This window comes from Haematobia irritans, chromosome 3 (assembly GCF_050003625.1).
Source record: "Haematobia irritans isolate KBUSLIRL chromosome 3, ASM5000362v1, whole genome shotgun sequence".
Classification (NCBI taxonomy): Eukaryota; Metazoa; Arthropoda; class Insecta; order Diptera; family Muscidae; genus Haematobia; species Haematobia irritans.
Window position 1 is genome coordinate 56361145 of NC_134399.1, and position 72089 is coordinate 56433233.

A 72089-nucleotide genomic window follows, 5' to 3' on the forward strand; every position below is an offset into this window, starting at 1 on the left:
CGGCTCCGACTCCACAGCCCTGCTTAATAGGGTAGAGATCAATGAGTACACACAAAGAAGGAATATGATCACCTCAAATATATTTCAACCATGTCATGTTCTCGAAAAGGAGAAAATAATATTTTTACGATAAAAATGTTGCATGTTTCTTATGAAAAAATAACATGGTGCTCTTGAAATGTGTTGGGGTGATCATTTTCCTTCTCTGGGTGTAGAAAAAATTTACTACCTGTGGCGTCTCAATGGATGCTTATTTTTTTAAATAATGAAGGAAAAAAGAAAATGCCATAAATAAGCCTGAAAGAACGGCCACTATACCTTACCTAACCTATTTTGGAGCACTGACGATACTGGGTAGATACATTATTTACTTTGAAGTTTCTAAGCAAGGTGAAAGTGTTTATGACGGTTCCCCCATATATGCCTCAGAATCTGGAATGTGGAATAAAAAACGTAATAGAACGTTATTATCTTGTCTTTAAATTTTTTGCATAGTATATCTCGTGACTCCTTCTCCATAGTAGATCTCCTAAAAAATATATGCATTTCAGTTGCTCTAAAACGGACTAATCGTTGGGCTACCAATTTTTCTCAAAATTTAATAATAAAATAGAAAATTCCAAATTTGCCGATTTTTGTCTCGAAAATGAAAATATTAATTACCATCGCTAATTTTAATTTAAATTTATTTAAATGTTTAAAACTTATTGATCGTAAGTAATGGTGAAAGCAAATAATTCTTTGTTAGAATATTTTACCGCATTTATTTTAGAAAATGAGAGGCACTCTTTAGACTCAGAATTTAAAAATATTTTATGAAATAATTTCGGAAATAAAACGTGGAAACTCCAATTTGGCTTTTCCGGTATTAACAATACTAAAATTAGAAGCTCATTACTTGGGTTGTGTTAATACTTATCTTATTCTTAAGTATCTTATTCTTAATATCGTCTTCTAAATTCTAAGTTGGTTCATACGTGGTATATATTAGACAAAAATCTAGCAGATTAAATACGTGTATAATTCAGTTCTCGACCAGTTATGTAGGGAAGTCCACACATAATTACGAACCGATATGATATTGCGCGGTAATTAAAGAGGAGAAATTGAAATATGGGGATCGCTTTATACAATTACAATGGGGACAGCTTATACAATTATGAAACCGTATGTACCAATTTTTGTGTGATTGGGGATTGGTTTATCTGGGGGCTATATATAACTATGGATCGATATGAACCCAGTTTGCCATGATTGTTAGCAATAGCGTATCTAGACAATTTTTCTAGGGGGCTATAGCCCCAGCTAAAATTTAATAGACTGAAGTTGTAGGTTCAATAAATGTTTTATTTTATAAAAATGAATAAACGATCAGATTTCAACATAACTAGATAATTAATTTATAATAAAGCAACTAAAAGTAGTTCCACGCAAAAACAATTGGGAGTTTTCCTAAAGACACAACATAAAAGGCACTTTAAAAAATTTCTTCACAAAGAATTTAATTATTTTAACTACACAGAAAGTTTGTTTAATTAAATTTTTTATAACTCGTTTTTTTTCATATTTTTAATGGGTGACTGTTTGTTTTTTTTTTTTTTGTTAAATAGGTCCAATAAATGAGTAAGAATTAATAAAATAGTATAAATTATTCAAATTTTGTCGCAAAAAGGTAAATCCATTCCAGAAAAATCGATAATTTTTGAAAATATTCGAGGTCAAACGATTCAGACAAGGGTTAGAATGCATTAAAAATCATAAAAATTATAAAAATTATTTATTTGATTGTTTTTGATTTCAGCTTAAAACCATTATTTGGAAAATATTACAAACCTTGAGAAGTGATGCAAATTCAGTGCATCGACTGTTGAAATTGGGGACATCCGCCCTATGATATGCCCATGTTAAATTCATCGCTTCTGCGCCAATTTTGCACCACTTCCGGACACTAAAAGAACATTTTCACTACTTTTTGGAGACGCTTTTTTGCAGCGTTATTAAGATATTCATTATGAAAGAATGTCTTCAATATCAATTATATTTCAATTATTTTTCTGTGGTGGGGGGGTCTAAGCCCCCTCCCCACATGCCTTCCTACGCCTATGATTGTTAGAGACCACAGACCCCAAATTTCACCACGACCCAGAATATATACTCTTTATGGGCTCTTACAACAATATTTCGATGGTGTAGGGTATAAAAAAGGTGGTAACTTACAAGGGGGGGGGGGGGTGTGGTGGGGTCAAAGACCCCTCCCCAGAGGCCTTCTTACGCCTATGATTGTTAGAGACCACAGACTACGAATTTCACCACGACCCGGAATATATACTCTTTATGGACTCTTAGAGCAATATTTCGATGGTGTAGGGTATAAAAAGGTGGTAACTTACAGTTTAGAAGACGATGTCAAGAAGAATTAATATACCTTGCCATCGGTAAGTATTACCACAACCCTAGTAATTCGATTGTGGATGACAGTCTTTTGTAGAAGTTTCTACACTGAAAAAAATCCCGGTTCCAAAGGTTTTGTCTTTATTTTAAAAATTTGGGTATTGATTCCGAGCCAAAGAAGCGGAGAATACATGTTAGGATAATTTTAAGACACAATTCTCGTTTAAAATTGGGTTTCGTGTACTTGCTTGCTAGGAAGCAAATTTTAATTTTTCGTTCTTTCAGCTGTTTTCCATCCTCTGCTATCTAAGTCCTTTAAAAACGTGTTAACCACAACTTTATTTTCCAAATTCAGACCTGACCTCCAGTAGTAAAAAACAGGGCTGTGGAGTCGAGCCAATTTTGCTCGACTCCGACTCCAGCATTTTTCATCAGCTCGACTCCGACTCCGGAGTCGACTCCGGGTAATATAACTAAATCTCATTTTAATACCACAAATTTGTAGTTATATTGTGGGGGTGCCGTAAGTGGATCGATATAAAGTATCGTATTTATTTATGTGTGCAAAAAAAGGTCTTAATTTCACTTTAGATGCCAATTGAACTCTATATTTCAAATTTAGGGCAAAGTTTAATAAATAAAATAATTATATAAATACCCATCATAAAATTATTGATACTATCTCAAATCCTTTAAATTTGTTGCGAACTATATGCATGAATTTGAATCTGAATCTATTTAGGCAAAATTGTATATACTTCTACAAAATCTATGTACTTAAAATTTAAAACTAACGTTATGGGACGTAACACAATTTTAACAAAAAATAAAAATGCAAGGAAAGTCTAAAGTCGGGCGGGCCGACTTTAGACAAAATATTCTATAGAAACAAAATGTTGACTAAATTTTATATAGAAATAAAATTTTGACTAAATTTTATATAGAAAAAAATATTTCTATAGTAATACAATTTTGAATACATTTTTTATAGCAGTGAGTTTCAGTGAGCATCAGTAAGAAAAAACATTTTGAGAAAATTTGCTATAGAAATAAAATTTGACAATTTTTTCTTATAGAAATAAAATTTTGATAAAATGTTCAATAAAAATAGGATTTAAAAAAAGATTTTGTGTAGAAAATAAAATTCTGCAAAATATTCTACAGACACAAAATTTTGACTAAATTTCCTACAGAAACAAAATGTTGACAAAATTTTCTATAGAAATAAAATTTTGACAAAATTTTCTATTGAAATAACATTTTGACCAAATTTTCTAATAAAACAAGTAAGGAAAGTCTAAAGTCGGGCGGGGCCACTGCTTAGTCGAAAAGTTGTAAAAATGACTCTAATTTTATATATATATATATATATATATATATATATATATATATATATATATATATATATATATATATATATATATATATATATATATATATATATATATATATATATATATATATATATATATATATATATATATATATATATATATATATATATATATATGTATATAGAAGTTTAGTAAAATTAGAGTCATTTTTACAACTTTTCGACTAAGCAGTGGCGATTTTACAAGGAAATTGTTGGTATTTTGACCATTTTTGTCGAAATCAGAAAAACATATATATGGGAGCTATATCTAAATCTGAACCGAGTTCAACCAAATTTGGCACGCATAGCAACAATGCTAATTCTACTCCCTGTGCAAAATTTCAACTAAATCGGAGTTAAAAATTGGCCTCTGTGGTCATATGAGTGTAAATCGGGCGAAAGCTATATATGGGAGATATATCTAAATCTGAACCGATTTCTACCAAATTTGGCACACATAGCTACAATGCTAATTGTACTCCTTGTGCAAAATTTCAACTAAATCGGAGCAAAAGATTAGCCTCTGTGGTCATATGAGTGTAAATCGGGCGAAAGCTATATATGGGAGCTATATCTAAATCTGAACCGATTTCAACCAAATTTGGCACGCATAGCTACAATGCTAATTCTACTCCCTGTGCAAAATTTCAACCAAATTGGGGTAAAACTCTGGCTTCTGGGACCGTATTAGTCCATATCGGGCGAAAGATATATATGGGAGCTATATCTAAATCTGAACCGATTTCTTCCAAAATCAATAGGGATCTATTCTGAGCCAAAGCATATACTTGTGCCAAATTTGAAGTCGATTGGACTAAAACTGCGACCTAGACTTTGATTACAAAAATGTGTTCACGGACAGACGGACATCGCTATATCGACTCAAGAGCCCACCCTGAGCATTTTTGCCAAAGCACCATGTGTCTATCTCGTCTCCTTCTGGGTGTTGCAAACATATGCACTAACTTATAATACCCTGTTCCACAGTGTGGAGCAGGGTATAAAAATCTATTACTATAAAATATTGGCAAAATTTTCTATAGAAATAAAATTTTGATTCAAATTTTTATAGAAATAAACTTATCAATAGAAATAAAATTTTGAAAAAAAAAAATTGTGTAACAAATTAAATTTTGCAAAATTTTCTATAGAAACAAAATTTTGACTCAATTTTCTATAGAAATAAAATTTTGACTAAATTTCCCATAGAAAAAAATATTTCTATAGTAATAAAATTTTGAATAAATTTTTTATAGAAATAAAATTTTGACAAAATTTGCTATAGAAATAAAATTTTGACAAAACTTTTTATAGAAATAACATTTTGACAATTTTTCTATAAAAAACAACTTTGAAAAAATGTTCTGTCAATATTCCACATATGTATATGGCCTTAAGATAAAATTAAACAAAATAATTTCGATTGTTCGAAATATTTCAAATAAATTGATATGGGCATTAAAATGGATCGATTCAGCCCATCTGCTAGTCTAGCATTCTAGGAAACATAAAAAGATAGCCGTAATTGGAAGTTGATTTTCATTTACAATCATGCTGTACATTGATCGAATGAATAACGCAATGGAAACTAATTTGCGTAAAAACTTGCTTAGTTACAAAAATGTGAAGTATTTAAAAAAATTTGGTTTAGCCGGAGTCGGAGTCGAGCAAAATTTTTACGACTCCGACTCCGACTCCAGCAAAATCTTCAGACTCCGACTCCAAGACTCCGACTCCGACTCCACAGCCCTGGTAAAAAACGTCTTTAAAATAAAGTGTTGAAAATTATGTCCTATTTTTGAACGACGTTTTGATTTGTAGTCAAGATCCAAAAAGAGAACAAATTTAAAGACAATTTCATTAGTTTTAAAGAATTTTTCTGAATTACTAAAGTCAAGTTGATCTTAGCCAAAAAATTGTTTCTCTGATGTTATGATTTTTAAGACAATACGACTTCATTGAAAAGTGTTTTCAACATTTGGACGAGGAAAAAAGTGTATATTAGAGAAATGCGTCTTCTATGCTAAGCCAAATCTCTTCGTATTTTAAAGACATTGACCTCACGACAATATATTTTTCAGTGTACGCAATCTATGGTAGAGGGTACAAAAGATTCGGCGTGGCCGAACTTACAGCCTTATATACTTGTTTCTTTACACTTCCCTTTTTTATGCTTACATAAAACCACGTGTCACTTTGGAACTCAAATTTTTTAACACAATATTTTTAAGTGCAAGCATATAATGTTCATAAACTAGCATAACATGTTTGGGACATAAAATGTTTATAAATATTATATGATTGGATGCAAAAATATATTAATTTAGAAATAGCTTATATATGTATTTAAAAAAAAAGAGAGACCTAAGTGCTGCAAGTAAAATAATGGAAGTAACCAATTGGCGACTTAAAAATATATATACACAAAGAAAATTTCATTAAATTTTTTTCTACCAGTATATGCCTGAGGTGAAACATAATATGTTTTAACAATACAAACAATATTTTGTTTAGACCAATTCTGAATATATATGTGGGGCATATGTTACAGAAGCGATTTTTTTGAGGGTGCAGTATTCCGTATTCTCCGTCCATTCCAAGCAATTATCCACACTCGACTGTTGCGCAAAATCATCGTGTTTACATGCTCAAAGTGTTTATAAAATTCTTTTCGCTGCGAAAATTTTAAAAAAGTTAAAAATGGTCACGAAAAAATGTATGTGGTCTTTATAACCATGTAATGGTTCTAGATATATCAATAAGTTACCTATAAAAATAGTTTTTTTCCTGCAAAAATGTCAAAAATTTTAATGGTCAGGGACATGATTTTCCTGACCATGTAATGGTCTCAAATTCTTTCATTTAAATAAAATAACATTTTTCCGGCATTTGAGAACCATTGCCAGCATACATTTTTCTCTGAAAAATGTGTTCCTAATTCAAAACCATTAGCGTAAAGACAAAATCTTTGGAACAGGGCATGCTATCTTTTCAGTGTAGGGATAGAATTTTTAAATAAAAATGTGAACTATATTTTAAATCATTTTGATAGAAAAGTAAAAATTTATTTATTTTGTGTTATAAAATATTTATTGAAGAAATGTTGCACCTATCGCTATAGATATATATACACGAGAACACAAAAAAGCTTGCCAGGTTCCAAAAATTTTTCTTTACATTAACAATTTTGGTATTGATTCCGAGCCAAAGAAGCGAAGAATACAAGTAAGGATACTTTTAAGACACAATTCTCTTTTAAATTTGGATTTTGTGTCCTTGCTTCTAGGAAGCAAATTTTAATTTTTCGTTTCTTCAGCCTTTCTTCTTCACATGCTATCAAAGTCCTTTAAAAACGAGTAAACGACAACTTTATTTTCCAAATTCAGATTCGACTTCCAGTAGAAATTATGCTACGTTTCAAGTAAAAAACGTCTTTAAAATAAAGTATTGAAAAACATGTCCTATTTTTGAACGCTTGTTTTTGCTTTGTAGTCACAATGCAAAAAGACAAAAAATTTAAAGACAATTTCATTAATTTTAAAGAATTTTTCTGTACCTTACCCAAAAAAAATTTTCTTTCATGTTACACATTTTTAACTCAAAGCACTTAATTATAAGGACAATACGACTTCATTGAAAGGTTTATCGACTTTTGGACAAAGAAAAAAACTTTATATTAGAGAAATACGTCTTCTAAGCTAAGCAAAATTTGCATTCGTATTTTTGGGACATGAAATTGGCTTTACGACAATACTTTTTTTTTAAGTTTATTTACACACAGCAAATTACTTTGGTTTCTTAACAACGCCCGCCCAGTCTCGATTGAGCAACGTATCAAGATTTTTTAGGCCGATATCCTCTAGTTGATAGTGCCTGTGCACTGAAAAAAATATTGTCGTGAGGTCAAAGATTTCATGTCTTTAAAATACGAATACAAATTTTGCTTAGCATAGAAGACGCATTTCTCTAAAATAAAGTTATTTTCCTTGTCCAAAAATCGATAAACTTTTCAATGAAGTCATATTGTCCTTATAATTAAGTGATTTGACTTAAAAATGGGTATCTTAACATGAAAGAAAAAATTTATAGGCTAAGGTCAACTTGACTTTAATAATTCAGAAAAATTCTTTAAATTTAATGAAATTGTCTTTAAATTTGTTGTCTTTTTGCATCTTGACTACAAAGCAAAAAATAGTTCAAATATAGGACATGTTTTCAAAACTTTATTTTAAATAAGTTTTTTACTTCAAACATAGCATAATTTCTACTGGAAGTCGAGTCCTAATTTGGAAAATAAAGTTGCCGTTAACTCGTTTTTAAAGGACTTTGATAGCATATGAAGAAAAAAAGCTGAGAAAGCGAAAAATTAAAATTTGTTTCCTAGAAGCAAGTACACAAAACCTAAATTTAAAAGAGAATTGTGTCTTAAAAGTATCCTTACTTGTATTCTCCGCTTCTTTGGCTCGGAATCAATACCAAATTTTTTAAAGTAAAGACAAAATCTTTGGAACCGAGTATGCTTTTTTTTCAGTGTGGGAATAAGTTTATTATAATTTGTAATTATAATAAAATAAGTAACAAATCAATAAATAAAATTAAGATTTCATTTCCTAATACTACGAAAGTCATTTTTTGTGCATTTTTCTGATGCATAGGTTTTTTTTTCTTGACCAAAATTGATGAACTTTTTATTCAGGCGTTTGCCCTTCGTGCTTGGCGATTCGAATTTAAAATGAGTACATAAAAGAAATTTCCATTGAACTGAAAACAACTATAAGCGTAGGATGGCCTCTGGGGAGGGGGCTTAGACCCCCCAGAAAAGGTTTAGCCCCCCCCCAAGAATTTGAAAACCTATTTACGATTTTCCATGCTTTTAAAGTTGTGCCTTTAGAACAACTCCCATTTTTTTTTGCTGGGAAAAGTGTGGAACTACTTTAAGTTGCTTTATTATAAATTAATTATCGAGTTATTTTGACGTCTAATTTTTTATTAATTTTTATGAAATAAAACATTAATTGAAGTTATAAGTTCAGTCTATAAATTTTTAGATAGGGGGGCTATAGACCCCCCCAAGGAAGATTGTCTAGCTACGCTAATGAAAACAACTTAGATTTAATTTATCACAAAAATTCTTCAGTACTAATGAAATCATCTTTAAATTCTATAATTTTTTGTATCTTAACTACAAGTCTTGCAGAGTTGTTAAAGAGGATACACTAACATTACACCCTCAAGAAAAATCGCTGTAACATATACTCCAAATACATTCTGCTTCATGCATATAAATGTTCATTATTGGTCCAAACAAAATATTGTTTGTATTGTTCAAACATAATATGTTTCACCTTAGGCATACACTGGTAGAAAAACATGTTAATGGAATTTTCTCTGTGTATGTTTTTAAGGCGCCAATTGGTTACTTCCATTCTTTTACTTGCAACATACTCTCTAGCTCTCTCTTTCTAAACACATATATGTTTTTAGGTTATTTCTAAATTAATATATGTTTGCATTCAAACATATTATATTTACAAAAATTTTATGTATGGTTGTTAGAAATCATATACTAACACCACGTACCAAATTTCAGCCAGATCGGATGAAATTTGCTTCTCTTTGAGGCTCCGCAAGCCAAATATGTGGATCGGTTTATATGGGGGCTATATATAATTATGGACCGATGTGGACCAATTTTTGCGTGGTTGTTAGAGACCATATACCAACACAATGTACCAAATTTCAGTCGGATCGGATGAAATATACTTCTGTTAGAGGCTCCACAAGCCAAATCTGAGGGTCCCTTTATATGGCGGCTATACGTAAAAGTGGGCCGATATGGCCCATTTGCTATACCATCAGACCTACATCAACAACAACAACTTGTGCCAAGTTTCAAGTCGATAGCTTATTTCGTTCGGAAGTTAGCGTGATTTCAACAGACGGACGGACATGCTTAGATCGACTCAGAATTTCACCACGACAGAATATATATACTTTATGGGGTCTTAGAGCAATATTTCGATGTGTTACAAACGGAATGACAAATATGCTTCTGTTAGAGGCTCCACAAGCCAAATCTGAGGGTCCCTTTATATGGGGGCTATACGTAAAAGTGGGCCGATATGGCCCATTTGCAATACCATCCGACCTACATCAACAACAACAACTTGTGCCAAGTTTCAAGTCGAGCTTGTTTCGTTCGGAAGTTAGCGTGATTTCAACAGACGGACGGACATGCTTAGATCGACTCCGAATTTCACCACGCCAGAATATTTATACTTTATGGGGTCTTAGAGCAATATTTCCATCCTATGGTGGATGGTATACAAATTTATCTGTTTTTTGTTCTGCATTTTGATATATGGTACAATTTATTTTTATTTGCAGTTACATGATGTCTGCGTTGTAAATATGGAATGATTACTTATTGTTGAAATTGATCCAAAATAGAGTGTGTAAAAATATGTGATGTTAGCTTGCACGACATTATAAATAGTAAAAACAAATAAATAAAGTTAATTTTGTGTTTTCTTTTCTCAAGTGGCGTCCTTGTTTCGACGACGAAAAAAGTTTTTTCATAAGGATTAAAACATTTTAGGTTATGACCCTGTTCTTTTAACTGGAAGAAAAGCATTTTTGACGAATACCATAACATTTTAGATTGTGACCATTGCCTTTTAATGGAAACAAAATTCTTTTTATTAATATAATAACATTTTAAATGAGAACAATTTTATTGTTCTTAGAACCATGTTCACTGAGCCAACATGGTTGCAGGTGAAAATGTTACATGGTCGCCGCAAAAAAAGCTCCTATCATATTATTTTGCTCTTCGAATATGATTGTGACAATCATGTTTCTTGTCTGCGTGTGGGTAAGCTTTCTTTTCGCCGTAACTATTAGTTATCAATTATCAAAAAATAATTGCATGATTTTATTGACATTTTGATTATGAGTTGATGTTCTATGGGCGTCATGGACGTAGTTCGTCCTCAACGGCCTTTTTTGAATAATTTGTACCAATTAAAAATTAACATTCAATTATCACAGAAAGCCTTTTGCTACATTCTGTACCTTTCGACACCAAAAATTTCATACTGCACACAAAAAAATCATGGTACTTCTTTGTTGAATAATTTCTCTCCTCAATGGTACATTCAATTTTCCAAATGATTATCTAAATTAAAATATAAAAGGAAACATAAAATGAATCTTTCTTTCCCACAATAACTTTTAAAAGGCAAAGAAAAATCTTTACCCACAAGAAAAAGAAAGGTCAAAATGTGACAACGTAAATCGAAATGTATCAAAGTTTTTACAACCCAAAAAGAAAACAAATATGCGTTAAAAACTCACAAAATTTATTTCAAATCTCGAATCGTTGCCGTGTTGCCAAGAAGCGTGGAAACAACAAAACAAACAAAATAAAATTTTTAATTAAATTTTGGCAATTATTTACTTTTTAATTGATATTAACGAGATTTGTTTCGCGCAATGGAAGGGGCGAGCAATTGGCTAGGAAATCAATGACATCGCCGGCAATATTACTTGTCGTTCATAAATAATGTTCATAAATACCGAAATATCGCCTGCCAATGACATTTACGTTTCGATATCTGCTTGGATTTGTATGAGTTGTGAATATGTGGCGACCTTTTTATGATATAGGTAAACACGTGTGCGAATTCAATTTTTTATTACATTTGATTTTTTCTTACGTACTTAACGTTGGGAAAAGGGTAATTATAGGTGGAGGTACACTAAAAAAACAGTTCTAAAGATTTTGTCTCTACTGTATTTATTTCGAATCAAAGGATGAAGTTATTCCAAGGGATACGTCCTGGGATAATTTAGTAGGACCACCCTGTACCAAATTTCACCAAAATCGGTGAACAATTGTGACAGGAATTCTACGAACAACAAATATATGGATAGACGGAAGGACGGACACCAAGGGCTAGAATCCTGAGTCGATCGGTATGTATTTTATGGGGACTAAAATCAATATTTCTGGTAGGCACATTTTTTGGCAGATCAAAGTTATTATACCCTAACCTCTATGTGGTTTAGGGTATAAAAACATTACTTTTACATTCAAAACAGCTCTTCTAGAGATGGACATAATTTTTACTTCAGAAGTATTTTTTGTTTTTTTTTTTTTTTTTGAAGTATAGAAAATCGGTAAAATAAATTTTACTGTGTATAAAAAAAAAACAGTAAGAATAATTATTATAATGGAAATTACCAAAAAACATAGAAAAACTGTGGCGATCCCTTTGTCCGTAGACGTGGAATTTTCGATAAAATATTTATACGTACATAATATCCCAGCAAAAGATGTTATTTATTTTAGCTATGCGGAAGTTCCTTTAGTTAAACTTTTTATAACACGATTTTTTTCATATTTTTATACCCACTACCATAGAATGGTGACGGGGGTATAATAAGTTTGTCATTCCGTTTGTAACACATCGAAATATCGATTTCCGACTACATAAAGTATATATATTCTTGATCAGGGAGAAATTCTAAGACGATATAACGATGTCCGTCTGTCTGTCTGTCTGTTGTAATCACGCTACAGTCTTCAATAATGAAGCAATCGTGCTGAAATTTTGCCCAAACTCGTCTTTTGTCTGCAGGCAGGTCAAGTTCGAAGATGGGCTATATCGGTCCAGGTTTTGATATAGCCCCCATATAAACCGACCTCCCGATTTGGGGTCTTGGGCTTATAGAAATCGTAGTTTTTATCCAATTTGCCTGAAATTGGAAATCTAGAGGTATTGTAGGACCACAAATACGTGTGCCAAAAATTGTGAGTATCGATCCATATTTTGGTATAGCCCCCATATAGACCGATCTCCCGATTTTACTTCTTGGGCTTATAGAAACTGCAGTTTTTATCCAATTTGCCTGAAATTTTAAATCTAGAGGTATTTTATAACCATAAAGAGGTGTGCCAAAAATGGTGATTATCGGTCCATGTTTTGGTATAGCCCCCATATAGACCGATCTCCCGATTTTATTTCTTGGGCTTATAGAAACCGCAGTTTTTATTCAATTTATCTGAAATTGGAAATCTAGAGGTATTGTAGGACCACAAATACGTGTGGCAAAAATTGTGAGTATCGATCCATTTTTTGGTATAGCCCCCATATAGACCGATCTCCCGATTTTATTTCTTGGGCTTATAGAAATCGTAGTTTTTATCCAATTTGCCTGAAATTTGAAATCTAGAGGTATTTTATGACCATAAAGAGGTGTGCCAAAAATGGTGAGTATCGGTCCATGTTTTGGTATAGCCCCCATATAGACCGATCTCCCGATTTTACTTCTTGGGCTTATAGAAACCGCAGTTTTTATTCAATTTACCTGAAATTGGAAATCTAGAGGTATTGTAGGACCAGAAATACGTGTGCCAAAAATTGTGAGTATCGGTCAATATTTTGGTATAGCCCCCATATAGACCGATCCCCCGATTTTACTTCTTGGGGTTATAGAGACCGCGGTTTTTATCCAATTTATCTGAATTTGGAAATCAAAAGGTACTTTGGAACCGTAAAGAGGTGTGCCAAAAATGGTGAGCATCGGTCCATGTTTTGGTATGGTGCCCATATAAACCGACCTCCCGATTTGGGGTCTTGGGCTTATAGAAACCGTAGTTTTTATCCAATTTGCCTGAAATTGGAAATCTAGATGTATTTTAGGACCATAAATAGGTGTGCCGCAAATGATGAGTATCGGTCTATATTTTGGTATAGCCCCCATATAGACCGATTTCCCGATTTTACTTCTTGGGCTTCTAGAATCCAAAGTTTTTATCCAATTTGCCTGAAATTGGAAATCTAGAGGTATTTTCGGGCCATAAAGAGGTGTGCCGAAAACGGTGAGTATCGGTCCATATTTTAGTATAGCCCCCATAAGAACGATTTCCAGATTTAACTCCTTGGCTTTCTAGAAACCGTAGTTTTTATCTGATTTGCCTGAAATTCTAAATATTCTGGTATTTGAGGCTCACAAAAACGTGTATCGGATTAAGTTTTTATCGGTCCATTTGGTAATGCCTCCATATAGACCGACTTTACTTCTTGAGGGTGTAGAAGGCCAACTGATCATGAAAATTGCTTGAAACTCAATGTAAAAATTCCAAATTTTACTTCTCGGGTGAAAATCTACAGATTTGAGATTTCAAATCAAGACGTTATTTTATAATTTTCTTACACACTTACAAGAGATGTTAATAATTCCTCTAAAACTCAAACAAAAATGATTCTTGTAAATCTAGAATCTGATATAGTCTTCATAGGTGAAATCTTTAAATTTATCTTCCGGAAGTGTCCTCAAGCCCTCCTGAAATTTCAAAGGAAACCCTAATATTTGGTTCATGGTGGTGGGTATTTAAGATTCGGCCCGGCCGAACTTACTGCAGTATATACTTGTTAATTGGTAATTTTAACTTTTTTGTTTCAAACACACGGAGGAAAGAGTGTTTTCTTATATTTTTGGATACAAAAATAATATGTTTGGGACAACAAATGTTAACACAATATGTGTGGGTATAAGAATATTACAACATAATATGTGAATAAATTCAAAATCAAAAGAGAGCAATTTCTGTGAAACTGTTTGTATGTTATGTTGTTTCGGAAAACCGTTTTATGAGTTCATTTGGTTTGGCTATGCGCTTGGCATGTTTATAAGACTTCGCCAAATATTTTATATGCTTAAGTCAAAATATTAAATATTAAAAATATAAAATATATTAAATAGTATTAAAATGAGTATTCGGAGAGAATATTCATTCGGAAGGACGAGTAAGTCAAAATATTCAAACAAAGTAAATTAAAAAAAAAAAAAAAACAGTGGGAAATATAAAATTTATAAAGAGATCTTCATAAAAAATAACGAAAGGGCACTATTTAGAGTTGGGACAGTAAAATGAAAAAAGGTGGAAGTCGTGAAAAATTAAACAGTAAAATGTATAAAAACAAAGCTAAGTTCCTCTTTAATAATAAGTAGTCCAAGAGGAGTTGACGGATACTTTCAAAAATAAAAGCGGGCATTAAGTTCGAGTTTTGCCGCTAAAATTATTTTACATTTTAGCGGCAAAACTCGAATTGGTAAAACCAGAAAAACATTATAACTTTTTTTGGGCAAATTGTATTATAACTTGGTGGGGCATGATCCAAATCAAAAATTGAATAAGTTTATTTTCTTTAAAATAATTTATTAAAGAAAAGTAACCATGAAAACATGACCATTTTAGAGCGATAATGCCAACTTTATACCGGCCCTAAAGTTAATTAAAATTAAATTAAGTACAACATTATTCGTTAATAAAAATTCGTATTTATTTGTATTTCTAAATATGATACATTTTGAATGCAATTAAAATGGTGTTATATGCAGCAAAAAATAGTTCATTCTTAAATGTATTTATGTGTTGGTTGTAAAATTATTGTTTAGAATTTAAATATAATGTGCTTTTTTGTTAACAATCCTTTTTTCTATCATTCATTATCATCTTGAAGTCCTTTGTGAAATGTAATAGTTCTATTTGTTTTGTTAGATTTGTGTAAGCTTTTATTTTAGATGTATGTGATATTACATTTACTTTGAATCTGTTAATAATACTTTTTTCTATCAATTTGTAGTCCTTGAGGGCATTGATTGATTATTATTAAATAAAATTAAACAAAAATACAATAATATGTAATGTCGAACATATTTTCGGAACTTTTGGTATATATGTAAAAATATAAGTAAAAAAATAATTTGGTGTTCGGTCGGAGCAGGGATTGAACCCACGACTCTCTGCATGCAAGGCGAACATGCTAACCATTGCTCCACGTAGACAACAAATATATGTTTCTGCTAAAAAATGTTATGTTTGCATCGGCTAGTGGGCGCCGCAAACTATGCTATATAAATATAACTTATAACGATAATTGTGGTCCGCGGTTCGAATCCTCGTCCGGCAAAAGGTAAAATTTAAAAAAAATTATAAAATTGAATAATTTCTTCTACAATGTTTGTATTACAGAAACAGGTGCTAAGAACTAAAAAACCTCGTGGAAGTGAGAAAGTTGTGAGGAAATATTCAATTAGGCAGAAAAAAATTGAGCACAATCTTCTTTATGAGAAAATTCTTCTAAGCATATAATATTGTCGGGCTCAGTGCTTCCAAGCTTATTATATGTTTACATAAAACAAACATAATAATGTTTCGCCAATATCCAATAATAATATTTCGGGAATATCCAAAAACATATAGTTTTTTGGAAGACAACATTATTGAAATTGGATAGAAAAATACAAAATGTTTGGAACTTAGACTACCCAAACATATTATATTGTTTAGACCAATATGCTTTCAAACATATAATATATTGGAAGAAATCAAATATATAAATGTTTGGGAAATGCCCAAAAATTTACATGCTTGAAGCAAAATGTGTTTGGCAGTATATGTTACAGAAGCGATTTTTTTTTTGGTGTAGGTAAAAAACAGAGTAAGTAGTAATAAAATGCAATGTGCAATGTAGAACGCCGTTCGGACTCGGCTATAAAAAGGAGGTCCCTTGTCATTGAGCTTAACATGGAATCGGGCAGCACTCAGTGATAAGAGAGAAGTTCACCAATGTGGTATCACAATGGACTGAATAGTCTAAGTGAGCCTGATACATCGGGCTGCCACCTAACCTAACCTAACCTATGTGGTAATAAAATGGTACAAATTATTTAAACTTTGAATGCTAAATCCGTTCTGGAAAATAACCACACTGATACACTGTTAGAAAAATATGTTTTTCATATGTTCCGATATAAACAAAATGTGTTTCGGGCACGATTTTAAACCACAATATATTTAAGTGCGAACATGTAATTTTCCTAAACTAACACTAAATGTTTGGGACATCTATGTTAATATGTTAGAATATATTATGTTTGGGGCATGAATGTTTCATAATAATCATATGTGTGAATGCAAACATATATAAATTTACAAATTTCGACTAAACATACATATGTTGTGATATTTTATTCAAAGCGACAGAGAGAGTATAGAGAAAGAAATAGAGATGGAAACCTGGAGAGTTGACGAAAGATATCAACATAACACAGCGAAAGAATCAAAAGAGAATAATTTCTGTGAAACCGTTTGCATGTTGTTTCGGAAAACTGTTTTATGATAAGGCCAAAAATTTGATATGCTTAAGTCTAAATATTATTTAATTTGAATAAAGAGAATAGACATTCGGAACCATTCGGAACAAACAGCATATGTTTTCGCCTTGAGAGCAGCATTTTATGTATGTGTGGACATGTGTTTTGTTTATCATTTTGGCATTATGGGCACATTTTTTTTCTTCGTTCGTTAAAAGAAATCAGGGGTCTTCATAAAAATAACGAAAGGGCATTATACTCTTTTTAGAGTTGGGACAGTAAAATGAAATAAGGAGGAAATAGTGAAAAATTACACAGTAAAATGTATAAAAACAAAGTTTAGTTCCTCTTTATTAATAAGTAGTCCACGAGGAGTTGACGGACTCCTTCAAATAGAAAAAATGGTCCTCGGTTCGATTCTCCGTGCAGGCGAAAGGTAAAATTTAAAAAAATTATAAAAGTGAATAATTTCTTCAACATTATTTGTATTACAGAAAAAGGTGCCAAGAACTAAAATATTTCGTGAAAGTGAAAATTACGAGTATGTTAGGCAATGAGCACAATCGTCTTTGGGAAAAATTCTTCCAAGCATATGATATTTTTGGGCTCAAAATGCTTCCAAACATATAATATGTTCACATAAAACAAACATATTAATGTTTCGGCAGTATCCAATAATATATGTGCTTCCTGCAAAATATGTTTGGAACATATGTTAAAGAAGCGATTTTTTTTTGAGGGTGTATATAATAGAAAATTTTTACAAGCCGTTCTTGTGGATAAGGAATTAAATTGGAAAATAATTTAATTGATGATTTAATGACAACTGCAAATTTTGTGGTTTAGCAAATTCCCAAATCAGAAAATGAGATACCCATGACAGTTTCCTACTACTAAATTCTCTTTTTAATTGTTTTCATTTTTTAATGTATTTTGTTTTGTATATAACATGAATTATGTATGTACGTGTTTTCAAAAGTAAATTAGAAAATTCACTTATTCGAAGAAAGTCATTTTAGAACGTGCCTTACGATATTTAAATATCATAAATTACGTGTATCATAAATCTAAATAAATAGGAGACAAATGTTGAAAGAAATAAACAAGTGTCAGAAACAGCGCAAGATAATTTTTAATCAACGAAAAATTTCTACATGGTTTATGACTGAATTTTTCTTGAAATCGCAAAAAACAAACCAATCGCCCAATAGAGTAAATGCTGTTGGCAGAAGCACGTACTAAAGTTGACAATTCGCAATAATTTCAAGTGTCAACCACATGCATGCTATGGCATCTTCATATCCACTCCAATAATGATGGTTTAATGAAGAAGTGAATGCCATAGTAAAAGGGTAACGGAAAGCAGCATGAACTGTCAGCCCCAAAGTATGGAAACTCAGGTGACAGAGAGAAAAATTTACGAATTTATGGCAGGCAACTGCTAAGATTTATTCGTTCATTTGAATTACAAACGACTGTCTGGCCTACTTTTATTCAGACTTTTTTCTTTTTAGTTTTTTTTTTTTTTGGGAATAGTGATTTGAGATGAAGTTCAAATAGAATTCTATAAAAATTTCCATTCATAAGTAACGAAAGGAGGATTTGAAAATGATTTTTGAAAATGAGCCCAATGAAACCCAAATTGAAACATAGCTCCAAATGCACGGTGCTGCTCCTCAGTGTATACGAATCCAATAAAAATATATCCAAAAAGGGGGAAATTTACCCCGGAGTATACGGTTTAAGAGATTTTGTATGGGCCTTTGCCCATACAAAAGGAAGAATAGCCCAACCCGATCCGATAATTGAGAGATTATTTATTTTAAAATATCGAATTTTTAAGGAATATTTTGGGTTAACTAAGCCAACCATATCTTTCATAGAATATCTCGCAGGATTAGATAATCCTTATAAAAAGTATCAAAGGATTTTAAGTTATTTGCGAAGTTAACATGAATAAAACCCAAATTTAAAAGAGAATAGTGTCTTAAAAGTATCCTTACTTGTATGTTATTATCCGCTTCTTTGGCTCGGAATCAATACCAAAATTGTTAAAATGAAGACAAAATCTTTGGAATTCGATTGTCATCCACAATCGAATTACTTGGGTTGTGGTAATACTTACCGATGGCAAGGTATCTTAAAACTTCTTAACATATATCAAAAAAATATTGTGTTAAAAAATGTGAGTTCCAAACATATAATTTTTACTTTCTTTTTCGTCCGTTTATATTAATTTACACATTTTCTCCCACGTTTCCTGTAAATTCCAAGTAAATCGGAAAAGTTTAGATTTTACTCTATTGTTTAAAAAAGAACGTCTCCTTTCCCGGACTAATCTCTAAAATAAATTAAGGGGTTTTGTCAAATTAATTTTAAGACATTATTTTAACGACGCTTGATACTTGAAATGTTGCGTAATTTGTTCTTGAAGTCGAATTTGTGGTTACCAAGTTTATAAAAGACTTTGATATTATATGAGGAAAGCACAAATTAAAAACACGAATAAATTAAAATCTGTGTCCTTGTACACACACGAAAAATACTGTTTTCCATATATTTGGGGGTAAAAATTATATGTTTGGAACTAAAATTATTTAACGCATTATTTTTAAGTGTGTTTATGTTACAGAATCAATTTTGTTAAGGTGTATAGAGTACGCTAAACTTGAATTTAGGAATGATTTGAGTCCTAAATGTATTCTTAGTGCAATTCCCCGTATCCTATACCATTACCAAAAATTTTTAGGACAAAATCTTTGGAAGCTTGTTTTTTAGGGTGTATAATGTCCAAAAATGAAACTATGATCTCGAATCCCTACTATCGACAAGTTGCACAACCTAAAACTTTGCCTGAAATCATAAGCAGTTGTGGCAGGTTTGTAATATTTTAGCATGGCATAATTTATCAAATGTCACTGCTTTGAATACAAAATAAATGTTTAGTATACACTGAAAAAAATATTGTCGTGAGATCATAGATTTCATGTCTTTAAAATGCGAATGAAAATTTTGCTTAGCATAGAAGACGCATTTCTCTAATATAAATTTTTTTCCTTGTCCAAAAGTCGATAAACTTTTCAATGAAGTTGTGTTGTCCTTATAATTAAGTAATTTCACTTAAAAATGGGTATCATAACATGAAAGAAAAAATGTTTGGGCTAAGGTCAACCTGACGTTAATAATTCAGAAAAATTCTTTAAACTTAATGAAATTGTCTTTAAATTTGTTGTCTTTTTGCATCTTAACTACAAAGCAAAAAATCGTTCAAATATATGACATGTTTTTCAACACTTTATTTTAAAGACGTTTTTTACTTGAAACATAGCATAATTTCTACTGGAAGTCGAGTCTTAATTTGGAAAATAAAGTGGTCGTTAACTCGTTTTTAAAGGACTTTAATAGCATATGAAGAAAAAAGCTGAAAAATCGAAAAATTAAAATTTGCTTCCTAGAAGCAAGTACACAAAACTCAAATTTAAAAGAGAATTCTGTATTAAAAGTATCCTTACTTGTATTCTCCGCTTCTTTGGCTCGGAATCAATACCAAATTTTTTAAAGTAAAGACAAAATCTTTGAACCCGGGCATGCTTTTTTTCAGTATAAGAATACTTAAACTCATCTGGATTTGTAGCCTTAATAAGTTTTTGAGAGTAGAGTAGTGCATTGAAAAAATTATTGCCTTTTCATTAATACGGGATTTTACCCAAACTTAGATCGTTTTGGTTTTTAAAGAAATATTTGTCATTTGATATTTAACAAGTATATACAGCAGTAAGTTCGGCCGGGCCGAATCTTAAATACCCACCACCATGAACCAAATATTAGGGTTTCCTTTGAAATTTCAGGAGGGCCTGAGGACTTGAGGACACTATTCGAAGATAAATTTAAAGATTTCACCTATGAGGACTATATCAGATTCTGGATTTATAAGAACCATTTTTGTTTGAGGTTTAGAGGAATCATTAACATCTCTTGTAAGTGTGCAAGAAAATTATAAAATAACGTCTTGATTTAAAATCTTAAATCTGTAGAAGTAAAATCTGGAAATTTTACATTGAGTTTCAAGCAATTTTCATGATCAGTGCGCCTCCTACCCTCAAGAAGTGAAGTCGGTCTATATGGAGGTATTACCAAATGGACCGATAAAAACTTAATCCGATACACGTTTTTGTGAGCCTAAAATACCAGAATATTTACAATTTCAGGCATATCAGATAAAAACTACGGTTTCTAGAAACCCAAGGAGTTAAATCGGGAGATCGTTCTTATGGGGGCTATACTAAAATATGGACCGATACTCACCATTTTCGGCACACCCCTTTGTGACCCGAAAATACCTCTAGATTTCCAATTTCAGGCAAATAGAATAAAAACTTCGGATTCCAGAAGCCCAAGAAGTAAAATTGGGAAATTGGTCTATATGGGGGCTATACCAAAATATAGACCGATACTCACCATTTTCGGCACACCTCTTTATGGTCCTAAAATACCTCTAGATTTCCAATTTCAGACAAATTGGATAAAAACTACGGTTTCTATAAGCCCAAGACCCGAAATCGGGAGATCGGTCTATATGGGGCTATACCAAAATATGGACCGATACTCACAATTTTTGGCACACGTATTTGTGGTCCTACAATACCTCTAGATTTCCAATTTCAGGTGAATTGAATAAAAACTGCGGTTTCTATAAGCCCAAGAAGTAAAATCGGGAGATCGGTCTATATGGGGGCTATACCAAAATATGGACCGATACTCACAATTTTTGGCACACATATTTGTGGTTCTACAATACCTCTAGATTTCCAATTTCAGATAAATTGAATAAAAACTGCGGTTTCTATAAGCCCAAGAAGTAAAATCGGGAGATCGGTCTATATGGGGGCTATACCAAAATATGGACCGATACTCACAATTTTTGGCACACGTATTTGTGGTCCTACAATACCTCTAGATTTCCAATTTCAGGTAAATTGAATAAAAACTGCGTTTTCTATAAGCCCAAGAAGTAAATTCGGGAGATCGGTCTATATGGGGGCTATACCAAAATATGGACCGATACTCACAATTTTTGGCACACGTATTTGTGGTCCTACAATACCTCTAGATTTCCAATTTCAAGTAAATTGAATAAAAACTGCGGTTTCTATAAGCCCAAGAAGTAAAATCGGGAGATCGGTCTTTATGGGGGCTATACCAAAACGTGGACCGATACTCACCATTTTTGGCACACCTCTTTATGGTCATAAAATACCTCCAGATTTCAAATTTCTGGCAAATTGGATGAAAACTACGATTTCTATAAGCCCAAGACCCCAAATCGGGAGGTCGGTTTATATGGGGACTATATCAAAACCTGGACCGATATAGCCCATCTTCGAACTTGACCTGCCTGCAGACAAATGACGAGCTTGTGCAAAATTTCAGCACGATTGCTTCATTATTGAAGACTGTAGCGTGATTACAACAGACAGACAGACAGACAGACAGACAGACAGACGGACAGACGGACATCGTTATATCGTCTTAGAATTTCTCCCTGATCAAGAATATATATACTTTATATAGTCGGAAATCGATATTTCGATGTGTTACAAACGGAATGACAAACTTATTATACCCCCGTCACCATTCTATGGTGGTGGGTATAAAAATGGTAGCAAAGCTCATTCAAATTCGTGCATTATCATTCTGACTAATAAATCTGCAAAACCATCTTTCGACCGAAATCGCAGTGATAAGATATCTTCCAATTACCCCAAGACAGCCACAAATCCAGACCAATTTCAAGTTAACTTCAAAATTCACGGAATTTTTGTCTGCTACGAGGACAAGTAATGGGGAATTGCGATTCTCCAACTACAACATTTTCACACATGACTAAAAAGTTAACTAATGCAAGGGTGTGACTATAGAAGTGCCTTTGGAAGATGTTGATTTTGTCCTCCTCCAAAATGAAGGATCTATAATGTGTATCCTCTGACAGTAGCAGTAATAAAATATTTCAACAGTCTAAAAACACACTTCAACATGGATTTCGATATGGGTGTATGTGTGGGTGAACCACGAATTCGAATAAGAAAATAAATTGCTTGAAAAATTGGCTGTTCCGGTAGCAGCGAAACAATGGGGTATATTTCGAAAGTAAAGTGTATACACGAAGAAAGTGTTTAAAACCCAAATGCGCCTCAAGCAAATTGAGTCGACATTATTTTCAAGCTTATATTCGTTTAAACGAAGCAAGATATTGGCGCATATTTTAAGGTGTATCCATATTCTGGCCAATACGATATTTTTACTAAAAATTTGCTACAGCGCACAGAGGTTCCAAATCGTTTTTTTTTTTTTGAAAATACTTTTGCAACTTTTGAATGGATAAATATATCAACCTGAAATATCTTTGTATAAATATTGAAATCGATTTACGATTTTCATTGTGAAAATTCTACATACAGAAAAATAATTCTTTTCTCTCAAAGGAAATTTTAGACCAATGATCATCGTTTGGAATTTCTTTCCACATGATTTATTTAGTTCTCATCAATTTCTCCATTTTTGATGTAGTCCCTTTACAAATATACCCCATAAAAATTATACGTGGAAGATGAGATGCGAATCACTCAAAAATTGGTACGGAATCTACTTTTGGTTCTGCAAAACGATCAGTCAAAAGTTGGATTATGGGAATTATTTATGCATAAAGGTATAATTCCGAAAATGTAGTTTTTTGTGCTTCTTTATGAAAATTTATAAGAGTGATGTATCATTGGAAACGTATTTGAGAGATCTTTTATATTACATAAAAGAAAACAATCATTGTGAAAATATGTATCTTTTGGCGGAAAAATCAATCACGTTAAATTTTTCTATAATCACGCTATCATTTATCCGATCTATCTGAAATTGGAAACTTACCTTTAGTATTTTAGGTCCATGAATAAGTGACTGAATACAGTGCAAAAAGAAACCATAAGTTTGAAAAGAAAGAATGGAAGTAACTTTTCGAAAAATATTAAAAATTCGATCTAAGACCATCTAAATCGTCTGTAGGTTACACCGAGGACCCACTACAGACCAGCAAACTTATAAAATAAAACACCTCGGCTTCACATAAAAAACAAAAGTTCATGTTGACGTCTTTATCCATTAAAAAGTTGCAGAGTTATTTCAAAAAAAAGAAAAAAAAAAAAACGAATTGTGTAGTGTCTAGCTATATATAATTTTGAACCCATATGGACCAATTGCATGATTGTAAGACGGCATATACTGACACCACGTACCAAATTTCAACAGAATCGGTTGAACTTTTCCTATCCTAGAGTCTACGGAAGTTAAATATGAGAATCGGTTTAAAAGTAAAAAGTAATAATAATATGGCCCATTTGCAATACAGTAATTCCACGATTTACGTGGTGATTGGTTCCGGAATTTGACGACGTTAATCGAAACGACGTAAACAGAATTAAAAATTGCTCATACTTACTTCTAAGTCCATTTATGTTGTACATAATAAAAAAATTCAAAAATAAAGGTAATTTCAGTAATTTCGGTAAGAATTTAAGAAAAGAAATTTCGATGTCATCATCGTTGATACTTATTTTACTTATGGAAGGCGTTTCTGATAAAGTGGGCAAAAAAAATCGACGACGTAAATCGAAGTCCGATGGAACAAAAAATTTTACGGCGTAAATCGAAACAACGTAAATCGAGACGACGTAAATCAAGGGATTACTGTACAATGTAGTTTGCAAGTGCGATGTAATAAATTGAAGTTCAAAACTTGTTATAAATTACAAAATACAATAATTCCATTTTCCGTCCATTTTTTTGCGCTATAGCACTTCAAATATTAAAAAAAAATATTTTGCCTCCAATAATTCAAAATATAAATGATTACGAGATACATATTAGAGGTGTGCACGTGACACGAAATTGTCGTGACTCACGCGTGAGTCGTGATATTTTTCGTGAGTCACGACATTTCCGTGCGTGAGTATAAGTTTTCTTTTCGTGAGTGTGCGTGAGACCTACCAAACAATCTCGTGCGTGAGTGTGCGCGAGTAAGATATTTCCGTCGTGAGTTTGCGTGAGCGTGAGTAAAATATTACTCACATGCACACCTCTAATACATATACATGATTGTTGTGGCCATGAATGGTATCAGTTATATGATATATATACATCAACTATTTCCTTTTCATTGCAATAAAATAAAAAATAATATATATAAAAATCAAGACATGGCCTTCCCGACCATTCGATTCCACCATTTAAATTATGGAAGATATGTGTCGTATTTGAGTAGCATGAAATTGCTTATTACCTAAATGATCGTACATGACTGCGGATGGGTTGTGTGACACTTATCCGCCACTGTGCGTTTAAATTCAATGAAAAAGAAACCAAACCCTATTTAGCAACATTGAAGAGAGTTCTTGGAGTGCACAGCGATTTAAATGGTACCACTATCTGTGGTTTCCTTCACACTGAATTTTGGATATGAAATACAAGACAAATAGGAATGCACTGCGAAAAATATCTTTAACAAAGGAAAACAAATAACTATGTACCAGGTATATTGATAGTTTTGAAGCCGTTAGCTTTACACTGTTAGAAAAATATGTTTTTCATATGTTCCGATATAAACAAAATGTGTTTCGGGCACAATTGTTTAAACACAATATATTTAAGTGCAAAAATGTAATGTTCCTAAACTAGCATTAAATGTTTGGGACAGATATGTTAATATGCTAGAATATATTATGTTTGGGACATGAATGTTTCATAAAAAAATATGTGTGAATAAAAACATCTATAAAAATTTACAAACTTCGAGTAAACATATTCATGTTGTGATATTTTATTCAGGGAGCGAGAGAGTAAAGAGAAAGAGATGGAAACCGGGAGGGTTGATGAAAGATATCAACATAACACATCGATAGAATTAAAAGAGAGCAATTTCTGTGAAACAGCTTTTATGTTGTTTCGGAAAACTGTTTTATGTGTTCATTTGTTTTGGTTATGCTTTTGGCATGTTAATATGGCTTCGCCAAAAATTTGATATGCTTCAGACTAAATATTATTAAATTTGAATATTTAATTGCGTATTCGGAGTAAAGAGAATAGACATTCGGAACCAGGAAAAAAAAAACAGAATGTGTTTTTGCCTTGAGAGCAGCAATTTAAGTATGTTTTGTTGTAAGACAAAATAGATAGGAAGAAAGGAAATTAAAAAAAAAACAGTGGAATATATATAAAAATTACAAAGAGATCTTCAGAAAAAAAAAATAAGTTTAGTCCATCTTTATTAATAAGTAGTCCAAGATGAGTTGACGGACACTTTCAAAAATAAAAGCGGACACTAAATTCGAGTTTTGCCGCAAAAATTTATTTTTTATTTTAGCGGTAAAACTCGAATCTCTAAAAACAGAATAACATAACTTTTTTGGCAAATTGTATTATAACTTGGTGGTGAATGATCCAAAGCAACAATTGACAAAGTTTATTTTCTTTAAAATGAATTGCTAAGAAAAGAAAACGTGAAAACATGGCCATTTTAGAGAGATAATGCCAACTTAATATTGACGTTAAAGGAAAAAATGAAATTAAGTACAAAATTATTCGTTAATAAATATTCATATTTATTTGTATTTCAAAATACCAAAAATTTTAAATGCATTTAAAATGGTGTTAAATGCTATAAGTTCACGCCTAAATAAATTTATGTTTATTGTATTGTAAAATTATATATGTTTATACTCGACTTCACGTTCTTCTTTTGTTAGAGTTTTTGAATTTCTTCGAAAATTTCAAACTTTTATACCAAAAACATTTTTTTGTTACAAAATTGTTATTTTTGCAATAAAAAAATAATATTTTATCCAAAAGCTCAGTCCATTTCGTTTATATCAAGCACTGTTCTTCTCTCTGTAAATCTTTAATAACACACATTTCGAAGTTTCATTGTAAAAATTTAATTTAGTAATATATAAATAAAAAAACAAGTATATACAGCACTAAGTTCGGCCGGGCCGAATCTTAAATACCCACCACCATGAGCCAAATATTAGGGTTTCCTTTGAAATTTCAGGAGGGCTTGAGGACTTGAGGACACTTCCCGAAGATAAATTTAAAGATTTCACCTATGAAGACTATATCAGATTCTGGATTTATAAGAACCATTTTTGTTTGAGTTATTATCATTAACATCTCTTGTAAGTGTGCAAGAAAATTATAAAAAAACGTCTTGATTTGAAATCTTAAATATGTAGAAGTAAAATCTGGAAATTTTACATTGAGTTTCAAGCAATTTTCATGATCAGTGCACCTTCTACACCCTCAAAAAGTGAAGTCGGTCTATATGGAGGCATTACCAAATGGACAGATAAAAACTTAATCCGGTACACGTTTTTGTGAGCCTAAAATACCAGAATATTTACAATTTCAGGCAAATCAGATAAAAACTACGGTTTCTAGAAACCCAAGGAGTTAAATCGGGAGATCGTTTATATGGGGGCTATACTAAAATATGGACCGATACTCACCGTTTTCGGCACACCTCTTTATGGTCCTAAAATTCCTCTAGATTTCCAATTTCAGACAAATTGGATAAAAACTCCGGTTTCTAAAAGCCCAAGACCCCAAATCGGGATGTCGTTTTATATGGGGACCATACCAAAACATGGACCGATACTCACAATTTTTGGCACACGTATTTGTGGTCATAAAATACCTCTAGATTTCAAATTTCAGGCAAATTGGATAAAAACTACGATTTCTATAAGCCCAAAACCCCAAATCGGGAGGTCGGTTTATATGGGGACTATATCAAAACCTGGACCGATATAGCCCATCTTCGAACTTGACCTGCATGCAGACAAAAGACGAGTTTGTGCAAAATTTCAGCACGATTGCTTCATTATTGAAGACTGTAGCGTGATTACAACAGACTGACAGACAGACGGACAGACGGACATCGTTATATCGTCTTAGAATTTCACCCTGATCAAGAATATATATACTTTATATAGTAGGAAATCGATATTTCGATGTGTTACAAACGGAATGACAAACTTATTATACCCCCGTCACCATTCTATGGTGGTGGGTATAAAAATGGTGTTCGGTCGGAGCAGGGATTGAATCCAGGACCCTTGGCATGCAAAGCGGACATGCTAACCATTGCTCCACGTGGCCAACAAATGTATGTTTCTGTTGAATAATGTTTTGTTTACATCGGCTCGTGGGCGCAATAAACTATGCTATATAAATGTAACTTATAACGTTAATTGTCTATAAGTGACTATAACAGATACGTACCCCAGTGGTAGTGTGTTGGCTTACAAATTGTATGGTCCTCGGTTCGATTCCCAGTCCAGGCGAAATGTAAAATTTAAAAATTTATAAAATTGAATAATTTTTTCAGCATTGTTTGCATTACAGAAAAAGGTCCTAAGAACTAAAAAATCTCATAGAAGTGAGAAAGATGTGAGAGAATATGCAATTAGGCAGAAATTATTTTTTTGAACATATAATATTTTTGGGCTCAAAATGCTTTCAAACATATAATATGTTCACATAAAACAAACATAATAATGTTAATATTCAATAATATATCTGCTTCCTGCAAAATATGTTTGGAACATATGAGCTTAGTTTGTTCTTTTATTTATTGTAATTTTTAATTAAATAAAATAAGAAATTTTATACAATTACCGAATACCAAATAAAATGTATGTGTACCCAGATTGTATTATAACGTTGTTTTCTCCATAATAAAATTCTATTTTAAATTGGTTTGATAATTTCAATAAAAGCTTCTCACACAAGAAACGAAAAAATGTAAAATAAAATTCTCTTGAAAGAATACAATTTCAACTCTATTTAATGTTAGTATTTTTTAAGGTCCTCTCTTTGCATGCTGCATTTGAAAAATTATCGCTCTTCTGTTTATGAAGACGTGACTCAATTCCCAACATTTATAGGAATTCTTAACTAATTACTAAAAGACTTAAACTAAAAATACTTTGCAGGATATAGGAATATTAGATTCATATCGTATTAAACAAATACATCCAAAGAAATATTTCTCAAAGTGTATATAGAAATCAACATTAAAATATCAGACAAATACACACACCCTCGTCAAACAACTCATTTCTTTCATGACAAGGAAATCTAGCACATTGTGATTTATACTCGGGATTTACTTCAGTCTCTCCATTCTATTCTCGCATATACTTCACAATAATTTCCAGAGAGCAATATCAACTCTAATTCACAACTACATGAGAATGGTTGTGTATGTGTGGTGATTTATGTAGCCACTAAGAGCATATTCTGTGAGATATTTGCTCACTTGATTGAAGCTTATCATGTTAATATATGGGCGTAATTCGGAATCAGATAGAAATAATAAAAAAAAGCAAAAACAAATAAAGAAGTGGAGTTATGCTATGGAGTATTTATATATCCTTTTAATTGTTCTCAATGTGAATTATTTATTTTGTCTGCAATAACGTTGCACACATTCTAAACGACATACGATTTATTGCCCTTGTATATGTGACGAAATTTCAATTTCGTAGAGCTTAATGGATTTATGTAGATTGTGATACATATATACTTCCTGATATATTGAATCATGGACATGTGCCATGAATCACAGGTGATGCAATGTGAAAAGCATGGAAGAATTTTGATTCCAATTCTGAAATCAAGAGCCATGTTATATGCCCTTTTTGTTTATGAGACATCTAAGGAGAGCCGTATCTAATACTTTCATTATTTAAATCAAAGTAATGCATTGTACTCCATTAAAACATTGGGTGAAGCAACATCGAAAATTTGTTTGATCAGATAGCAAGATAGAGCTAAACCACGAAGGGAAACAAAATTCAAAAATCTACTAATCGCACGCACAGAAAAAACATGTTTGGACATGGTTGCCGCATCCATTTAATGCTTATTTAGAGTATGTAATTGTCGCGAAAACCATGTATTTTGTCTTTGTAAAAATAATTTTCGAGCGGAGAAAAATATATGTTGGCAATAAGCATTTAAATGGTTCTCAAATGCCGCAAACATGTTCTATTATTTAAATGATAGAATTTGAGACCATTATATGGTCAGGAAAATCATGTACCTGACCATTCAATTTTTTTACATTTTTGCAGAGAAAAAAAAGTATTTTTATAGTTTACGTATAGACATGTCTACAACCATTACATGGCCATAAAGACCATGTACATTGTTTTCGTGACCATTTAATTTTTTAATTTTTTTGCAGCGACAAGAATTTTATAAAAACATTGAGCAGGTACACACGATTTTCATTTTGCGCGTCAGTCGTGTGTTGATTGTTTCTTGGAATGGACGGAAAATACAGAATTATTGTGTTTTGTGTTAATTTATTTATTCATAAGTGGCACGTGGTTTTGTGTGAATACAAAAAAGGAAAGTGTAATAAAAAAATGTACCTGGTTTTTGTTCTGCATTTTGATATATGGTATAATTTATTTTTATTTGCAGTTACATGATGTCTGCGTTTGTACATTTGATGGACACGAAGTAAATATGGAATGATTACTTATTGTTGAAATTGAACCAAACTAGAGTGTGTAAAAATATGTGATGTTTGCTTGCATGACATTATAAATACAAATAAACAATGAAATAGTTTATAAATAAATTAAAACAAATAAAGTTGATTTTGTGTTTTCTTTTCTCAAGTGGCGTCCTTTTTTCGACGACGAAAAAAGTTTTTTCATAAAAATCAAAACATTTTAGGTTGTGACCATGTTCTTTTAACTGGAAGAAAAACATTTTTGACGAATAACATAACATTTTAGATCGTGACCATTGTCTTTTAATGGGAACAAAATTCTTTTTATTTATATAATAACATTTTAGATGAGGACAATTGTATTTTTCTTAGAACCATGTTCACTGAGCCAACATGGTTGCAGGTTAAAATGTTACATGGTCGCCGCAAAAATAGCTGCTATCATATTATTTTGCTCTTCGAATATGATTGTGACAATCATGTTTCTTCTCTGCGTGCGGACTATTATCGATAGATAATCAACTAAGCGGCTTTTTAAAATTGGCCAAAGTATACTAATTTACGTTTAACGAAAACTAGAAAAGTCACATCAAATGAAATGGGAATGGAATATAGAACTCGTATAAATAAAAGTATAGGCATTTCGCAATTATTACTCTACTGTGATAGATCTACATTAATAAAGCTTAAGTTTATAAAATCAGGATTATAAGATTTTTTAATAATCCGAAAAATAGTTTTTCAAATTTGGAATAGTTAAAAACCCGAACAGTCGGTTTTTACTAACTTTAATGCTATGTTCCCGCTGACTCATTTTCCCCATTCGTTTTTCCAAAACATTTTACCGTTCACCGTTGATATATTTTTGTTTGACTGTTGTCATGGAAATTAGAAACGTTTGCTCAAATAAATATCGCGACCGCAAAGGGAAAAACAATTTTTAAGTTTTTTTCACATCCCCATGTTCTTCAAAGCCTTTATTTATTCGTTTTTTTCATTAAATTTATTTCAATAGTTTTACATATATTTCACATTCTAAAATTGACGCGTTTTTAAAGAAAACTTTTGTTTTGAACTTGATTATAAAGGGTGATTTGTTAAGAGCTTGATAACTTTTTAAAAAAAAAAACGCATAAAATTTGCAAAATCTCATCGGTTCTTTATTTGAAACGTTAGATTGGTCCATGACATTTACTTTTTGAAGATAATTTCATTTCATCGCTGAACAAAATTTGTCGATAAAAAAGCGGATTTTCTGCCAACTTTTCTAGGGCCCATTCACTGAAAATTCGACGTTGTGGCTCGTTAGTAAGTCTATTCATGATGAAATGTCAAAGCATACTGAGCATCTTTCTCTTTGACACCATGTCTGAAATCCCACGTGATCTGTCATATACTAATGCATGAAAATCCTAACCTCAAAAGAATCACCCTTTATGTATGAACAAAAAAAGTCTGTTGTAAAACTGATGCTAAAATGAACTAATATTTATTGCGAAAATTTTATTTTGTTTTAATTTATGTTTAAAATTTTGTAAGAAATTTTCCCCAGCCTAACGATTTTTTTTATTCCAAGTATGTCTCAAAAATTTTATGAACTAAATGGCAGTAAAATTTTAATGACCTACAAATTAGTTCAATTCTAACTAAAACAGAAAACTGTTAAATGTTAAAAATTTGACTTTAATAAATTTTGAAAAGTTAAATTTTTGATTCGAGTTACAAACCATGCATGTAATTTTCTCTGATGTGTTGTTTTATTCCCATGTCCATAATTCTGTATATAGTCGACGACATGGCCGTTGTCCTACATAATCGGATACAAAAATTCCAATGAACCAGATGCATAATCTTTAGATTGCAAGGTTGAGGTTAACGTGTTCGGAATCGAAAATCGCAAGAATTTAATAAATATAACTCAATTGCCAATTTTTAAGTTTATAAGCCTCGGTTAAGAAAATATCTCTAAAGGAAAATTTTGCGATTCCGAATATGGGGGAACATAAAAAAGGCAATAATGCAAACCCAGCAAAAAAGAACAAAATATGGAAGTTCTTCCTAAGTCATTACTTTTAATCTACATCCAAAAATTCTCTTAGATACTTTTCAGTTCACAAGAATTTCTTTTGAGGTGATATATAAAAATCCGCTTTTGCAATAAATTGCAATTTTCTTAATTTTAGTATATTTATTGAAGATATAATATGCAAAAAGCTTTCGTAGATGTGCTAGTGCTACACGCACAGAAAAAACATGTTTGGACATGGTGGCCGCATCCATTTAATACTTATCTAGAGCATGTAATTGTCGCGAAAACCATGTATTTTGTCTTTGTAAAAATAAATTTCGAGCAGAGAAAAATGTATATTTAAATGGTTCTCAAATGCCGCAAACATGTTCTATTATTTAAATGAAAGACCATGTACATTTTTTTCGTGACCATTTAATTTTTTAACTTTTTTGCAGCGAAAAGAATTTTATAAAAACATTGAGTAGGTGCACACGATTTGCATTTTGCGCGTCAATCGCGTGTTGATTGTTGCTTGGAATGGACAGAGAGTATGGAATTATTGTGTTTTGTGTTAATTTATTTATTCAGAAGAGGCACGTGGTTTTATGTGAACACAAAAAAGGAAAGTGTAATTGAAAAAATTTACCTGGTTTTTGTTCTGCATTTAATATCTGCATAATTTATTTGCAGTTACATGATGCCTGCGTTTGTACATTTGATGGGCACGAAGTAAATATGGAATGATTACATATTATTGAAATTGAACTAAAATAGAGTGTGTAAAATTATGTGATGTTTGCTTGCATGACATTATAAATACGAATAAACAATGAATTAGTTTATAAATAAATAAAAACAAATAAATAAAGTTAATTTTGTGTTTTCTTTTTTCAAGTGGCGTCCTTTTTCGACGACGAAAGAAGTTTTTTTTTCATAAAGATCAAAACATTTTAGGTTGTGACCTGTTCTTTTAACTGGAAGAAAAACATTTTTGATGAATATTATAACATTTTAAATAGTGGCCATTGTCTTCTGATTCAAACTAAATTATTTTTATCAATATAATAAAATTTTAGATGAGGACAATTTTATTTTTCGTAGAACCATGTTCACTGAGCAAACATGGTTGCTGGTGAAAATGTTACATGATCGCCGCAAAAATAGCTCTTATCATATTATTTTGCTCTTCGAATATGATTGTGACAATCATGTTTCTTCTCTGCGCGTAGATAGCACAAAATTGTGTTAAAACTTTGTCTTCGTGTTCACCAATAGGCTGATTTAAAATTTAGAATTGAATTTCAACTAGAGTGTCATCATGTCATATCATTCGCAAAGAAAGACCTGTAGTAGTCTGTAGTTCAAAAAAATATGTAAAAGGATTGTTGAAGTAATTCTAAAACTTAAATGTAGGCAAGTGAACTAATAATGGCCCAGAAAAAAATAGTTCTAAAATTGGTAGCACTAAATTTATAGTGTCCTTACTGTAGGCACTACTATTCTGCGCAAGGTTGTAAGTACTGCATTCAGCGCTTTGTTAAAATGTGGTGTAGAAATAAATAAGTTGATGTCTTGTGTTTGAAGGAGAAAAATAAGTTTGGTGGACGGTTTAACACATTTGGTGCTCTTTTGTTACTGTACATTATTGAATTTAATTGAAGGTAAGAGCAACTCTTTTTTCTAAACTAGTATTTTTACTGTACGAGTATGCATGTACGAGTATGCATGTACGAGTATGAGGATGAGTTTACCCATCACCATAGAGGCAATCCCAGCAAAAAAGAAATCACTATTTCATCAGCATTACTTCTGAAATATATTTTTCTGGAATATAACTCATATTTTAATATACACACAGAGAAGTTATTGGTTGAAAATCGATTGCTGTAATGAAAATTCTGCATTTACAGTGAAATCACAGTTGTGTCAATCTATTTACTTTATTTACAACCATTATTTGGTTCCTGCTGACATTTGGCGCTTATTATCATATATTTTTGTTTATAATACAAGTCAAATAGTTGTCCGAACTAACTGTTTCTCTTTTGAAAAATTTTGATCGAATTCGATAAGCACAACCAACCTTATAAACCCTTCATAACTGTCATTTAGTATTCAGAACTTCCAATTGATATTCACAGCCGAATTGCTTTAGAAGTATTTTTAAATGTCAATAATGTTATTACCAATCATTCAATGTTGAAGGAAAACGTGTTTTTTTTTAATTTAAGATAAAAAACCATTGAAAACGGAAAAAATTCAGCCGTTTCCAAGTTTATTTGACTCCTCGGTGGACTGGCTGGTTTTACGAACAACTCGCACAGGCTTCAGGATACCCAAGGCACGAGTCAAATGCAAATCGAGTTACATATATAGTTTTAGATGTGTAACAATTTTATTGCCTTAAAGGGCAAACTTTTAAACCATGTAACGACATTAATGCGGCTGCCAAAGGAAGTGACCATGACACCAAGTGACGAGTAGATTCTTATTTATTTTTTAAAACTCCGCACTAATTGTTTGACTTAATTTGTAGTGTTTTTAGACTGGCTATGTTGGTCCATTTTACTGTATACCACTATGTGCTCAGGTCGGACCCCATTTACTAAGGTACTAAGAGTCCCAAAGATTTAACTACGAAGGGAGCAACGACCAATTTCATTGTCTAATACAACCAACCCCATATATAGTATTAGTTGGATTTCCCATAATTCGATTGAGTTGACCGAATTTGTCGGGTATCACAACTGCCAGCAGATAGTTGTTGTAACTTCCAAAAGGAGGTTGGCAATAAATTCGATTATCACAACCAATCTGTACTCTCTGTGTAGTCCCCACATATTTTGATCTCTGATTTTTGCATATCTAGTTGCTTTTCTTGTGGCCGAGTTTTCGTCCGATTTGCTTGTTTTCCGTAATCAGATATGCCTCCATGTAAGCGACTTTCCAATCTGAGTTCTTCAACATCTGGATGACACCATTCTATCTATATATAATATGTAGTTAAATATCGTAAGTTTAATATTAATAAAATTTGTCTGGGATTTTAAGAAATAACCAATATACACAATATATATAAATATCGACCTCACGACCAGGCTTCGTAGACCCTCAAATTTATTTAAATTATATGGTAGTTATATCTAAATCTGAACTGACTTCGATGAAATTTTCCTCATTATAAAAATTACATTGTGATAAATTACATTGTGATAAATTTGGCCCTATTTGTTGAAATCGGGCTATACATATATGTAGACCTATGTCTTAAATGGATCCGATAGCGTTCGTCCTTGTGCCTATACCAAATTTCATTAAAAATGGTTAATATTTGCAATCTGCGGTCCTGCGAAAAACGAATACATGGACACCAAGAGCTAGATCGATTCAGGATTCTGAGTCTATCGGTACGTATTTCATGGGGTCTAAAATCAATATTTCTGGTAGGCACAGTTTTTTGCAGATCAATGTTATTATAACCTGACCACAATGTGGTTTAGAGTATAAAAACGAAGACTTAAAAGAGTGTGCTCATTCATAAGTTTATAAAGACAACATTTTACCATTGTTTAATTGTGATTACCAAAACGCTATTAAATATGATATCAATATTTCGTCGAAATTATTATGTGCATTCATAAACGATTCTTAATCTAATTTCCTTTCCTTATATGTATAAATTTACTGCTTCAGGAAGCGATGATACTCATACAAAGAAGAACTCCCTTTAAATGAGACATTTCCTTATGAAATCATTAGTGAATTACTCACAGAGGTAAGCGCTTATAGATTTTGACTTCCTTTACAAAGCTTCTGAAATTTCAGCAGGGTTTTTGCTGAGGAACTACATAATGTCAATGTTTTAATTGTATTGTTAGCCAATGGTGCGTATACTAAATATAATGGCAGTACGAGTACACACAAAACGTATACGCACCGTGTACCGGGTATGAGTATGCAGCATTGCTGGATGATTCATGAATTCCAACACATTTGAAGGTGGAATACAAACTACCCAGCAAACAAATTTGGAAGTTCTTCTACAGGCACAACTTTAAAAGCACTTCCAAAAATGTCATCCCAAAGATGTTCTTTATTTTAACTGCACAGGAAGTTAATTTGAGCCAATTTTTTATAACTCGCTTTTTTCATATTTTCAATGGGACATTTTATTTTTGTTTTTGTCTCAAATAGGATAAAAACAGATTAAGTATTAATAAAATGGTTCAAATTATTTAAATTTTGCCGTATAAAATGCTAAATCCATTCTAGAAAAATTGGGAATTTTAGAAAATTGTTGATATCAAACGTTCCAAATAAGCATTAGAATGCATTACAAATCATAAAAAATTGTAAAAATATTTATTTGCCAAAATATCACGAAATTTCTTAATTCACAACCAAAACACTGAAATCGCATTACACCTTAAGAAGTGATGCAAATTCTGTGCAACGGCTGTTGAAATGGTGGACATTCGTCCTATGACAAGTAACCCATGTTAAATTCATCGCTTCTGCGCTAATTTTACACCACTTTCGGATCCAAAAAGAACATTTTCAGTACTTTTTTGGCGACGCTTTTTTGGCTGGGTAATTATTCTGATCATAAAAATAGGTTTTGGGAAAAGCCGTATTTCCTCATTTGAGAAAACTAAGGTGTGTATGTTTATGGTAGCTTTATCTCAATCTGAACACAAATACTTGATATTAGGAGCTATATTTGATATTACACCTATAGAGTTGATATTGAGTTCATTATTAAAAAAGACGAAATCGCTCAAATAATGGGATCTAATCTAGATAAATTTGGGAAAATCGGGCAATATATTTATGTAAGAGCTAGATGTAAGCTACATTTAATTTTTAAACAGGCTTACCTACAAGATTACCGGGTAATGAGAGTTTTTGCTGGGTGTATTTCCAAGTAACCTGACGAGCAGTTTTCTACGGAAACAATTATATTTGTGATTCATGGTGGTGAGTATTTAAGATTCGGCCCGGCCGAACTTATGTCCGTATATACTTGTTTTTTTTTTTTTTATGTGGGCTTCCTGTAACATATGATAAAGGGTGATTCTTTTGAGGTTAGGATTTTCATGCATTAGTATTTGACAGATCACGTGGGATTTCAGACATGGTGTCAAAGAGAAAGATGCTCAGTATGCTTTGACATTTCATCATGAATAGACTTACTAACGAGCAACGCTTGCAAATCATTGAATTTTATTACCAAAATCAGTGTTCGATTCGAAATGTGTTTCGCGCTTTACGTCCGATTTATGGTCTACATAATCGACCAAGTGAGCAAACAATTAATGCGATTGTGACCAAGTTTCGCACTCAGTTTACTTTATTGGACATTAAACCAACCTAACGAATGCGTACAGTGCGTACAGAAGAGAATATTGCGTCTGTTTCTGAGAGTGTTGCTGAAGACCGTGAAATGTCGATTCGTCGCCGTTCGCAGCAATTGGGTTTGTGTTATTCGACCACATGGAAGATTTTACGCAAAGATCTTGGTGTAAAACCGTATAAAATACAGCTCGTGCAAGAACTGAAGCCGAACGATCTGCCACAACGTCGAATTTTCAGTGAATGGGCCCTAGACAAGTTGGCAGAAAATCCGCTTTTTTATCGACAAATTTTGTTCAGCAATGAGGCTCATTTCTGGTTGAATGGCTACGTAAATAAGCAAAATTGCCGCATTTGGAGTGAAGAGCAACCAGAAGCCGTTCAAGAACTGCCCATGCATCCCGAAAAATGCACAGTTTGGTGTGGTTTGTACGCTGGTGGAATCATTGGACCGTATTTTTTCAAAGATGCTGTTGGACGCAACGTTACGGTGAATGGCGATCGCTATCGTTCGATGCTAACAAACTTTTTGTTGCCAAAAATGGAAGAACTGAACTTGGTTGACATGTGGTTTCAACAAGATGGCGCTACATGCCACACAGCTCGCGATTCTATGGCCATTTTGAGGGAAAACTTCGGAGAACAATTCATCTCAAGAAATGGACCGGTAAGTTGGCCACCAAGATCATGCGATTTGACGCCTTTAGACTATTTTTTGTGGGGCTACGTCAAGTCTAAAGTCTACAGAAATAAGCCAGCAACTATTCCAGCTTTGGAAGACAACATTTCCGAAGAAATTCGGGCTATTCCGGCCGAAATGCTCGAAAAAGTTGCCCAAAATTGGACTTTCCGAATGGACCACCTAAGACGCAGCCGCGGTCAACATTTAAATGAAATTATCTTCAAAAAGTAAATGTCATGGACCAATCTAACGTTTCAAATAAAGAACCGATGAGATTTTGCAAATTTTATGCGTTTTTTTTTTTAAAAAAGTTATCAAGCTCTTAACAAATCACCCTTTACAACGAAAAAATTGCATGTCATCATGACACCCAAAACAAAAGGAATTTTATACTTATCCTAGCTTTCGCCTTCAAGTTGCACAGCAATACTATAATCAATGAAACTAAATTGATCTCACATATATGTAAAACCAACCAACTAACAAAGGTCGAAGGTATATCTGTCCGGACTAGGGAGGTTGTACTGTGTATACAAATTTGATGAAAAAAATGTAAGTTGTCTGTAAATATATTCATACTCGCCGACCTCAAAAAAAGCAAGAGTGTGATATACATAAATGCGTTTCTCTGTTTTCAGGCTCTATAAGTCATTGAAAAATCCATCCGGCAACAGAAACTCACATTCGGCAATCGGAGTTTCCTGCATTATTCGACCATTGATTACATTTATATCTCCATTACATTCCAATGATTCGCCTTGTTTCATGTTCCAGTTGATGCTCCCACGAACTCGTAACTTGTTCGAAATCATTTCCATCTGCTTTTGATTTGTATTTATTTATTTAATTATATAACAATACAACACGATTATTATCTTAAATATTACCGTATTGGAATTACAATGTTAATGTAATCATTATACAGTAATATAAATTACAAAAAAAGTAAAGTTGTTATAGAGTGTTGTAATAATAAAGATGACTTAAATTCATTTCGATATGATTACGTGTACCATTAATTGAGTTTTTTTTTTAATTGGGTTAAAATCATTGGAACCCAATACAGATGAGAGATGACTAACATACAAGGTCTCACCTTCAATTTATTTACATTCGACTATTTGCTGTCATCATCATAATCATCAGCTTCGTTCCATGGCAAACAACCTTTTCAACTGTCATCATAAATTTAACAGCGTCAACATTGTCACCGCATGATTGTGCTCCAAGCTACAAACGTTATTTACATTCAAAGCCGCCTGACACAACCCAAAAACAACCAGGATCCACCAGGTATGCTCTGTTCTGCCAGGCATGATTTAAAATCAAGTAATTCGTGATGCCATTACCGTGAAGCTGCGTAGGTCAAAGCAACCGGACCATGTGGACACATTGCGTCCACTTAGATACTTATGACTAGGTCGCTTGCTTGGTCGTGTTATTAATCATGAATGTGACCATGGCTTTAGATAAAATAAATAAAAGCTACCAGGTCATATTTTGCCCCGTCAACCATAAGGAGAGCAGTCCAGCATGGAAAATGAAAAATGCCAAAGTTTATTCACGAATTTATTACACCATGTAGCCGATTCAACCTTCATAGCTGACCTGGTAGTGGTGGTGGGCGTATTGGACTATGGTTTTATGATCCAGTAACATAAATATTCTGTGATTTTTTGTTACAAAATTAACAGAAACAAAAACACACAAACATAAAAAATAATTGGACAGATTAACACGTAGGTCCCAATGTACGCTGATGTCCAAAGACAAGTCTCAGATGCCATTCTCTGACATTCTTCTAGCGAATTTTAATTATCACTGGGATTTACAAGTTAGAATTTTAAATTGAAACATTGCAAGCTTTAAATTTCTAGGCATTTATTTTATTTTTCTTAAGTTGGAAGGACTGTTATGACATCTGGGCCAAATTTCAATGTCAATGTCACTATCAGTAATACGAGTATATTCATGCTTGTGTTGACCAAATGATCCACAAACCGATGTATTCTCTCCGTGTGACTTCTGCCTATTCCCAATCTCAAAAGGCAATGACAATACATAAAAATGTGCCAAAAAAGAAAGTAAAATTGTTGTTGCATTTTCAAAATTAAAAATTTCTGAAATTAAGCATATTTTGAATTACTTAGGATTCAAATACCTCCAAAAAAATTTTATGTATTTGCAAAATTACTTTGACAAAATAGATATATATTTTTTTTTAATGTGGATCACCAGCAATACAACTGAAGAGAAAATCGGTATTCTTAATTAGTTTCTGAGCTACATAAATATTAATTTGACCATCTTTATGGATAAACTGACAAACTGTTTTATTCACAATGGGTGTTTTGTGTGTTTCGTCTTCAATTTTAATTTGTTGAAATTTAAGGCAAAAAAATAATCGTAAAATTGTGAAAAATTGCTGTTAAAACATTTGACGATAGCTTTGGCGAATAATATAGGAAGTGTGCTGAATATGGAAACACAGTAAATAGGGCAAAACATATTAATTAAGTACGATTTCAGACATATTTTATTTTTGTTTCGCACTTGAATTTCAAAAAAAAAAACACTAAAATCGTCATTCGCTTATTGGTCAGCTTATTTCACACATTTTCTATAAAGAAAATTCGAAGTTTAGTGATATTTGAATTTATATTTTTATAGCCTTAACCACTGTGGAACAATAAGTTTGTGCATTTGTATGTAACACGAAGAAAATATTGATCGTCTTTGAACTGAATTCTGAGTCGATTCCCTAGAGGGAATCCAAGGGGGAAAAATCGACCACCATGGTGGTCTACGGAGTTAAGTAAGATGAGGAAATCCTACAGGAAGCTCTTTAACAAAGCAAAGTCCACCACAGCTCCTGAGGATTGGGACGCTTACAAGAAGAATCTGAGAGATTACAAGCGAGAACTGAGAAAGGCTCAGCATAACTCTTGAAATGATTACTGCAGCAGTATTGAGAATACGTCCGAGGCTTCCAATGAGGAGACGCTAGAGGTACTATTGGACACACATTTTCCTGGAAATCAAACGGTTGAACCATGTTCTGGCGGTGCCACAGGGGCTCAGCTGTTGTTTCCAATAGAGGAAATTGTATCGGAATCTAGAATGAAATGGGCGTTAAATAGCTTTGGGCCATTCAAATCCTCCTTTAAGCATAATATTGAAGAAAGAGCGAGGAAATCAACGGAAACTTTGTACTCGTGCAAAAATGCAATAGGATAAAGTGGGGACTAAAACCAAAAGTTGTGCATTGTCCTCAAAATAATGCCAGATGTGCCTAACGTAGTGGATTATACTTTGGCGAGACAACTTTTCGACAAAAAGTTTGAAACTAGAACTCCCAACAGTGAGGCGTGGTGCACACAGGCCCCGGAGAATAAACGATATATAGATTTCTACACTGATGGATGAACAAGTGGGTTTCGGAGTATGATCTATAGATCTGGAACTTCGAATAGCGAAAAGATTACCTAATCACTGTAGTGTTTTTCAGGCTGAAATATTAGCAATAAGAGAGTTGGCGAATTGGCTGAGAAGTAATGTTCCAAAATATGTTGGTATTAATATATACTCAGACAGTCAACCTGCAATAAAATCTGTGTTCCTTAACTCGAAAACGGCCATAGACTGCCGCAAATCTCTCAATGAGTTGGCTGAGCTGCACAATATTCACCTAACATAATATGGGTGCCTGGCCATAGGAACATACCGGGGAACTGCGAAGCGGATGAGTTGGCAAGGCTAGGGACTACCTTACATATTCCAGGGGAACTAGAATTTGTTGGTATGCCTCTGGCTACCTGCAAGCTCATGCCGCGTGAGAAGGTTTTTATGATGGCAAATGTTCGATGGGAGAATTGCAAGGGCTGTAACGACACCAAGCAAATATGGCCTCATTTAAACTTAAACCGCACACTAGATATGCTAGTGTTCTCGAGACGTCAGATATCACTCCTGATATCAACTATAACGGGTCGCTGCTTGATAGGCGATTTTGCAAAAATATTGGCGCGAAGTATAATGACTATTGTATGAGCTGTCATGATGCGGAGGAAAAGGAATCAATTAAACACCTCTTGTGTGAGTGTCCTGCATTTTGTGTAAAGCGCAAGCAACTTTTAGGAGCATATAGCTTCAGATTACTGGCGGATCTGGAAAACGTTAAACTAGAAGTGCCCATATATAATAGGTTGAAGGTGGGGATTAAGTTCGAGTTTAGCCGCTAAAATCGTCATTTTTTCACCATTACTTTTCTTTAATAATCCATTTTAAGGAATACAAGTTCTGTGAAAATTTGCTTTGTGCTATTCCCCATCATGTTAGAACAAAATCTGTAACAAATATGTATAATTTTATGCCTTTTTTTACTGATTTAGTTTTCACTTTAGTGAAAAAATGACGATTTTAGCGGCTAAACTCGAACTTAATACCCACCTTAATGTGGTATCACAATGAACTGAATAGTCTAAGTGAGCTTGAAACTTAATCGGGCTGTCAATTTAACCTAACCTAACCTAAACATTATTCAAATTACACATTAAATTGTGTATTCGGAGCTTTAAAAAATATATGCTTAGAGTGAAACATAAAGTATGTTTGCACAGTAGCAAAAATGTTTTGTTTGCACAAATTCTGAAAATATATATGCTTGAAGCAGAATATGATTGGGAGTATATGTTATAGAGGCAATTCTTTTAGAGTGTTCAGTTGAAGTGATATATAAAAATGATTTGTTTTACGCAATTTTCGCAACAATTTTAAAATTTCTGACTTTTATTGTGTATGACACTGTTAGGATAAATAAAATAATGGAAATTTTCCACAAAAAAAATATTTGAAAAGTGTTCCGCTTAATTTCTTAGCAGACGTGAAATTTGCAATAAAATATTTGCAAGTATTGTTCAAATTGTCTTTACATAGAAATTAAAATCGAAAAACTTAACAGAAAATTATTGTTTTAAGTTTATTCTATTTTTTTTTCAATGGAATCGGAAATACTGAAATAGCATCACATCCGAAGAACTAATGCGAAATGAATGAAGCGGATACTCAAAAACATGACTTCAGCCCTATGACAAGCCCATGTAAAATTCATCGCTTATGAGTCAATTTTGCACGACTTCTGGATCCAAAAACAATATTTTCAAAAACTTCTTCCAGACCGGCTGGCCCACTATATAAAATATGAATGGTTTACTCAACGCTTTTCTCCTTGTAGGATATTTGGTAATGTCCTGATTCTTAAAATAAATAAATAAAAAACTATTTTTCAAATATATAAAGCCGTTTTTCATTTATTTTCCCACCACCATAGAAGGGTGATGGGTTATTTCGTGTTATTTCGTTTGTATCGATTGTCATTCCGATATCTTCGATTTCGAGAGAAATTGTAAGACGATTAACCAAGTCCGCCTGCATGTCAATTGTAATCACGCTACAGCCTTCAATAATGATGTAATCGTCTTTTATTTATTTATTTGATATTCCTAATACAAAACAATATATATCTTATAATGAGTATTAGAATCTGTATTGTTACATCAATTATACTAAGTAAAAAAGTTAATTTTAACTTAAAATCAAACAAATATCTCTGAGTTTTATCTAATAAAGGTAATAGTGGTAATATTATAAATATAATAATAAAAATATAATAATAATGAATAAGGATTACATTTATTATGATACTAAATTACATATTTATATTATTGCTTTGAATTAGATAACTGGCTCCTATGTCGAATTTGTTTCAAACTGTTACTTTGTTTGGATCTAGAGAAAGTTAATCGTTCGTAGAGGTCTGATGGTTCCTTACCTACATTTTATTTTTTCATGGTGGGTTTACTTTTTTCTGGGTGTAGCGGGCAATGTTGTTGAACGTGGTTGTTAGTCTTTTTAAGTCAGTGGTGTTACATAATCGTCCTGAAATTTGGCACATATTAGTCTTTTGTTAGCAAGCAGATCAAGTTCGAAGATGAGTTATATCGGTCAAGAATTCGATATAGCCCTCAATTTTTATCTGATTTGCCTGAAATTCAAAATCTAGGGGTACTGTGAATCCACAAATAGGTATGCCGAATATGGTGTGTATCGGCCCATATTGTGGTATAGCTCATTAAACGCTTTGGGTTCTACGCACCGGATTTTTATCCGGTTTGCCTGAAATTAGAAACTCTGAGGTACTTTAGGTCCATACATAGGTTTATTGAATATGGTGTGTATCGGTCCAAATTGAGATTGATATCCCAATTTGCTTTGGCCTTCTAGAAATCGCAATTTTTATCCGATTTACATTGCATATGAAATCTAAAGGTATTTTGAATATGATGTGTATCGGTCCAAGTTTTGACATAGCCCCCATATTGACCGATCTCCTGATTTTTTTTATTGTGCTTCTGGCACCGCAATTTTTATCTGAAATTCAAATTCTAGAGGAATTTTAGAACCCCAAGGTTAGGTTAGGTTAGGTTATGTGGCAGCCCGATGTATCAGGCTCACTTAGACTATTCAGTCTATTGTGATACCACATTGGTGAACTTCTCTCTTATCACTGAGTGCTGCCCGATTCCATGTTAAGCTCAATGATAAGGGACCTCCTTTTTATAGCCGAGTCCGAACGGCGTTCCACATTGCAGTGAAACCACTTAGAGAAGCTTTGAAACCCTCAGAAATGTCACCAGCATTACTGAGGTGGGATAATCCACCGCTGAAAAACTTTTTGGTGTTCGGTCGTAGCAGGAATCGATCCCACGACCTTGTGTATGCAAGGCGGGCATGCTAACCATTGCACCACGGTGGCTCCCTTTAGAACCCCAAACAGGTGCGCCAAATTTGATGTGTATCGGTCTATGCTTTGATATAGCCCCCAAAATGATCGTTCTCCCGATTTGAGATTTTGATAGATGTTAGTTGACTGTAAGTATTTAAAAAAATTTTGTCGTTTTTAGGAATGCTTTTCCATGTATTTCCTCTCAATTTTTGTCTTGTCTATTTAGGGAATGAAATTGCAATCGGATATATTATTTCAGAAGATACTCGATGAATGGTCTTGAAGAAGTCGCGGGCTTAATATTTTTGCAAAGTAACCCCGGATTGGAATCGAGCCCGCAACATTCATCTGTAGGTCTGTCGAACATTTTCTTTGGTGCCGAAGGTCACTGGTCTCAATTAATTAGTAATTAAATTATATAAGTATACCGAAATAGTTAAATATTTATATAATTATAATTGGAAAATTCATAATAAATGATAAATCGGATGAAAATTATGTAATCTAAAAGTGGCTACTATGATTTATTATTAAATAAATAATAAATAATTCATTACCTCAATAAATAAATAATTGATTAAATTAATTCTTCCCTTACAACTCATCGTAAAAATTACGAGCTTAATTTTTCTGTGCAGACTTACAAAGATAAGTAATGCACTCAAAAAACCAATTTTTTGCGAATGTTGGTTAAATGAACTAAACAATGGGAAGAAATTATACACAAATGAAGCATAAAGATTTGCTATATTCGTCTCGACATTCTTGTAATTTTTTCCTTCAAAATTTTCTTTAACAAGTAAAAAAAAAATAATTATGTCTAATAAATTTTCTTGAATTTGTCGAAAAATATTTAGTTATTTTTGGGATATCGGCGTGATGTCAGTGTTTGTAATATTGTTTATTTAAAATTTTCTACAAATATTCTAAATTTTCGAAAATTTACCAAAATTTATCTTCTTGGTTCACAATTTTTTCAGTGTGTTTCTCGATATTTTGCATACCACTTTCGAAACTGTAAAACTTTTTTTAGTTGACTGTAAAGTTACCAACTCATTCATCTGAAGTTTTATTTTTACACCCGCCAGGAAAGGAAATTTAAGTTAATTTTTTAAATTTTTAACTCAACCATATTACAAATGCTGATATAATAAAAAAAGTAATTGATTTTTGATAAATTTAACTAAATTTATTTAGTTGTTAGTTTTTCCACTTCTTCTTTTAAAACATTTTGGAGTTTGAAGAAAAATAATTGAAGTGACAATTTTTGTTAAAACGTCTTTAGCTCCATACGAATTTCAAGATCTACACTGTTGCTAAATAAAGGAATCCACAGTAAGTAGAACCTAAATCCATTTTTGGGCAGTTTCATTGCTAATTTCATCATTCACAAAGCACACTTCCAAATGTAGTAACTCCATTACATTCTTTGCTTAATAAATTTAAACCGAATAATATCAAAGTACATTAACAGAGTAGTAAGAGTACCATCCTAAGCAGTATTACTTTTAAATGTACCAAAAAAGTAACATGAAATTATGACACACAAAATGTGTAGCTCTCAGGAAAAAGCTATAATTCCAACATTTCCCAGGGATGTGACAATAAAAGAGCGACAGCAAAATCTAATAAAGGTGTCGAATAAAAAACAGCAACTCAAGGACGAGGCCATAGAAGCATCTGTGCGGGGAGCTGTGTTATCTCGGATAATACCAAGTCGCATGTAATAAACCAGCGATGATAGAAGAAAAACAGATCCTGGTGAAGAGAAAAGGGACACAAGAAATAGAACGTAGTGTGGAAATATAAGTCCAACCACAAAGTGCACCGCATGGCGTCGGTTTAATGTTAGAATCACCCCACGCCGGCAATAAAACAAAACTTCTTTATGCTGTCCAATTTAAATTGTTCTCGATCTACGTGCCCTTATTAAGGTAGTCGTCGCATACATTCGCGTACAATTTCAAATATTACAATTGCAAAGGAAACCGCAAATTTATTGTTTGCGGCATTAGTGTTCCCCCCGCTGTTGAATAATATTGGTAGAAGAGTTATGGTTGGAGTAAGTCGAGGGTCTGCTTAATTTGGTTAAGCAGAAATTTGGTGTGGGGTGAATCCACCTATGTATATTATAACTTCAAATTCATAGGAAGGGCTAGTAATTGCTTCAAGGTAGCTTGCAAAATATTTTACTGATAATAACAGCGAAATTTGTGCAAATTTCCACTATCTATCGCAAGACTAGTACCGATACTCCAGTTTCTCGTAATTTTTAAATTTGCTTTAAAATCACATAAAATAGGATTAGAGACAAGCATTACAAAGCTTGTTGTAAATTCGGGTTTATGTGATTTGTTCAATTGGACCTATCTAATTAATTGACTAAGGATGTGTTCTTTGAAATAAGTCCAAGTCATGTGCAAAAGTGTAAATTAAACACGTTAATGATAGACATTATAGGAGCTATTTTTGCGGCGACCATGTAACATTTTCATCTGTAACCATGTTGGCTCAGTGAACACGGTTCTAAGAAAAATAAAATTGTCCTCATCTAAAATGGTATTAACATATAACATATTAATAAAAAGAATTTTGTTTGAATTAAAATACAATGGTCACGATCTAAAATGTTATGGTATTCGTCAAAAATGTTTTTCTTCCAGTTAAAAGAACATGGTCACAATCTAAAATGTTTTGATCTTTATGAAAAAACTCTTTTCGTTGTCGAAAAAGGACGCCACTTGAGAAAAAACATAAAATTAACTTTATTTATTGCTTGTTCTTATTTTTAATGAATAATGAAAAATATATTTATACAAAAACATATGCCGAAAATAACAAAATAAAAACGATGTATTTTTTTCTCAAAATATTGGGTAAACAAATTTCCGCTGATGAGATTGGAACCCACGTTTTTTAGCTTTTTCATTCATATCAATAAAGAACATCTCAGAAAGTAAAGGGTGGTTAAATTGTAAGGGCCGATGTTGAATGTGAACCACACCTAAACGCCAAGTTTTTTTCCGAATTTTATTTGACATTTCTCTATTTCATACTTACTCAATTTGAACGTCGTGAATGGCAGAATGGTTCCAAGAAATGGCAACAGTGGATGATCAATTTTCAAAGAAAATCATCTTCAGTGATGAGGCACATTTTCACCTCAGTGGATTCGTCACCGTTGGACTTTTTTCTTTGGGGTTATTTCAAAGAAAAGGTGTACGTCGATAAGCCAGCTACAATTCAAGAGCTAAAGGCACAATAACGGCATAGAACCTCCATTATGCCTCAGCGTCATCAAAAATTTGGACCGGATGAAGGTGTGCCACCGAGGTCGCGGCGCCCATTTGGCCGATATTTTGTTCCATACATAACTGAGTAATACCAATATATCATAATAAAATAAAATTACAATAATTTCCTAAATAGTTTGTGTTTTATTCAAAATCAACATCGGCCCTTGAAATTTTAACCACCCTTTAGTTAGAGTGTCATGCCGTGGTGCCATATTAGGTTCATATCACAAACATTTCAATAGACGTTTTGATGCATCGTGTTCAATGGCGTTTGCGGCTGAGTGTGCGTGCGTTCTGTTATGGTGCCAACAAACCCAGCTTCAATCCCTGGTGGAAGCGAAGAAGATTTTTAATTTGTAAAAATTAGATAATTAGAAAATAAAAGTGTAACAAAAAATACTTATAACAATAAAAAGTGAAATTGGAAAAGAGTTTGTTTTTAAATGTTTAAATTTCTTCATCCAAATGAACTTCCAAGGCACAACTTCGAAAGTCATGCAATGGATCCAAAAATGGATTACTTCCGTCCTATAACAAGCCCATGCAAAATTCATTGGATATTATCCATGTTTGCACTACTTCCGGATCACAAATTGGGGATACAAACTATTTTTTGGAAGCTTTTTTTGCTGGGCATTAATAAGAGCGAAGTTAATTACGTGTGGCATCACAATGGACACCTAACCTACGCAGTGTTCTGGTTTGTTCAGTCGTTGTTTTATTGCATACTATTTCAACCATTGTCAGCTTCTGTTGTCAAATGATTTGTTCTACAATGCAAATACTTAAATATAAAAATTATAAATTTAACAAAATGCATTTACGTTTTACTGGATTTTATGTTGCAATAAGTTGGTAAAATATTTTTTTATATTAATGGACTGTTCCTTTATTGTTTTTGTGTTGTTTTATATAAAATTTTATATAATAAAAAAACTCCACAAATGTAAACGACTTTTTTATCATTATGCGAGTTTTTTGTGCGACCTTGTTTTTGAATATGCGACTTTTTCAAAATTTCCAAAGGTAACACTGATCTGAGATAGTATTTCATCAAGCTTATTTCTGAGCAAAAGAATTACATTGTCACAAATCGTTAATATGCCATGGCCAAATATATCCTCCTATCGGACTGGATGTTATTCTTACAAAATTTAATAAGTAACATAAAACAGCAGAATTATGAAGAAAGAATGAATCGAAAATATGATAGTTATACGAAAATTTGAAATCAAGCATAGTTCAAATTTATATACATGAAAAGTACTTATACGAAGAGGTGTATTTTTAAAGCTCGAAGTGGAATGATTCCTCTTGAATATAATCAATTCGATACGAACAGAATATGTAAGCTATGTTGTGCGTGAGATTGCGACTCTTCAACAATTCCTCTCTCAGAGAATACATAACTCTCACATTTGGGAAACCCACGATGTACACTTAGGAAATTATAAAAATACTTGATTGAGGGAAAAATTGGAAAATCGGCATTTTCTATTTCTTGTGTAAACATTCGGCAAGCCCTGCTAGGGGTTATTATTAACAATGACGTTTCATTCGGGAATTTCTCAGTATTTCTTCCTAAATATGGGTTGAGTACAACCAGTCTTTCGAGTTTTAACAAAAGCAAGTTATGGCCTTTTTGGTTGAAGGCTTTGCTTGACTCCCAGCTTCGCCATACAAAGTAGATAATATTTCCGTTCACACTATATACTCGTATGTCCTAAGCGGCTGCGACCGTTTTTTGACCACCCTGAAAAGAATGAAGAGCAGATTTCGAAAATGCTGAGCTTCGAAATGACGAACAATTAAATTATCTAAAATAAAAAGGAACTCTTTCGAATGTACGATTTGCTAAACAACAAATTAATCGTTGTAACTCTAACACAAAGCTCTACTTATGTTACAATTCAATATACATTTTTAAATCCACCGCCATAGGTTGGTGATGGGGGCATAATAAGTTTGCCATTCCGTTTGTTATACAACGAAATATAGACTTCCGACTTGTTAAGTATATATTTTCTTGATCAGCGAGAATTTCTAAGAAGATATAACGATGATATGTCTGTAATCACGCTACAGTCTGCAATAGTGAAGCTATCGCACTGAAATTCTCCACAAACTCGTATTTTGTCGGTCTATATTTCAATATAGCCCCCATGAAAACCGAACCACCGATCTGATTTCTTGAGCATATGAACGCCGCTACTTTCATGCGGTTTTCAATAAGAAAAAAGAGATAATTTTGGTTTGTAAAGATCAGTGTCAAATTTCATATGTATCGGTCCATATTTTGATATAGCCTCTATATAGATCGATCTCTCAATTTACTTATTGAGGGCATGACAGCTGTAATTTTTATCACATTTGCTTTAATTTTGAAATTTAGGGGTATTTTAAATCCAAAAAGAACTATGCTAAATAAAGTTTATAACGATCAATGCACTTATAAAAAGTGAACTCTACATTTCACTAAAGCCGATTTAATTCTATTTTATTTCGTGGAATTATTACGTGTCAAGAAAGTTTCCATGACTTTCATAGTTTTTTTGCGTACGTTAGTTAAATTAACTAAAACAGAGGAAAAAATTATACAGAAATTAAGCATAAAGATTAACTAAATCGTGTTTCCCACAAAATAGTTCATAAATTTTTAAATTTGACCAATAATGCGACATTTTTGATCCAACTCCAATTTTTTCTTCAAACTACGAAGTTTTCCTTAATAAGTGAAAAATAAGAATTTTGTCTAAAAATTTTCTTGAATTTGTTGAAAATTATTTACTTATTTATGGGAAATCGGCGTGAAATCTGTGTTTCCAATACAGTTTAATTTAAATTTGCTAACATTTTCTAAAAATAACTCAAAATTCTCTTTCCTGGAAGGTTCACTGTTTCAGTGTGTTTCGATATAACTCCTTTGTAGACCAATCTCTTGATTCGACTTCTTGGGCCAATAGAAAAAGCAATTTATACCTGGCATGTCCTTAATTAATGTTGGTCACATTAAAAAGCACTTTAATATTCGGCACAACCGAACTTTTGGTCGTACATCCATGTTTGACATTCATACACTGAAAAAACAGTGAACCCACCAGGAACAAAACTTTCGGTTAATTTTAGAAAATTTTGAATATTTTTAGAAAATTTTAACTAAACAGTATTACAAGAGTTGGCATCACGCCGATGTCATAAAAATAAGTAAATATTTTTCGACAAATTCAAGAAAATTTATTAGAGATAACTAAGTTTTTTCACTAGTTAAAGAAAAATTTTAAGTTTGAAGGAAAAAATTGCAAGAATGTCTTTAGTGACATACGAAGTTCATGATGGACGCTTTTAACTTACGTGCACAAAAAATTATTAGAGTATAGGAAACTTTCTCCAAACATAATAATTCCATGAACTAAAATAAAGTTAAATTGGCTTTAGTGAAATAGAGCGTTCACTTTTTTTTAGTGTAGTCTCCTGGCAGGACTGTGTCCCAATTTCCTTTTTTATACCCTTCACCACTACCATGGTACAGGGTATAATAAGTTTGTGCATTTGTATGTAACGCCAAGAAGGAGTAATCATAGACCAGCCTTTTAGTATACGGATCGGCTTAGAATTAAATTCTGAGTCGATTTAGCGATGTCCGTCTGTCTGTCTGTCTGTTGGTGTATTTTTGTGTGCAAAGTACAGCTCGCAGTTTTAGTCCGATTGTCCTAAAATTTGGTACAGGGTCCTGTTTCGGCTCAAAGACGATCCCTATTGATTTTGGAAAAAATCGGTTCAGATTTAGATATAGCTGTCATATATATTTTCACCGATCTGGTCATAATTGGCGTGTATATCAACCGATCTTCCTCAAATTTCGTACATCCGAATATTTTATGAGTCTCGAAAAACGTGAAAAATATCAGCCAAATCGGTTCAGATTTAGATATAGCTCCCACATATAGCTTTCGCCCGATTTACACTCATTTGCCCACAGAGGCCAATTTTTTGCTCCGATTTAGTTGAAATTTTGCATAGGGAGTAGAATTAGCATTGTAACTGTGCGTGTCAAATTTGGTTGAAATCGGTTCAGATTTGGATATATCTCTCATATATAGCTTTCGCCCGATTCACACTCATATGACCACAGAGGCCAAATTTTAACTCCGATTTAGTTGAACTTTTGCAAAGGGAGTAGAAATAGCATTTGGTTGACATCGGTTCAGATTTAGATATAGCTCCCTTATATATGTTTTTCTGATTTCGACAAAAATGGTCAAAATACCAACATTTTCCTTGTAAAATCGCCACTGCTGAGTCGAAAAGTTGTAAAAATGACTCTAATTTTCCTAAACTTCTAATGCATATATATCGAGCGATAAATCATAAATAAACTTTTGCGAAGTTTCCTTAAAATTGCTTCAGATTTAAATGTTTCGTATATTTATACCCTTCACCACTACTGTGGTACAGGGTATAATAAGTTTGTGCATTTGTATGTAACGCCAAGAAGGAAAAGTCTGAGACCCATCGTTTAGTATACCGATCGTCTTAGAATTAAATTCTGAGTCGATTTAGCGATGTCCGTCTGTCTGTCCGTCTGTCCGTCTGTCTGTCTGTCTGTTGGTGTATTTTTGTGTGCAAAGTACAGCTCGCAGTTTTAGTCCGATTGTCCTAAAATTTGGTACAGGGTCCTGTTTCGGCTCAAAGACGATCCCTATTGATTTTGGAAAAAATCGGTTCAGATTTAGATATAGCTGCCATATATATTTTCACCGATCTGGTCATAATTGGCGTGTATATCAACCGATCTTCCCCAAATTTCGTACATCCGAATATTTTATGAGTCTCGAAAAACGTGAAAAATATCAGCCAAATCGGTTCAGATTTAGATATAGCTCCCACATATAGCTTTCGCCCGATTTACACTCATTTGCCCACAGAGGCCAATTTTTTGCTCCGATTTAGTTGAAATTTTGCATAGGGACTAGAATTAGCATTGTAACTGTGCGTGCCAAATTTGGTTGAAATCGGTTCAGATTTGGATATATCTCTCATATATAGCTTTCGCCCGATTCACACTCATATGACCACAGAGGCCAAATTTTAACTCCGATTTAGTTGAACTTTTGCACAGGGAGTAGAATTAGCATTGTAGCTATGCGTGCCAAATTTGGTTGACATCGGTTCAGATTTAGATATAGCTCCCTTATATATGTTTTTCTGATTTCGACAAAAATGGTCAAAATACCAACATTTTCCTTGTAAAATCGCCACTGCTGAGTCGAAAAGTTGTAAAAATTACTCTAATTTTCCTAAACTTCTAATGCATATATATCGAGCGATAAATCATAAATAAACTTTTGCGAAGTTTCCTTAAAATTGCTTCAGATTTCAATGTTTCCCATATTTATACCTCTCACCACTACTGTGGTACAGGGTATAATAAGTTTGTGCATTTGTATGTAACGCCAAGAAGGAGTAATCATAGACCAACCTTTTAGTATACGGATCGGCTTAGAATTAAATTCTGAGTCGATTTAGCGATGTCCGTCTGTCTGTCTGTCCGTCTGTCTGTCCGTCTGTCTGTCTGTCTGTTGATGTATTTTTGTGTGCAAAGTACAGCTCGCAGTTTTAGTCCGATTGTCCTAAAATTTGGTATAGGGTCCTGTTTCGGCTCAAAGACGATCCCTATTTATTTTGGAAAAAATCGGTTCAGATTTAGATATAGCTGCCATATATATTTTTCACCGATCTGGTCATAATTGGCGTGTATATCAACCGATCTTCCTCAAATTCCGTACATCCGAATATTTTATGAGTCTCGAAAAACTTGCAAAATATCAGCCAAATCGGTTCAGATTTAGATATAGCTCCCATATATAGCTTTCGCCCGATTTACACTCAAATGACCACAGAGGCCAATTTTTTGCTCTGATTTAGTTGAAATTTTGCACAGGGAGTATAATTAGCATTGTAGCTATGCGTGCCAAATTTGGTTGAAATCGGTTCAGATTTAGATATATATGCCATATATAGCTTTCGCCCGATTTACACTCATATGACCACAGAGGCCAATTTTTTGCTCCGATTTAGTTGAAATTTTGCACAGGGAGTAAAATTAGCATTGTAGCTATGCGTGCCAAATTTGGTTGAAATCGGTTCAGATTTAGATATATCTCCCATATATAGCTTTCGCCCGATTTACACTCATATGACCGTAGAGGCCAATTTTTAACTCCGATTTAGTTGAAATTTTACACAGGGAGTAGAATTAGCATTGTAGCTATGCGTGCCAAATTTGGTTGAAATCGGTTAAGATTTAGATATAGCTCCCATATATATGTTTTTCTGATTTCGACAAAAATGGTCAAAATACCAACATTTTCCTTGTAAAATCGCCACTGCTTAGTCGAAAAGTTGTAAAAATGACTCTAATTTTCCTAAACTTCTAATGCATATATATCGAGCGATAAATCATAAATAAACTTTTGCGAAGTTTTCTTAAAATTGCTCCAGATTTAAATGTTTCCCATATTTTTTTTTTACTAACATTGTGTTCCACCCTACTGCATTAGCCGACTTAAATTTTGAGTCTATAGATTTTGTAGAAGTCTATCAAATTCTGTCCAGATCGAGTGATATTTAAATGTATGTATTTGTGACAAACCTTTATATATAGCCCCAACACATTTGACGGATGTGATATGGTATCGAAAATTTAGATCTACAAAGTGGTGCAGGGTATAATATAGTCGGCCCCGCCCGACTTTAGACTTTCCTTACTTGTTTTTTACTAAAATTGTGTTCCACCCTAGTGCATTAGCCAACTTAAATTTTGAGTTTATAGATTTTGTAAAAGTCTAACAAATTCTGTCCAAATCGAGTGATATTTAAATGTATGTATTTTGGACAAACCTTTATATGTAGCACCCAACACATTTGACGGATGTAATATGGTATCGAAAATTTAGATCTATAAAGTGGTGCAGGGTATAAAATAGTCGGCCTCGCCCGACTTTAGACTTTCCTTACTTGTTTTTTGATTATTTACAACACTCACTTTACATTTAAGTGCAAACATGTAATGTTCCTAAACTAGCATTAAATGTTTGGGACACATATGTTAATATGTTAGAATATATTATGTTTGGGACATGAATGTTTCATAAAAATAATAGGTGTGAATAACATTCACATAAATTTACAAATTTCGAGTAAACATATGTATGTTGTGATATTTTATTCATAGAGCGAGAGAGAGAGAGACAGAGAGAGAGAGAGAGAGAGAGAGAGAGAAATAGAGATGGAAACCGGGAGGATTGACGAAAGATATCAACATAACACAGCGAGAGTTGTTGCGGAAAACTGTTCATTTGTTTTGGCTATGCGCTTGGCATGTTAATAAGGCTTCGCGAAAAATTTGATATGCTTAAGTCTAAATATTATTTAATTTGAATATTAAAATGAGTATTCGCAGTAAAAGGATAGACATTCGGAACCAAGAGAAAAGACATTTGAAAAAAAAAACAGTATGTGTTTTTGCCTTGAAAGCAGCATTCTATGTATATGTGGACATGTGTTTTGTTCATTATTTTGGCATTGTGGGCACAATGTTTTTTTCTTCGTTCGTCAAAAGAAATCGTAACGTACAATGAGTAAGACAAAATATTCAGACAAAGGAAATTAAAAAAAATCAGTGGAAAATATATAAAAATTACAAAGGGATCTTCATAAAAAATAACGAAAGGACACTTTTTAGAGTTGTGACAGTAAAATGAAAAAGGGGAAAACAGTGAAAAATTAAACAGTAAAATGTATAAAAACAAAGTTTAGTTCCCCTTTATTAATAAGTAATCCAAGTAAGTTCGAGTTTTGCCGCTAAAATTATTTTTTTTTATTTTAGCAGCAAAACTCGAATATTTAAAACCAGAATAACATTATAACTTTTTGGGCAAATTGCATTATAACTTGGTGGGGAATGATCCAAAGCAACAATTGTTTAGTTTATTTTCTTTAAAATTAATGAAATTACTCGTTAATAAAAATTAATATTTATTTGTATTTCTAAATAAGATAAATTTGAAATAGTGTTAGAAGCTAGTAAAAAAATAGTTCACGCCTAAATAAATTTATGTGTATCTTGTAAAATTATTTATGTTTATACACGACTTCACGTTCTTCTTTTGTTAGAGTTTTTTTATTTCTTCGAAAATTCAAATTTTTATACCAAAAACATGTTTTTCGTTACAAAATTGTTATTTTTGCAATAAAAAATATTTTATCCGAAAGCTCAGTCCATTTCGTTTATATCAAGCACTGTTCTTTTCTGACTGTAAATCTTTAATAACCCACATTTCGAAGTTTCATTGTAAAAATTTAATGTAGTCCTAACAAGCATTTTGTAAATTAAGATTGCAGCAAGCTTGCGTAAATAAGAGTTTTGCGAATGTCGTTGACAATTTGCTTGCAAATGCAAGTGTTTTGAAAACGTTGTTTACAGTTTGCTTGTAAATGCAATTTTTTTTTTTTATAAAATTAAACAAAACTTGTCATTCTTGGCGTTGTGCCAAAAAGTTGGGTAAATAAATTGTGTCAAATTATTGTTTAATAAATTTGTTTCGATACTCGCTTTGCATACAAAAGATCAATCACAGTTTCGGCCGAACTCCAAAAAGAAGATCAAATAAATCTAAAAACTTTCTATATAATCAACATAATATTTCCTTTCTTGATGGGTTAATAAACAATTCCAATTAGTCGGTTCTGCTTGTCTATAATTCTTTGTATTTAAGGGTTTACTCCAAAAATGGTCATACTTCCGTTTATCTTTATGGCTTTATTATAAAATACTACTGCTACTGCTACTCATGCTAACGCTTATCGTAAAGGTAAGCGAACTTCAATGCACGTCTTTGTGTGTCCACCACATGGACTATCACCATGAGTATGCGTTTAATAGTGGGTAACATTTGAGTCTTTTCTAGTAAGCAGGTTTCGTGTTGGATGGAACTTTAACTATGTAAGCTTTATTATTGTTACAGCAAACCTTTTTGGGATGGGGGCGAAGGATAGAATTTATGTCAAACATGCCCTTGAGGCATGTTGCTCAAAGAGGTGCATGGACTCTTAGGAATTTTTAAAATATGTAATACTTACCATGGACATACGTGAACATTGACATACTTTACGACAGATCAGCTTTAAAAGACATCATGAACCAAAAAAAGATGTTCAAAATGTATTTTTCAAAGCTTATGACAAAAAAAGCTTTGAATAACAAAAGTACAATGGGCGAATTGGTGTGGAAGCATTGAGAGTGAAAGTATCTTGGAAGCATTTTTAAGAAAATGTGCACTCATCGAAAAATGCTACAAACAGTAGTCAGTGTCTTCATGGTCTATCGAACAACAATTTCTAACATTTTGGGGGTTTTCAAGAACACACTAAGCATATTCCAGCCCTTTAATATTCTTCAAATCGTCTAAACGTGATCAGCAAACAGCTTGCTTAATGTTATACCTTTAAAACCAATTTTCGTTCAATTCTGATATTTTGAGAAAAAATTGGAAACATTACATATATGCAAATTAATGCAAATTAATTCTGGGCACTATGTTATCTCTATATATCCATGTTAAAAGTCTTTTGTGGTTTCAAACAATTAAATTCGGAGTAATTATAGCCTTTTGATGTTCAGTTAGCATCACATTCTCTCATTTAACATAAAGGAATGGCTGCAAAAATACTAAGGGCCCAAATAAGAATTACTGCATAAGAGAAGGATGATGGGCAGCGAGGGTCATGACCAGGCACCTAGAGTTGAAGCACATATTTGTCGTATAAGAGCAGTGGTTGATTTTGAGGAAGAAGAAACCTTCAGTCCTGCTTTTATAATATACACAAAAAAAATATCAATGAATTTTCTTGTCAATACAATTAAATTTTTGTTTAAAGTTGAGCTACCAACGCAATTTTAGTAAACTAGTTGTTGAAAAATCCCACTAACTGCCATTTCTCTATTAACATGTTTTTAATCACAAAATTTTAACTACTAAAATAATTGAAATTTAAATCTTATTCTACTACGAATTTTGTAGATGTTTTTATGATCACACATAAAATATTCAGCAATCGCATTTTTAAAGCAATAAATTACTTTGTTGATATGTTTATTCTATTTTGAAAACACCAAATATGCGCAAAAGTCAAAAAAGTCTTTTCGGGCTAGTTACATCTTCCCTCATATCATTTTCACTTCCATCGTCGCATACACCCACATTTTTGGACACACACAAGCCGATGTAAAGAAACTTTGTTTAAACAAGTATATACGGCCGTAAGTTCGGCCAGGCCGAATCTTATGTATCCTCCACCATGGATTGCGTAGAAACTTCTACGAAAGACTGTCATCCACAATCGAACTACTTGGGTTGTGGTATATTAAAACTTCGTAATATCGTTCTCTAAATTGTGAGTTAGTCCATGCGTGGTATATATTAGACAAAAGAGGTATGTATAGGTAAGTCTACAAATAATTACGAATCGACATGGACTTTTGCACGGTACGTAGAGAGCCAGAATTGTAATATGGGGGCTATATAGAATTATGAACTTGATATGGACCAATTTTTGTGTGATTGGGGACCGATTTATCTGAGGGCTATATATAACTATAAACCGATATGGACCTAGTTAGGCATGGTTGTTAACGGCCATAGCACAATGTACCAAATTTCAACTGACTCGGATGAAATTTGCTCCTCCAAGAGGCTCCAAAACCAAATCTCGGGATCGGTTTATATGGGGGCTATATATGATTATGGACTGATATGGACCACTTTTGGCATGGTTGTTAAATATCATATACTACCACCACGTACCAAATTTCAACCAGATCGGATGAATTTTGCTTCTCCAAAAGGCACCAGAGGTCAAGTCTGGGGATCGGTTTATATGGGGGCTATATGTAATTATGGACTGATATGAATCAATTCCTGCATGGTTGTTGGATACCATATACTAACATCACGTACCAAAATTCAACCGAATCGGATGAATTTTGCTCTTCCAAGGGGCTCCGGAGGTCAAATCTGGGGATCGGTTTATGTGGGGCCTATATATAATTATTGACCGATTTCGACCAATTTTTGCATGGATGTTTGAGGCCATATATTAACACCACGTACCAAATTTCAACTGAATCAGGATGAGGCTCCGGAGGTCAAATCTGGTGATGGGTTTATATGGGGGCTATATATAATTATGGACCGATGTAGACTAATTTTTGCATGGTTGTTAGAGAGCATATACTAACAGCATGTACCAAGTTTCAACTGGATCGGATGAAATTTGCTTCTATTAGAAGCTCCGCAAGCCAAATGGGGGGACCGGTTTATATGGGGGCTATATATAATTATGGACCGATGTGGACCAATTTTTGCATGGTTGTTAGAGACCATATACTAACACCATGTACCAAATTTCAGCCGGTTCGGATGAAATTTGCTTCTCTTAGAGGGTGTGCAAGCCAAATTTGGGGATCCTTTTATATGGGGGCTATACGTAAAAGTGGATCGATATGGGCCATTTGCAATACCATCCGACCTACATCAATAAGAACTACTTGTGCCAAGTTTCAAGTCGATAGCTTGTTTCGTTCGGAAGTTAGCGTGATTTCAACAGACGGACGGACAGACGGACATGCTCAGATCGACTCAGAATTTCACCACTACCCAGAATATATATACTTTATGGGGTCTTAGAGCAATATTTCGATGTGTTACAAACGGAATGACAAAGTTAATATACCCCCATCCTATGGTAGAGGGTATAAAAAGAAACAACGTTTGCCGGGTACCTCTCTTACTAACCTATCATATAAAGCTCTTGCAAACGGAAATAATGTAGTGCAAGAAAAAAGTCTGTTGTAAAACAGATGCTAAAATTAACTAATATTTATTACAAAATTTTTATTTTGTTTTAGTTTACTTTTAAAAGATTGTAAGAAATTTTCCCTAAACAACGATTTTTCTTTATTTTATATCTCAAAAATTTTATCAACTAAATGGCAGTAAAATTTCAGTGACATACAAATTAGTTCAGAAGAAGTTTTTCGTACACTTCTCAAGAATAAACTACAGCGTGGTTAAAATGGGAATGATTTGGCGTTCATTTTTTTCTTTTCGAGAAAGATGAATTTCACAAATGGTAATTAAAAATCCAAAAACGTCGGAAAATGTTCGTTAATTTAATGAATCTCAAACTTTGGAATACAATTTAGTTCAATTTTCGCATGAGATAGTTCATTTTTCTAACAATGTAGTTTACTTTTTTTCTGTGTGTATTGTGTCTTATGTGAGACTTTAAACCAGAAAAGAACAAAGCTTGATGTCAATCATTCTCAATTCTAATAAAGCTTTTAAGATGTAGATTGTAAACGTAGCTTATGATGCTATATTTCAGTATATTTACCTTCAATTAAAAATTGAAACTTAATTCACGTTGGAATGCAATAGAAAGTGTTACAAGAAAAATCCGCAACAATTTTCCTCAACAGAATACAAAATTAAATTAACTAAAATGTCAGACGTAACAAAATCGAATTATTTTTTCAAACGCTCCTCGAATTTCATATTATAATTTCCTCAAATTTAGTAAAATTTCGTATAAAATGATAAATCGTACTTCCTTTATTATAGAAAGCGTATAATAAACATGAATAAGACTTATGGCCAGTTTCTCATCCTCCGATTAATACGTAACCGGAGGATAGACCACCATGTAGTAAAATTTTTGTATGGGATCAGCTGTTTTATCGAGACGACAAATAATAACAAGACATTGAGAAAACGGCCCTTAGTATAAAATAATATTTTAGTTCATTCGTACTAAGAAGTATTCAATCCTTTCAAATCTTAAGGAAACACACTTGTAAGAATATAGGAAATTTTCCTATATTTCTTTTATCTACCTATATCGATGTAATCGATATGTCCTATAAGTTTGCGCTTGGGTTGCTTTTTTTCAGTTAAAGTCGTGTTGTTAAAAAAATAATAATAAGAAAACAAATAAAATATATCAAATATTTGTTGTTTTAAATTATTTATTTGTTTTATTTGAAAATTATAAAAATCACCCAGCAAAAAAGCGTCGCCAAAAAAGTAATGAAAATGTTCTTTTTTGATCCGGAAGTGGTGCAAAATTGACGCAAAAGCGATGAATTTGCATCACTTCTTTAGGTGTAATCCGAATTCGATATTTTGGATGTAAATTAAAAAAGTCTGTGATATTTTGTCAAAAAAATAATATTTATAATTTATTATAATTTTTAATGGATCCTAACGCTTGTCGGAAACGTTTGACCTCAAATATTTTCAAAAATTCACAATTTTTTTCAGATTGCATTTAGCATTTTTTTCGTCAAAATTTAAATGATTTGTACCATTTTATGAATTGTTACTCTGTTTTGAACCTATTTGAAACAAAAAAAGTTAAAATTACCCATTGAAAGTATGAAAACCCCAAGTTATAAAAAATTGAATTAAAAGAACTTCCTGGGTAGTTGAAATAAAGAACATCATTGGGCGTACATCTTCTGGAAGTGCTTTTAAAATTGTGCCTTTGGAAGAACTTCCAAAGTTTTTTTGCTGGGCAATAATAACAAAACGATATAACTCTACAAAGGTGCGTGATGGTGTATAAAGGAAGAATGAAATGAACAGAATAACGACCCCTTTATTCGTCTTCATTTTGGAATGTTCAATTATCAGGTAAAATTCAGTGACGCTAACCTTTTATGAAAAAAAATGGTTTACGACTTTCTTATATTTTTAGAAATTGAAATTGTACAAGGAAGACAAAAGGTTAGTAGTCCATTGTAATTTATATAAATTGGCCGCTTTGTGGCTTCGAACTACATAATGAAAATAAAATAAAAATCGTTAGGCAGCAACTTATTAAAATTAAAAGATAGAAGTTGCAAAAATTACCTTTTACAGTTGAGAAAAGGTATCATTAACAATGAAAATTGGAAAGAGTGGAATAATAAACTAATATTTCAAAGTCAAGGGTTAATAAACAAGGGTTACCACAAATATGTTAGAATTGCCTATATTAATGAAAAAAGTTAAATAAAAACAGTCCATATATGAATTCAATTCAGTAAATTTTTTTATTCTATAGTATAGTGGTATATATATATATATATATATATATATATATATATATATAATGAACGCATTTTTCCTGATTTTTACGAAAATCGCATTGTTCAAACAAATAAAAACGTCTTTGGTGCTATACGAAGTTCACCTTTCTTCAAAATTAGTTCATTTTAACTTGAAGAAGGGGTCACTTTTTTCTGGGGTATTACATTACTTTTTAACAATCGCTAGATTTTGTGTGTACCACAACACCACTGTGGTAAAATAATGGAATGAATAGTTTATGTGAGCCAGAAATATCGGGCTGGTACTAATACCTAACCTAACCTACCCCATATTTTTTAAAGAAAGTTTACCCTCTTGAGTTATTATCGTGGTACTTTTATAAACTCGCATTTCGATAGACTAGTAGCCTACACTGAAGAAACAGTGAACCCACCAGGAAGAAAACTTTCGGTTAATTTTAGAAAATTTTGAATATTTTTAGAAAATTTTAACCAAACAGTTTGTAAATAATACTGGCATCACGCCGATGTCATTAAAATAAGTAAATATTTTTCGACAAATTCAAGAAAATTATTTAGAGTTTTTTCACTAGTTAAAGAAAAATTTTAAGTTTGAAGGAAAAAATTGGAAGAATATCTTTAGTGACATACGAAGTTCATGATGAACGCATTTGTAGTAAAATTTGCAAATTTAAAGAAATACTGAACCATTTTGTGGAAGACACGAATTTCGTTAATCTTTATGCTTCATTTGTGTGTATTTTTTTCTCGGTTTTAGTTAACTTAACTAACGTACGCAAAAAATTATTAGAGTAAAGGAAACTTTCTCCAAACACAATAATTCCATGAACTAAAATAAAGTTAAATGATTAAATTAGTGAAATAGAGGGTTCACTTTTTTTTAGTGTAAGTATGTCCTTTAAACAATATTATTGAAAGGAAGTTTTTATGACATATGCAATTGACATCCTCCTTTCGAATGTCTAAAATTAAATCTAAAACTACACTAGTTTACATAAAAAAATTCATGTACACTTGATGAAAGGCAACATTTCTTATGTATGTTATTTTGAGCTGCTGAATTCGATTTTTTTTTTTTAATTTTTTTTATGGAACAGTTTTTGAGATATCCCGTTATTTTTAGATTTTCGATCTTTTTTCACTAAACAAACTATATCTCGAGTTAGAAATGTCCGATTATATCGTTGTTGGTACTTAAATGAAAAGTAATAATCGTGTGTAATTGAATCTGTGATAAGTTAAGTGGTTCCAAAAAGGCCAAATTTAAAAAAAAATTGTATTTTACAATGGAATTTTTCCGCCAGAAAAGTATAAAGCATTTAAAAAATTGCTTATAACTTTGTCACTTTTCGGCCATTTTTCTAGTTGGTCTTATTACTTACGTTAGAGTATCATCTATACGACCATGAAGAGAAACCGGACGTTTTTTTAACATTTTTTCGAATTCAGCAGCTCAAAATACAAAAGTTGCTTTCATCAAGTGTACATTTTGAGTGTAAACTAAAGGGCGATACGGTCAAAATTTGGTCAAAGGAAAACGCGTGTAAATCGGTGAAATCGTTTATTTAAAAAATCAAATTAAATTTCTTTTTCAAGTTCAATTAGTATAAAATTCAGGAAAAATATTCAGTTAGGCTTTCGCTTTTCCAAATTCGAATTGCCGGGCCTCACGCTTGACACCTGCCATCAGATTTTGTACAGCCACCTTGTCCCTTCTTCGCCGCAGAAAGCCAGTTTGCCTTGAACTGCTGCTCGTCCTTAGCAGTTTTTTTGGTCTTCTTTAGGTTCCGCTTGACAATAGCCCAGTATTTCTCAATTGGGCGGAGCTCTTGCGTGTTGGGAGGGTTCTTGTCATTGGGAACCACCTGCACGTTGTTGGCGGCGTACCACTCCATGGCCCTTTTTACCGTAATGGCAAGATGCCAAATCCGGCCAAAACAGTACGGAACTACCGTGCTTCTTCAGGAAAGGCAGCAGACGTTTATTCAAACACTATTTCACGTAAATTTCTTGGTTGACAGTCCCGGAAGCTATGAAAATGCTGCTTTTCAAGCCACAGGTACAGATGGCTTGCCAAACCAGATATTTCTTTGCGAACTTTGACAGTTTTATGTGCTTGAAAATATCTGCTACCTTTCCCCTTCCGTCATCCATTACCACGTAGGCAAACTACGTACAGCCTCCGGGATCGCGCTTTGGCCGTCGTATTTTGTTTATCATCGCGATTTGGAGTCACTACCTTCTTGTAAGTCGATAGTCCGGCTCGTTTTTTGGCTCGATGCACGGTTGTAGACGATACACCCAGCTTATTTGCGGCATCTCGGAGAGAGAGGTTAGGGATTCGCTTGAAACTACCGGCAACTCTCTTTGTCGTCTCAGCGTCTTCCGGTTTTCGATGTCCCCCCGATCCAGACTTCCTGGCTGTCGACAAACGTTCCCCAAACACTTTAATTACATTTGTAACGGTTGATTTGGCAACTTTTTGCGATTTTGCCAGCTTTGCGAGTAGCTCGGATTTTCGCGATGCGCGAGCAAAATTTTGATACGCTGCTCTTCTTGCTTGGACGGCATTTTGACAACTGAAGAGTGAATTCCAAAATCAAAATAGGAGCAACATTCTACACACACACCTTCAAAATGAGGGGTGTTCAGGGTTTTTAAATGCAAAATTGAAAGAAATACGTCAAGTTTATATTGACCAAAGTTTGACCGTATCACCCTTTAGTGTTATTATTAAAATTAATTTTCCTTTGAGCGGGAGCCCTGGACTGGAAAATGTCCGAGAAACAATCTCCTAGTGGATATTCAAATAAATGCTTTGTGTCACTTTTTCTTCGTTTGAGTCAAACATAAATTAGCCAATCGTACAGAAACTTGGCTTTAGACTCTAGTAATTAAAGGGTTTCATCCATACATATATTATATTTCATTCCATGTTTCAGTTTATTGATATTTACACTCTTAATATCTCTGTAGTTAAATATATCACGGTACCTAGAATTTGCAGAAATTTGCCAATTGTAGGCCAAAAATACAACATCATCTTTGGAAAATTCAGATCCACACTACTGTTCATATTTAAGTACAGGTACAAAAGTGGGTATTCCCACAACCTACAAAACAAAATTCTTCCCCAACACGCGCGTTTATTTTGGATATTGTCGAAATATTATGCTACTTGTTTTTGTAAACATATAATATGTTTGGAAACAGGTTGACCCAAACAATCTAAATGGTTTTCTTGCGTTCTCACTTAAATTATAAATTATTTTTGGCAACTACAATATGAACAATAATATTTTCCGACCGATTCAAATTATATTATTTTTAATTCATAAACTGTTACAGTTTTCCGCAAGAACGATAAGAAGTTCAACCCATTTTTTTAAACACCCGAGCATATGGAAAACATATTTTTTATGCGTGGTCTTGCTGTATAATAAGTACTTACACTACACCGAAAAAATTCTGTAGTTAAACAAACGCTAAATTTAACTTATTTTTAATTTTTTTGTAGTTGAATTTTATTATTATTTTTTTTTTTAATTTTCACCAACGCTCAATGAAATTTTTCTTTTTTAAGTATGTCTCAAACAAAATGTGGGTATAAAGTTCAATGACTGTACACATAAGTTCAATATGAACTAAAGCAAAAGAAAATTTTCGGACGATACCCAAAATTAGTAAGAATGAACCACAGTATGGGTGAAATGATAATGATGTGGCGCCAATGATATTTTTCTTTACTTTTAGTTTATTTTTTCTTGTATGTGAGGGTGTAATTTCGCGAGTTGAAATTAAAAAAAATACATCAGGGCAATTAATTATCCTGGTTTTAATAATACTTTGTGGAAATACCAAAATATGGAGTATAATTTAGTTCAATTTTGGCACGAGGTAGTTCATTCTTGCTATAAAACAGTTTCCTTTTTTCTGTGTATAAATAACTCTTTTAGATACATACAATTCATACAAATTATTATGATAGGATCTGAAAAAAATGTTATTTACTTCTAAATGCATCTTAAAACCTCTTCCACTATGCTTCGACTAGGACAACAATAGAAAGCTTGATAAAAAAATAAACAAAACGTTTTTTATTTCTTCTAATGTTCCTAATTTATATGCAAAGTATGCTTTGGCAAGTTAAAGGGCCAAAAAATCAAAAAAGGACTACCATTATGGGCATAACCAAGGAAATCAGGCGTTCCTATGCAGAAAACATCAAGCAGAACTTCAGACATCAAGTCAACAAACACACTAACACTCCGAGACGACATTCTATTGTGGCATAATCTCTTCTGCGTATACACAACAAAGTGTTCTACGTATTTTTAAATGCGTTGTCACTGTGGGAAACTGCTAACGTGAGTTACAACATTGTAATTTTACGCTAAGACACATAAAACAACTCGGTCGGTACGCCCATTGTCAACGGCCTGTCACTGTAACACTACAAGGTATTGTACATTTCTTCCGTTCATTGGTAACAATGTGGTGAGTACCGAATGTCTGGGATGAACAACAATAAAGGAAACCATAGATTTCCGTTGTGTTACTCTCACATATGTCTGTGATCATAAATCATATAAAACTTTTGTTTGGTTTAGGGCCCCTTCATTGACAAGGGCAATTCATCCCAAAATTTTATTTTGGGATTAATTCTGTTATTCAAAACCAGTTGATATTTCAAATGGTTCAAGTTGAAAATTATTTATGTAGACTGATTGCACATCAAGCAGATATGCATGAATGCTTGCATAGTGTTACAGGAGCAATGAAGCAACTTACCGCAGTCGAACACTCTTTATGATAATTAATCCCACAAAACACAGATTTTTCGTGTCCATCAGAGATGGTCCGAACAGCACTATTTTTCGTTTTCTATTGTCAAAAATTTGTAAATATCGAATATCTGTCGTCATATATTTGTATAAAACCTAAATAATGTGGTAAATATCAAAAATACTTACAATAACCTTGTATTTAATATCAAATAGTTTTTATACCCACACCCAGAAAAAAGTGTCTTCGAAACTAAAGGAAAAAATGTTCATCAATTTAGTGTAGCTATTTTATTTCCATTCAGTCAGAAATTCTATGTCCACCTGTATGTTTGTCAGCCTGTTGTAATCACTCTACTGCTTTCAATAATGAATCTATCGTGCTAAAATTTTGCACAGACTCTTTTGTCTGCAGGCGGGGTTCGAAGAAAGGCTTTCACGCGTGTCTCGTGCACACCCCTAATTTGGTCGGAGAGGGGGACCTCTTTTGAATCCTAGAGAAATAAGAGAGCAAAATGTAAATTTTGTTTTTGTTGGTTTTCTATCTTTTTATTTTCAAAATGCAGTTATCATCTGTGATGCGCATTCGAGACTGTTTATTGTACGAACTACACATAGCGTACTATAGTACCCAGCAAAAAATTGGAAGTTGTTCTAAAAGCACAACTTTAAAAGCACTTCCAAAAATGTCCTCCCTAAGATGTTCTTCATATTATCTATACAGGAAGTTGGTTTTATTAATTTTTTAAACTTGCTTTTCCATATTTTTAATTTTAAATAAATTTTAATTTTTTATTTCAAATAGGTCCAAACCAGAGTAAGAAGTAATAAAATAATAAAAAGTATTTAAATTTTTTTTAAATTACTCTGGTTTACAAAATACAATTTTTTTCATGTACATTTGAAAAAAGTTTCAATTTTTTTATGGAACAGTTTTTGAGATATCCCGTTATTTTTAGTTTTTCCCTCTTTTTCACTAAACGAATTATATCTCGAGTTAAAATGTCCGATTATATCGTTGCTGGAACTTAAATGAAAAGTGTTGCGATGACGAATAATCGTGTATAATTGAATTTGTGATAAGTTAAGTGGTTCAAAAAATATCGATGCAAATAGCGCAAATTAAAAAAAATCATGATACTCTAACGTAAGTAATAAGACCAACTAGAAGAAAAACGACCGAAAAATGACAAAGTTATAAGAAATTTTAATAGATTTCGAGCATAATGTGCATGAAGTATAACATTAACATAGGTTAGGTTAGGTTAGGTGGCAGCCCGATGTATCAGGCTCACTTAGACTATTCAGTCCATGGTGATACCATTTTGGTGAACTTCTCTCTTATCACTGAGTGATGCCCGATTCCATGTTAAGTTGACTGACAAGGGACCTTCTTTTTATAGCCGAGTCCGAATGGCGTTCCACATTGCAATGAAACCACATAGAGAAGCTTTGAAACACTCAGAAATGTCACCAGCATTACTGAGTTGTGATAATCCACCGCTGAAAAACTTTTTGGTGTTCGGTCGAAGCAGGAATCGAACCCACGACCTTGTGTATGCAAGGCGGGCATGCTAACCATAGCACCCGGTGCCTAATTTTTTGTAATTAAATTTGAAGTTTTACGCATCTCTGTCGCCATCTTCCTCTCCCTGACGTTTCTAAACATAATATGTTCTAACTAGGGTTTTTTTCCCGGGAACGGGATCCCGGATTCCCGGGAAATTGCTATTTTTTCGCTCCCGCTTTCCCGGGAATGAAGTGCGGGAATTCCCGGGAAATTTTCTTTGCAATATTTTATATATAATAGAGGGTTTTATATGACAAATGACAGTTGAAATCTAGTTAAAGTGGATTTCGGAAGTGTAATGTGAATAACTATGGTACCAAGTCGTAGTAGTTGCCTTAAGGAGCATACATAGTCGTGGGTTCCAATCCAGAATCCAACGGGCTCCCAATTGTTAAAAAGAAGTTTGCACTTCCTAATTTATGATTGTCATATTTCTGTAAACCGACATTCCGATAGACTGAGTAAACCTTTAAAAACAACGGGACATTTTACCTTATGTAACCCACGTTGGCAATTGCATAATTTCAAAATTTCATAATTATTGCAAGGATGTTCTTTTTATGAAATAAGAAAATTCCAACCTTTTTAAAGATGTTTAATTTAATTTCAAATTTATACCTTATACACATTAGGCTTGAAATCTATTAAAATTGGGGTTTAAAGCCCTTATTTATAGGGCATACGACAATTGAAATCTAGTTAAAGTGGATTTTGGAAGTGTAATGTGAATGTCGTATTATATGGTAGTGTTTCCCTTTTGGGAATATTGACTGAATATGTGCATTTATTGACCCCGTTGAACGATGGTGAAATCGAAATAAGTTTCTTTCATTTTCAAACTGGTTTTTAGTGTTACAAAAAATCCCACTATATTAAAAGTGTTCTTCCGAAAACTATACCGAAAGAGACTGCCTTAACCATTGTAAAAATGTTTTGTATTACAAAATATTTCGTATTTTAGTATGATTTATGGCTGATGTAAGAGAACAACATAATATATATTATTATTATTATTATTACTACCTTATAACCGTAGCTTTAGGTTATTTCTAATTTATTAAAATGTCTAAATGTATTCCACATCCAAGTAGGTTTCTCTTTGACCGGGATCCCGGGAAATTGGAAAAAAATTCCCGCTTTCCCGGGAATGCAAAAAGTCCGGGAAAAAGAAAACCCTAGTTCTAACATATTAGCATATATACCACAGACATGTTATACTAGTTTATGAATATAATATGCTTGCATTTAAAAATTATGTGCTAAAAATTTGAATTCCTAACATATAATTTATTTTTTTTTTCGTCCGTGTATATGACGTTTTTAACTTTTTGACAGTAGAAAGTCAAAAAAGTTGCCACTCGAATCATAACTGGATTTTAGAGATACTTGTGGACACCCAAAAAAAGTGATCTCATTTGTATTTCTCTGGCCATTGACATAGGAAACAAGATTCATAAGAACAAGTGGGTTATGCTGTCATCGGTACCATAGTGTATTGTAAAGCTTACCACCGCACATGATGTATGCTCCCAAAAATAGAGGACTGGAATAATGTGCACATTATTTTATACTGTTAATGGTATTCCTTTTAACGGCCTCAATGGTACTCCCATGGCTTGTTTGGCCGATTCATAACCCATTTTATGCAAATGAAGTCTATTTCACGAACACCATCCATCTATCCAACTGCTCCTTCTGGCAAACAAACAACCAACTCGGAGGAGATAGCCTCACAAACACATTTACTCACTCGCATACTCATCCAACAGTTCACCCACCCAAAACCTTTGTACGGCCAAAGATGTGTGAAGTATTTACGATGCCGCTCTCCTTGTCATCCTTGCGAATAGTCGCAATTTTGCATTTCCAACAATCCTTTGATAAAAGACATTGTTGTAGTTGCACATGCTTTTCTTTTCTTGTGTCACTGAGACAGCCAAGAGAAAGTGTCTCCATCGGGATGTATGTTAGTATACCATAGGGTCCAAAATGGATGTTGAAGGAAGCATCACCAGCACCGCGGCAGCAATGCACACAACATTTTAGTTATTGTGTCACTTTCTCTTTCTTTTATGATCCTTGCGCTTTCCACACCCTTTTGCCTGAAGTTTTTCAATGAGACAGTCACTCAGTCAACAACATCTTGCCTTGGTTCCTTGTGTTTTCTTGTATTACGGATATGGCAAAAATGTGCCACAACATTTTGTTTACGAGTTGTTCTTAAGGAAATTGTATCACCAGTACTGGTGCTTATGTGGACTGGTTGGTAAGTCGGATGGCGTTATCGTTGTTTTTTGCTCTCCTGAATGAAAATTATCTTGAAAATTTCCAGTTTATGGAGATTACCTTCCGTTTATTTCCGGAAATGTGAAATACTTCTAGACCAGACCATAAAGTTACTTCAAGTCTGTTAAACTTTGTTGTCATTTTTCGAAAATTATTACAGGAAGGGGTCATGGGTGCTATGAATGAATCCTTTACAAACGCAGCTAATCACTTGGCAAGTTTAATCTTTTGTATCTTGTGTTAAATTCCCAACGGAGATGATAAATTTCTTATGGATAATTAATTACATATAGTGTAAATGTTTCACATAGTCTATATTAGGTACTGAAACTGTGTTGCCAAATACTAAAAATCGAAATCGAATCGAAAGCAAAAAGTTATTATATTTCAAGTCTTGCTCTTTGTACTTTTGTACTAAAAACTTGTTTATAATTTTATAGGCTACATTTCTTCCCTTATTTATCATGTTCAATAGTTCAAAAGCTGTAGTCAAAAACACAGAAAAATCGATGAGAAAAGTGGTAATTTTTTCGACATTTTTGGGGTTTTGGGTATGAAGATGAGATTTTCCGGCTTAATATATTCAGCATTTTTGTTGGTCGAGTCGAGAGCTCCAACTTTGCTGAATACTGCAACAAACAGTTCGCAGCT